Source organism: Dryobates pubescens, chromosome 1 (assembly GCF_014839835.1).
Source record: "Dryobates pubescens isolate bDryPub1 chromosome 1, bDryPub1.pri, whole genome shotgun sequence".
NCBI lineage: Eukaryota > Metazoa > Chordata > Aves > Piciformes > Picidae > Dryobates > Dryobates pubescens.
Window position 1 is genome coordinate 12264275 of NC_071612.1, and position 72089 is coordinate 12336363.

Below are 72089 nucleotides of genomic sequence, written 5' to 3' on the forward strand. Positions count from 1 at the left end.
TTAGAAAGAATGGTTTGCAGAACAGAACTATTTTACCTAGAGTGCAGATGTTACCACTCCTATACTTCTGTGGAGGAAAAAGTAATCCTCAGACACAAAAGGAAGGAAGCTTAGCTTCAGTATCTTAACCTTCATTGTAACCAAGAGAAGTAATACAGTATGAGAGTGCTAAGTGCAATCAAATGCCAGTGGTCTTGAGCACAGCTCAAATAGCCAGGCTGAATTTAATACACAGTCCAGAGAATCCATTTACCCCCTCCTGCCTCTGCCTTGTAGCTTTTGTAGTGTTATGATCCCAACACTAGAGCAGTTGCTAGTTCCCCACATGTTTTGGCTGTTTCCTAGCATTAAAGCTTTTTAATAGTAATTGCTGTGAAACCTTTGTGGTGTTACAGACTGAAGTACTACAGCAAAGAGCAAAACAGCCTTCGAGCACAAGGGTTGGGTTTGGAATTTGAGCCAAGGTGGTTGCTTCAGCAGACCTCAGCACTAAGCTTTCATGATAGCAATGTATATCTATAAAGGAGTTTGTCCCAAGATAAGTCACAAATTAGAGTGTTGATGTTCAGCAGTAGAATAATAATTGCCTTCTAGAAAGCAACCCATTATGTTGGGATAATTGCAGTCTGATGTTAAATCAGGTTGAGCTCTTTTAAATGAGTGTTACTTTGACATGCTTGTTTAGTATTATGCCACTTGTACAGCTGCCCATTAGTGGTCACTTATAAAGAAAGCTACACTCAGGTGATGAATGCATTATTTAAACAGCTTATATGTATTAACATCAAGCTATATCTTTAGTTTTGCCTTGTAAAATGATTCTCTGGGTGTGTGGAATCAGGCTCAACTTAAGAACTGACTTGTAACCTACACATGATGCACTAGTTAACTTTGTGTGATAAGGCTGTACATTGACTGAAAGAAAGTAGGCATGTCCCAAGTTTCCTGTCTTAGCATGTGACAAGAGAAAGGATGGTAAGTCTGCTTTTCTCACTTCAGCTAGGAGTCTGTTGAATGGAAACATATGAACTAACTACACCTTTCACTGCAGTGTGACTAAAAGGCAAAGTTCAGCACTGTAACTTCTGAAGCAGAAATTATTTGCACCCAGTTCGAAGAATATCTGATACTTGTTTTCCCAAATATGCTTTCCAGGGTTTCACAAGGCTGTTCATGTTCACAAGGAGTTTGCTGGTCCTAGAGTCCTCCTGGCCTGCTATAAGATAATCAGTACCTAGTTTAAGGGGGAAAGAAAAAGAAAAGAAAAAAAACAAAGGCAAAACTTTAGTCAATAAATAGAAGAAAGCAGAACTAAATACAGAATAATACAGAATGTCTCTGTTGCATAAGGATCTGGCATCCAGCACCTCAGCCAGCTCCATCCTGTTTATACATATGCCTTCATTTTCATATTGTCAGTGCTGACTCCTGGGCACACAGGTTCAGTGTGGTCATATTATTATTCTCAGGAACTACAAAGTGGTATGGTTCCAGTGGCCTTACCACTTAGAAATCCAGCACCTCCATATGGAGATGACCAGGTTCAAGTTTAATCTGTCTGACCTTTGTTTTAAGCCATAGTAACTCCATGTGCTTCAGCAGCGTCACTTTTGGCTTGTGTAGGTAGGAGTAGCAGAACTGGATCTGAACAGATGAGGAAGGTGGTATTATATATGAAAATAGCAAGCCAGACTTCCTAGATTCTAACCTAAGATAAATGTAGCAGGGCCTCAGAAAATGAGGTCTGCGAACAAAAAGGTGTGTGACTACAGCTGGACACAAGAAACAAGTACTACCAATGAAATCATACAGTTGCCTTAGTAGATGCATGAACACTCTGTGTTGTATGAACTGTAGGAAGTAGAATTTCTTCAGTGATCAGAATTTAGAGAGGCACCCATGGCAAGTTATATATGAAGTTCTGCACACAGATCTGCAGGGATCTTTGTCCCCTTGCCACTACCACCCTTCTAGAAAAGAAGGTAAAGGTGGGCGTAAAAGTCCCAAGAAGAGAGACACAATAAGATTCCCACCATGAGCTGTGATCTTGGGGCAGGGATTCAGTGTAGCCATAGGTTGAAATCTGCACAAGACTGGGACTTAATTTATATCAAAAGGCATAACATCTCTATCCCTAGCATCTGAATTTCTGAGCTGTATGCCTTCAGCCCTATGTTTCTAAAGAGGTGAAAAGTAAAGCTGAAGAGCTCCAAAGGAGAAAAATGTCCTGTGGTATTTTCCCTCTTCAGGTATCTGTATGGCATCAGATGTGCTCTCATCTTTAAGCAGTATGTTTTATTCATGTCTGATTCAGGGCTCCTACAATTTCACTGATAAATACTTCACATACAAAATTGTGCCGCTGGAGTTTAGGTAAAGGAAAGCACCTTATTCATTTGGACTACATTAAGCCAAAATTTTTATGTGAGAATTCAAAGAAAGCCCACGTTTCAGTGTGAATTCAGGTGCAGGCTTTCACCTGATACAGAGACTGGCAGACAAAATTAGTTTCTGAGACAGCACAAGTCATTTTGCCACAACAGGAAAAATCACAGGGATTTTAATTGGACACAGCCTTTCCCAAAACTACTGCCTCTTGTATGTGGTTTGTTTCAGCTGAGAACTTGTCTTAAAGGATTAAACCTTACATTTTAAGTGAAACACAAGGAATTCCTGTCACTCAGCGGATACATTTTTAATCTAATTCAGAGGGAAAAACATGGAGTAATTTTTCTATCAGCTGCTGCTTTTAGAATGATGACAAGCCACCATTTTCTGTGGTGTACGCTGCAATAAGGAAACAGAATCCCTAGCACACTAGTCACCCTAATGACACCCAGAGTTATTGTCTCTTTGGAATTTGATGCCAGAACATGGCCCCAGAGACTTAGAACTACAGTGATGCGAGGAAAAGTTGTGAGTAACCAAAATCTGGCAGAATTAGACACCTAGCATCTACTTAGGGACATGGTTTAGCAGTGAAATGGGTTGGCAGTTAGGTTTACAGTGTGACTCGATGATCTCAAAAGTCTTTTCCAACCTAAATGATTCTATAATTCTACTTGAAAAAAGTAGAGTCCAGGCTCAAATTTGCAGGATTCTATTTACCCAGAGACTTTAGCTGTTGTTCATTCAAGTAAATATTTCTACCTGTCATCCACTAAGTCATATTGCAGGAAAGGCAGCAACAGGGAAGGTTGAATAGAGGACTATATCTGCTCAGCATTTGACATTTCCCTGCACTAGTGTGGAGCTTTGCAGTCAGTAGTGTGATGTTTCTGCCCGCAGCAGAGCTCAGGAGAAAGCTGCTGCTTTGTACTACCCTGCTTCTCCACTCCACTGCTGCAGGGGAATTCTCATAATTAAGTGAACAAATGTGGATCATTCTGATAGATTGTAGTTAGGGAGCAAACCTAGAGACCTGTCTGAAGCTAGTAATAAAAAGAGGGGCTTTATTTACTTAAAAGATTGTTTTCCTCATTATTGAAGATTTTCCTGTCTTACTTGGTCTGAAGTTAAATTAATTTGGTTTTATACTCTCCACCCATGACTGGTTTCTGATATGCTACAGGTTGTCAGCTCTAGACTTTGATGGAACAAACCATTGAATGCATAAGAATGTACAGCAGAAGAAAGAAGACTTCATTTTCATTATTTGAAACCATTGCAAAGGCATAGAAGAAGCTAATTACCTCTACTGTCCAAAATTTTCTCAGCATTTTCTAGTTTTTCAAGAAGAAGTAAAGCATGATGTGAGAATACAGACTGAGGAAGAAAACTTAGGACATAAAAATACAGGGATTTTTTAATCCCTCACAAATGTTCTTCCAGTCACAGATCAAATAGAGTCACTGAAAGTAAAAAACATTTCCAGGAAGTTTGGGCTTTTTGTTAAAACTTTGTTCTGTGATAAGAAAATGCTTCTTACTACAGCTCTCTATTGACTCCCTCTTTGGTGTGGATGAATCAAAGGACTCTGACCCAGACTGAAGGGAATGTTGAGCAGCTATAGCTAATGATCAGAAATAACTCTCACCACTGTTTAGAAGGGGAGAAAAGACCTGTTAAGCATTTTGTCCTTACCAGGATTGAGAATGGGACACGTACATCCCCTGTTGGTCCAGGATTCTGGGTAAATGCTTCTGTTGCTCCGAGCAATTTTCACTTTGCCTGATTTCAGCACCTTCTTCACTTTCACAACAACTTCTGCGTGGGTCCCTTTGTCATGAGCTGATAGGATTCTTGCTTTTATCACTGCCACAAAACACACCCAGGTAGAGACCAGCAATGAATTTCTAAACTAATTTTGGTTTATGCTGCTAACAGGTAGAATTTTAGCACCTTGAAAGAAGACATGAAGGAAACCCACTCCAGTTGTACAGAATGCATATTCCAAAGTCTGCCCAATTCAGTTATGGTTGTTTTAAATACATTTGAAGAAAACCCAAATTCTTCTGTCAAAGTAGTTAACTGACCCTTTTGCCATGCTATTGAGCAACCACTTTTTAATGGGCAGTTGCTTGGAATATAGGGAAACACTTGTAGGTATACATAGGAAAGGTGGAAAATATTTCAGCAGCTAACAGTCTGATTTTCAGCACACTGATTCTAGGCTTTAAGTTTTGCAGCTTGAAAACTTGTTTTGAGCTTTAACACTCTCAAAGATTTTGCCTTGTGGGAAGGAGCTGTCGGCTGTACAGGAAGGAAGTCGGGAAGTTTCCCATCAGTCTGCAGACATGTCACACGTCTAAAATGCCACGATTGCACAACAAACCAGAAAAAGCATTTTTGTTCCGTGGCCCAACATCTGGTCACCATGATAAATGCCTGTTCCTTTCATTTAACAGGATGCCATAACTTTTTTGGCAGGGTTGTCTTGTCTAGATCAGCCCCACAAGGAGGCTTTGTTGTGTCGTGACATGAGCACATCAAACCTTTGGATCACAGAGCTTTCCTTTTCTGCTTCATGTGATGGCATGAACCAGGTGTTCACAAACAACAGGATTAAATACATTGCTGGTAATCAAGAATGGCCATTTGAATGTGCATAATGAGTGCAAGAACAATGGCAATTTAGATGCAAGGCTTTTAACATTAATTGATGCTGAAGCCAACCATTCCACCAGGTTACAATTCTCACACTCTCTCTGCTGTAAAGAGAGAAGCCAAATGGGTGGAAAGGAGACATCACAGAGCTTTGCATGCAAAATGCTCTTCAGTTCTGTTCAGAAGTTGGACATGTCACTAGACAAAAAAGGCAGAAGAAATCCCAGCTCTTATTTCATGACTTAATCTTGTCTTTTTTTGTAGATATCAGCTTATAACATGCATAGAGAGAATACTGTGAAATCATCATACCTTGAGGGTATGTCACCCACTTACCATAAGCATATTTCATTTGGCAGAAGTCAGTGACACTTCCAAGCACCTTTTCTTTGCACACACACTTTTCTAGCAGGGGAGCCACAGAACACAAAGGATTGGAGAAGCGCCAGAGCACGAGAGAGAAAACAAAGGCAAATGATACTCAGCTACAAAGTTATATGTATATAGTTCCCATAATCTGGATGGACTTTAAAAGTAAATTTGAGAGTGAGCTCAGTTATTTGCTAATCTGTTCCTTGTTAGATGATGCCATAATTGTTCTGAAATATGATCAGTATTGTCAAGTAAAATGCGGCTCTCATGGGGTCTGTGGTACTGTAAATAAACTGAAAAGAGATTTTTTAAGAATCAGATTGAAGTATAAATCATGTAAGTAATAACACCCTCACTCAATCCTTTGAACTAAGAAATTCTGATCCTTGTTGGTGTCAAGGTAATATCCCTCTCAAAGTCAAGGTATGTAGTAGGTGGCAATATGGCCTCAGGGTCTTTGTTTAATTTCATTGATGCCTGGAAGTGCTGACCTTCATACATGGCAAGCAGAAGTGAGAGCTATTAAGTATTAAAGGCTCATTCTGTAACCCTGCTTATTTTGTAATATTAGCTGGCTACAGCATACTTTTCTTTCTTTCCTAATCTGTTGTGCCATGAGGAATACCTTGCTCTTAAAATTACTTGCATTCCACCCCGGAGGTGGTGATGGCTGACACAATCTTTATACAAGTAGCATTTGAAGTTCTGAACAGTGACTGAATGCTTGAGAAGGAGCTGTGCAAAATCAGAAACATTTTGACTATAATTACAACCACAAAAGAAGAATATTTATTCTACACAGTCTTGCCTGTGAATAACCAATTTCCAGCTCCAAAGCTGGATAGTACACTTGGTCTGGAAAATAATGTAAGTGCAATGAGAACCTATATAGTTCAGATTAGCAGACGTCACCAGCAGAAGGGGGACAGACAAGGTGAAGATGAGTGGGGGGCTTTGTCAGGGTGGGGAGAAGAATTGGCACTGAGTGAAGTGTTTAAAATGCTCCCAGACTGTGGGCTCCTAGGCTGGATGCTCTACCTGGGTGCCTCAGTGCAGAAAATCCCTGCTCATGGTCATTCCATCTCCACTCCTCTTCACTCTCATTGGTTGGCATTTGCACCAGGTCAGGGATTTGTCCCCCAATGGGGATGTTAAAGAATGGCTCGTTCTCATAGCTGGAAGGACACACAAAACAAAAGACTTGGTTAGGACACCAAATGATTGGGGAGCAAGTGTTTGCAGCATGTGGCTGTATCCAGACAGATGAGCTTTGCTTTCTTCAGGTTGGGAGTGCAAATAAGACTTCATGCCATACACAAGATCATGCCGTATCGCAAGATCTAGGCTTTTATTTAGGCCTTACCGCAGCTGACTTAGCATTTTAAAAGGTAGTTACCTACTGAATTAAGTGACTCAAAGTCAGTGAGCACTTGTGGATTTCACTAGGAATCGAGGGCACCTACAGGACTGGTGAAACTGCTGTCACTCAGCAATTCATAGGATTTCTGTACTGATTAATACACATTTAGGGCACAGATATCTAGAAGCACACTTTGTAATTCATTTTACGCTGGACACAGATCTCCAGGCAAGGTCTCCAGACTCTTCCATCCATTCTCTGTACGTATTTTCCATCTGATTCTCTAGTTGCCTCTTATTACTGCAAAAAGTCATCATTTCAAGATTGTCTTGGGTAAAACAATGGGCTTTAAAGTGTACCAGCCACCAAACGGAATCTAAGAAACCATTTATCATTTATAGCCACCTTTTCACATGGTTGTGCACCCTCCAGTATTCTCCAACTACTATCACTGCCACAGTATTTTTGGTTAATCTTTGTTTCATTTCATAAAGTGGTCTGGATTGGAAGGGACCTCTGAAGATCATCTAGTCCAAACCCCTCTACAGTAAGCAGGAACATCCTTAACTAGATCAGGCTGCCCAGAACCCTGCCGAGCCCCACTTTGCCTATCTCCAGGGATCCCATCTCAAAGTGAACCCAAAGGAGGGCTTCGTTACCCATTGAAACAGTTTCCAGTGTGCTGGTCACAGTCTCTGGCACAGTCACAGGGGCGACAGCCATTTTCTCCAAAGCCCCAGTAGCCCATGAGACATCTGTCGCAGTGGGGCCCTGCCACGCCTGGCTTGCAGTAGCAGAATCCTGTCTTGGGGTGGCATCGCCAGCTCCGGCTGAACGTTGTGTTGACTGAACCCATTGGCTGGCAGGCGCAAGCTATGGAGATAGGGTAAGAGGTGACTCAGATTATGTACCCAGGGGTCATCTGGTTAAGTGACATTTTTGCAAGGCTTCTAAACTCATGCCTTCTACCTTATGCTCAGTAGTTTTAAGTCAGAACTGGTAGCCTCCATCTGCAACATTATGTTTGTTTCTTTTTAACTTGTTAAGCACAGCAAAGCAAGTACAACCGGGACCCATAGGTGTGAAAGTTAGCTTTTCCCTGCTGAAAGAAGAACCTCTTCTACAGAACTCTTGGCCCTATAAGGTTTTGAACTGGTAGCAGAAAGCCTCCAGTGTGTTTACTTTTAAAGGGGCTTGCAAGTGATTCTCTTCTAAAGTGTTTTTAGCAAAAGATGGACTAGGATGGAGAAGGTGAAAAATGATAGCTGGTGCCTGGATTGTCTTTCCTGTGAACACAGATCACAAAGCTACTGTCTCCTCTGGGGCTAGATGCAGCTTATGCAGATGACCAAGTATTTTTTTTTCTATTTCTGTCTCAAAGAAGTCCACAAATTTCCTTCAGTGCAAGTTCTAAGGGAGACATCTCACCACACAGTACTGTATATGTGGAAGGAAGCTGATGACATTTTTTGTACAAACAGATGAGTGGATTTGTTGCCAGGAAGCCAAAAAGAGTATGAGAAAATCTCTAAACTGACTAGCCTGGCAGCTTAACAGCAACTTCTCAGTAAAACAGATCCTGAGAGAAACTCTGTCCTCACAGACAATAAATTGTCATAACCCCACAGTACATTCCCAATGTGACAGCATCAGGGAGTGAGGTGGAATGCAATATAGTTACAGATAGTGGTGCAAAGCCAACACAGTTGACGACTCTTCATCGGGGCAGAAAGGCTGAGATAAAACACAAGCAATAAACATAACCACTCATTTCTGACATTCAGACAAGTTTGATTAAAATGAGAACTGAAAATGAGCTTAACTCCAGACCTTCATATTTCAGTGCTCTTATTTTTTTGTATTCACAAAGCAGGGTGCCTTGACTTTTGCTTATAGTGGGGACTGAGAAGCAAATGCATCACTACTTCATCCATCTGGAAGAGGGCACAAATAAACATCTCATGGCTAAGACTCACTTCAACAGAGATTTTCAGTTAAATGTTGGACACCCAAGATGTTTAGATAGCTTGGATCAGGGGCCAGCATTTTGGATGATTATCTGAACTAAACATGGTCATCCAAGCTTTTCAAGTTTGGCCATCACTGCTTCTAATCAAACTCCTTTTCTTCTTGGGCTCACAAATAAGATAGCAAATGAACACTCTGATTCCACACATTGTTTTCCAAGGGGAAGGGGCAAGGATGTGACTGTGAAGGGTGTTAAGTGTAGCAGGGGCACATCCACTTTCATCTGCACCCTCCTGTTGCATGCTCAAGAAAAGAAAAGATCTTTTGAAATAGTACAAGGAAAAGAATGAGCCATTTTGTTTCAAGGGCATTTCTCTTATGATCTGCTTACTACATAGTAATTTTTTTTTCACCATGCCCTGTGTTCTTCATGCCAATATTTTTAATAATATTATTATTACACTCTGCTGTAGACAGCTCTCAGTCAGTTGTTTTCAAGGGGCACTAGCACAATAGCCTAAGGACAGAAAATAAGCGTGCTGTCATGGGCAATGTACTCAACACAATGAGCTGGTTGGCGGATGGCAGCAGGCTCGCCTGTTTGCCACAACGCGGTCTTGACTTCGGGAGCAAACCCAGGGATTTTGCTGTCAGTTCTGGAGAGCAGGTGTAACAATGAAGTGCTCATTAGCACTGACAGTTTCAAAGGCAAGTTCTGATTTGTTACTGCACAATTTTAATTATTTTTGCCCAGATTTTTGCAGAGCTGGCTACATCACCCTGAAAGAGGAGACACTTAGCTCCATCCATCCATTTGAGGATAAGGAGGGGAAAAGCATGCTTCCTTTACTGCAGACAGGTCTCAGCCACAAGAAGTAAGTCAACCACATCTGGGTTGACTTGATTCCAGGTCTCTGATTACTCTGTAATATCTCTGTATGTAGGATCTACCTGTGGAGTTTTCATCTCTAGTTTCCATCTTATTTCTGATATTCAGGTTTCATCAGCTAGTGTCACATAACAGATGGGTAAATCATTAGCATCACTAGACTACCTAGCATTGACTGAGACTAGATCCTGATTCAGGAATGAAATCTTCTCCCTTGCTCTCCCTAAGGGGAAGTATTACAGGACAGTGAGTGATAGCAGTGGCAGAAGCTGATGAGGAGAGAAAAAAAAAAGGGTTTTCTTTTTTATTTCTTTTCATTTGGGGGCTACAGTTCAGGAAAAGTAAAGTTGCCTAATACACTCTGGGGGATAGTCCCCAGTTTGGAAACAGGACAGCTTCTGGTGGATCAGAAAGCAAGCTGAGTAAGTAAACGTACAACACTTTCAAATGAGTTATACAAGTGGCTTGCAAACGCTTTGCTCAGTCTGTGTTTATTTAGCATTTCAGCTTGGGTGTGTACATTGTCTGGCTTCCAGAGTATTATGGCCAAAATCCCCGTTGTGCATCTAAGGTAACTCCCAAAATGAGAGCCCACATGTCACATGCTGAAGGGGCAGCTGTTGATGACTGGGCTTTATCTGTTTAACAGCACTACAGATTTGCAGATAAACCTCACGATTAAAGAAACATAAAAGGAAATTTCCAAAACCTTACCCTTTTACATTTCCCAGTATTTGATAACCAACATCTTTCTCAGTTGACTTTGTCTTCTTTCTTTTTTTTTTTTTTTTTGCTGCTTCTTCTTTTGCTTCAAAAGAAATTTGGCAAAGCCTTGGTTTCCCTCCATCCACCTCCCTGCCTAACAAAACACCAGCCGACATGACAATGGCCTTGTTTGTCAAAGGCATCATCAATTATGTTAGGGACGGTGTGCAGACAGTTCTGGCTCAGAGATGGCTGGTTTATTTGGGTTCTCCCCTTGACAGCAGTATAATGAACAATTTAATCATTGTTGTTCAGAATTGGTTATCAGTCATGAGTACCACAAAGCATCTTCTTGCCTTTTCTAATCTCACTTCTATACTGGAGGTTTGTGGGTTGTTGGTTTTTTTTTCCAGAAACTACTGTAAAAAGGAGACAAGGAATAATGAAAAATGAATAATTCATACAGCAGTCTCCACTCAAGTCCTCAATAAATCTGTCTGCCCTCAGCACAGCTGCCTTTCCCATGTAATTAGACACAGATGTAAAATATAATATTGGTTCTAACACTATGGTCCCAACTTACAGGAAAATAGCAAGTGCTGCAAGTAGTTAAGTGGACTTGGAGATATCCTTGCCTTTAACTTACGTCTAATACTACTGCATAAGATAGAGCTATGAGCAGACTCTGGCTGTTTGATGAAAAACAGGCAAAATAAAAAATCAGGCAAAGCCTTTGGAATCTGAGATATATACACATGCATCTTTGGAGCATATGACCAAATCAGGTCAATTTTTAAAGCATGTCAGATGTGGGGATTGACTCAGCCCATGATGTTTCTTAAATGAAGAAAATAAGATAGACAGCTGTGTGTGTGGTCAGGCTGATTAAGACAGACTTTGAACCAAGATGTAATCAGGCCTTTGTGATATTACAATTAAGAGTTCACTCCCTCTGCTCAGAAGTAAGAGGATGAGAAGCAGAGCTTTTCAGAGTATGTGTGTGCGAGTGCATCTGGGCACATTTTAATTTCCAATCCTTGTGCTCAGAATGAAAAAAGCTTGTTTTCCTGGAGACCCTTTCTAATGGTCTACATGCCTGCATTATTTTTTCAGCTAAGCAAAGGGTGAAGTACAAAGGATGGTGCCGTTTCAGAAGGATCCCTTAAGCCTCCAAATAAGCCACAGGAAAGAGCCAAGGATACAGCAGCTTTTCTAACCATTGGTTAGGAAATGATTAGGCTTCCGAGTCAAAGCTTCCATACAAGTTATATCTAAACTACATAATCCTGTGTTGTCACCCCCAATAACAGGCAGGTGTGTGCCTTGCTCTGAGGCTCTTTTCATGCCTTCCATTTTTTTTTAAAAACACAGATTTAAGCAGTGTCAAAACAATGCTCTGCACATGATCTGGTTGTCATTCATTCCCAGCTGCTAGGAACAGGAGAAGCAAAGGGATCAGAGGCAGGCTACCTCTGCAGACAAAAAGGAATAGCCAATTCACACTTACATGTCAAATTTCAACAGATGTTTTTCAGAGGCATGTCTTTGCAGCAGTCTCACATTGAAGGGTCAGCAAAGGGTGGTTTGGATAGTGCCTGCACATCCGATTGTTATACAACATTTTTTTCATAGCAGTGATTAAGGGAGAATGCTGTTCATTATGACTAATGCTTAAAGACTCTTTCTGGGCCTGAGCAGTGCCCTGTTAACTTTCTGGGAGCCTGAGGGGGATATTACAGCTGAAGCTAGACTTTGCTCTGGATGGCAGAGCACTCTTCAAGCGTGCTTTCTCAAAGGGATTAGAACAGCATTTCATTCAGCTTTTTCATCAGATTTCCTTTCCCAGCTCAGTATCTACTGTACACAAGGGTCAAGTTTTGATCTCCCATTGATGGTTTTTTTTTTTCCCCAAGTTCAAAATGGGAAGCTGAGGAGCAGGTTGGTCTCACCCACATCACCCATTCAGTCTCCTGTTTGCAGTTTATTACACCTTTTCAGCACTTGCCTAGTGGGTGGGGGTTTTATTTAGGGTTGTTAGTCTGGCCCTGTTTGCATGGTTTTCCGAAAGTGAGAGGATGTCTTGGAATTGGTACATCTAAATCCTCACAAATGTGCTAGCTGAGAAGTGGCAGCTCTTCAATTTATGATCAGCACACTGAGGTAACTGATAGTCCAGTTAGTTGTCTAATATCTTAAATATCAGCAGCACTCAAAACATCAGCTGTTTTTCTGCTGAGTAACCAGACATTTTAGGATCACACAACCTGAATAATTTGGTGTGGTGTAAGTAAATTAAGTTTAATAGCAATGCAAGTTTTGCAACCTAAAGGGTGCAGAAGACAGCCTCCGTCTTACATCTTGCATGAGGCCTTTCAGTTTGATGCCAGCTCTAGGCATAAGAAGCTGATGAGGATAGCACTGGAGGTGAAATCTTCTAACCAAAATAAACTCTGCCTGTCTGCATTCATGTTTCTGGTTTTCCTGTCACTGATAATAAGCAAGAGTGAAGCAGTCCCTGAAAATTCTTCACAGAGGTACAGCATAACATGAGGTGCATGCTCATACACTGCCTGAAAACCACATGGGAAGTGTTTAGGGATCATTTCTTTCATCATACAAACCACCACCCTATTAAGGTAATTTGTCAAATGTCACTGTGGGAATTCTCCTCCTCACTGTAAATAGAAAAGGCACAGACTTTACAGCTATATAGCCACAGTGTCACTTCTATTTCCACACAGGTACAAGCATCATGCACCCCTCAGTCTGCTGTAAAAGCTAAGGCCTTCTGCTGGCAGCAAAGTGTTCCCAGGTGAAAAGAACATCATTGTACTTGACTGGCACAAGCGGAATAAAACTCTTTCAGCAAGGTAAATTTCTGAACAGTTTTTCCTTTTGCTATGCAGAGTATTGGCAGGAGGTACTGAGAGGCCTGTAACCAGACCAGACAAAAGAGGCAGAGGTAGAATCAAGGTCTGATTTCATCCAGGCAAACTGTTCTAGAGTTTCTTCACAGATAGGCTGTATTTTCAAACAGTGGTTTTTCTTTTTTCCTCCTCACTGCTTTCCAGTGCTCCTTGACTTTATCTGTTATCTAACATTACACATGATGTTGGGTACTACACCATCACCCTCCTGTTAAATACAAGAGTTCAAACCTAGATTCTTTCAGGTACTATGAGATTGAAAACTAATCTTCTGGCAAAACAAATTATTCTCATTACGATATTTATCTGTAGTAAATCTGCTCAGAGCATAAACAAGACTAGAAAGGAGCCACTGTAGAGCACTGGAATACAGTGAGAGTTAGATAAGCTCACCCTCAGTCAGTGTTCTGGGGTGAATGTTATGAAATCAAAAAAGGGTTGCATGGAAACTGTCTGTGCTGGCACTAGAGATCCAGTAGAAAGAATACAAAAGAGCAGAAAGATAGAATGTATCATGGCCAGAAAGTTTAAGCAATATCACAGGCCATACAGTCCTAGGGAGAGGAGTGTTTGTGACCTGAGTGTTTAAAAACACTCTTGATGAAACACATTGGAGCCAAGGATGCTTTAAAGGCCAGTAGGCATGAGTATGGATGAGAAAGGATGAAATTCTTTGTGCTGCAACTGATGTCTGAAGGGGAAGGAAAACTATCCAAAGGGAGAAATTACATTATGTCTATCGTTGGAAATAGCAACCTCCCAGAGAGATGCCAGATGGAACCAGATGTGAAGACTGGCAGGATACTCAGGAATTGTTTACACTAAGTAGGGGAGATGTGGGCTATGTTCCAGACTGGCTAGGTGCAAACTACCTTGATCCAGAGGTTGTACACCCTCTGGGTACAACCATTAGTGCCTCTATGCTGAGCTGCTTCTTAACGCATCCTGCTGAAGTGTTAATGAGGCAATTAATTTAGGCTGAGCTGTAGAATCCAGAGATAACTCTGAGCGAGCTCTGATCTATTTGTTCCCAAGTGGAAAGGCATGCTCTCATGCTTCCTACGCCTTCTGCAGCCATTGTTATACGTGTTCATGTGTACAGATGTTGCACAATCAATTGGAATTTCACAACAGACACAGTCTTAAGAGTTATAGAAAACCCCAGCTAAACAAAATATGCCTCAGGAAAGAACCACCATATTATTTGAAACAAGCACAAGAAGACTACACCTTTCCCTGTAATGCAATGCATTTGAAGAAGTGTATCTCTTATAACCCAAAGAAAAAATGTTGGGAGAAACAGGCACAGAAAATCAGGAAGGTGTCCTTGATAAGAAAACTGCAGTTTAGGAAAAAAAAGACAAAGAAAGTATAGTCATCCTCATGAGGTACTTCTATAGGAGTTATTGGTTTCTTTCTTTTCATCATGTTCTCAATGATTCTTTCACCATTTGTTTGCCTCTGCCATATGTAAGAAGAGTCACTTACGTCTGCAGACCTCTGTAGAAGACATGGGCTTCCCTCTGTCTCTGTAATACCCTGGTTTACACCTTTGACACCGATGCCCCTCTGTGTTGTGCTTGCAGTTGTCGCAGACTCCACCACTGCGCTTTCCTGATGCCAGCCAGACACTCAGATCAAAATGGCAGCTGTCAGCATGGTTGTGACAGCGACACTCTGGTGGGGAACAGAATATATTTCAGGCTTATAGGACAGACACAGCAATACTGTTCAAATGGCATCATTTTCCTGCTGTGAATCTTGGAGACAATACCCGAATGTAACATGTTTCATCTGCCTGCAGCCCTTGATTTTCATGAAAACAAGCAATTGCAACAACAGAGGTCTGAGAAGCCTGGGTCATTGAGAGCTGTGTGGCTTTCTTACAGTAAGACAAACCAAACCAATCTGATGGTATCATAAACCCTTCACAAATGCCTGGAAAGCTGAAACATTCAAGGGGACATAGCTGCATGAAAACCAGATTTCTGCCTTGTAAATTCCAATTCCCAACAGGCCAAATGGCTTAGCTGCAGTAAAACAATTGTACATATCGAAGCTTTCCATTAGTGACCCCAATGTCTATAACAGAACCACTAGTGTAAATTGACAAGGGTCTTTGTTAGGGAACTTTGCCTGTTGGCACAGTGAGTTCTCATCCTGAAAGCCTGGATCTGAAAACTCCCTCACACTTACTTCTGCATTCATTTGGTGCCCCTGTTTTTCCATCTCCTGGCTTCCAAGGCTGATCATTGTACAGTGGTGCACATTTCTCACAGTGGTCCCCTGCTGTGTTGTGTCTACACACACACTTCCCATGGACCTGTCAGGGGCAAGAGAATACATTCAAATAGCTACAAGCAAGAACATGGAGTGCCCAACAGCCTCATAAGGAGCTGGAACTTGCCTGCACAACTCCCACAAAACTGCCTCGCTCTCCTAGGAAACCCACAGAGCCTGGAGGTTCAATTGTAGCTTTGTCTCTTCATGTGGTCAGTAAAGATGCCGATTTTTCCTCTTCCAGTTTAAATGTTGCACGTGGCAACAATTTCTTTGTAACTTTTCAGCTGGCTGTTTTACTAGTACATTGATGAACAACCTCTAGACTGTTTAAACTGGGTAAGCTAACACAGTTTACTTTGATGTACATGTTCAGGGCAAGAGCATGCAAAGAGCCTGAGGAGCCAGTCACCTCCAGCTAGTGTCAAACACACACTTGGCTCGCAGAGTTGAGTCACAGGATAGCACAATCTAACAGAAGATGCTGGACCCTGTCTCATTTGATATTAGTGGTCTGGAAGAGAGAGTAAATATAGGGCAATGAAATCAATATGAATTACTAAAGTAAATTGTTGGAAGAACAAGCAAGTAGTCCCAGACCTCCTAGAAGAGTTAAAAATGTAGCACACAAAAACACCCAAACCAAAACCAAACATCAAAACACCCCAAAACCAACAACTAAAAAAAACCCAAAACAAAAACCAAAAACAACCCTGGAAAAATACAAACCAGTGCATCCACAGAACATACATTCTGTGAGAGAAAAGCACTGATGTTTGGAGAGACTTAGGTACAGAAGGCATTAACCAAATGGGTTAGCAGAACAAGCCTAGTAAAATTTTGGGCTGTGTAACTAAATGCAGTGTAACTCTGAGCAGATAGGAAATTGTCCCTGCAATGCTGTGTTTGGTTTTGAACATCTTATTACCATATAAATGAGAAATTGGAAGATGGTCAACAATATGTGAGCAAAAGCTGACATGGATGAAGAATGGTGCTGATCTACAAGCACTTAGCATGTAAACCCAGCTAAGCTAGGAAACAATGGTTTACAAAATATTTGTGGGAGAAAAAAAAGTGCAAAAAGCTTTGACTATAAATGGCTGACTTGCAAACTTCTCTGTGACTACTTGAAAAGTTACTTAAAGAAAAGAACTTGTATCCTCGGTACTTACCTGCCCCCATTGGAACACAATGATTTTTAGTCATAAAAATATTTGGAATCAGGTATTCAGACAAGAAACCTGACCTTGACAACTGAGATTGTTCAGCCCTCAGATGGAAAGTTGTTATTGAACTGGTTCTGTTCTCTGGTCATTTCTTGCACCAGGAGTATAATAGCCAGATCCCCTACAGACTGTGATTTGGGTTTTCTAATTAAGAAGTGGGATTCCAATATCGGTTTCCCATGCTTCAAAGAAAGGGCTTCCTGGAAAAATTATCTGAGGAATTATGCAGCATAAGGAGGAGGAAAAAGGGTAAGGTGGGACCACAGGTCATGTTCCACCCTCATAACAAGGGAAGTTACTAATTAGTAGCACGCATTTCACACACAATGGGACACTCGTAGCAGATCAGGAAATGCACAGAAATCAGGGACTAGATTCTGCCTCCATGTGCTGTTGAGGATGCTAAGCTCTGTAAACCACTGTCACAGTCCTGGCCCACTGCATGCTACACAAAGAGCCGAGGCCAAAATTTCGTTTTGATTGTGGTGTGAACTGAATCTAATCCTTTAATCTCACCACTAATGTCAGTTATGTTTCTCCATAGTCTTTCCTGAAAGTCAGACTCTCCCTTTGCAGTTCCCCCTTCCCCCCATCTCACATAGCAGGTAGCTGGGGATCAAGAGAGAAATGTTCAAAAGAGCAGTTGCATGAATACTCTCCCCTGCCCCCAGATTCATCTCCCTGCAGCAATTTACTCTCCACTCCCCTGGTTTCTAATCCTACCAGACCAGATATGTTGTGTAGCCAGCAAAAGGGATAGGCTGCAGCTGATGCCATTGCCCCTCTACGGCCAGCTGGCAGATTTGCTGCTGCACAGAGCGGTTGGCTGCCTCCTCACGGAAGACTGAGCACAGACTTCAGGGTATGCATTTGTCAGAGCTCAGCACCAGTAAACCTCAGGAGGATACAGCATGTAGCACATTACATGGTGCCTCTCCAGACCTTTGCAGAAGAAAAGTCACCCATGTTCAAAGCGCTAAATAGGATGACAAATTACCAAGACAAAAATACTAATAAGCAACAGTGTCGGGCTTCTCCCTGTTTGGGTTTGGCTCTTATAAATAACCCCCTGTGGACACAGGGGCTGCTTCTCAGAAGTCATACAACAGAGAAAAGGACCAGGAGTGAGAAAAGATAAAAAGAGCCTGACCCAGAAAGATCAATTTTAACATCCCCAGACTTCAGACCGCCTGAAGTTTACAGCTCATTCCAAAATGGATCACAACTAAAATCTTGGACCCAGTCACTTCTTAGGAAAATGATAGTGTAGTTAAATATAAAATTCATAAATGGGCCCATTGGGTTTTTTAGAGGTATGTACAAAAACTATGTATTCACTACCTAAACTAAAATTACATGAAAGAAATGCTGAGATTGTACAGTTGGGAAATGGCAGAATGAAACCATGCAATCTTGCTTTAGCCTTGAATGACATGATCAAATATTCATTATTCCACAGGACCCTGTGCTTACAGTGCACAGCACAGATGGTGTCAACACTCATGAACAATTAGTCAGAATGTAAACAGGAAAATGCAGTGAGAAAGGAAGAGTCTGGTAGTTCTTTGGAGGTAAGTAGATGTGTTAGTTTGCTTATTGCCCATGGGTTTGTTGCAAACTGTAGCTTGTGGAGGCTATCTAGGAATGGCATGTGGTGAGTAGGACAGAGGCATAAAGGAAGCTTCCTGCCTGTGATCCCTGCTATTGAATAGTTTACCAAATATATGTGGAAGGATGGCTGGCTTAGACAAAAGGGTTGAAAAGCCAAGCAGCCAGCAGACAGGAGAGTCACTGAGCAGGCAGAAGTAACCAGTGGGGCTGGCACAGAACCATTTTAAATAAGCGTTAGGCCTGAGGACTACCCTCTTTTAAGAGCAAGGCTTCAGAACAGGGTAAATAATTGATGGGCACTGGGGCAAAGAGAAAGCAAATCTGCCATGTGACTCTGGATGAGTATCTCATCCATAATCTCATAGCTTTCACAGGTGAAAACAGCAAAGGAGAGTACAACATGGGGTGACAATGAAGTATAGAAAGGAGTTGGGTAAAGGAAGGGAGCAGAGACAAATAGCTCAAGTAGAACATGCCTGAAAAAGGTGATTAATGGATGTAAGTGGCTGTCTCCTGGTTAATGCAGGAGAAACTGAGCTGTGAAAGAGACCTGTTACTCTTAAGCATGAGGTGAAATAAGGGTAGGTGAAGTGACCGCAAGTAGCAAGACAAACAATTTGTTCTGCTAGAGAGAAAGAGACTGGAGAGTCAGCCAGAGACCAAAGTTCAGGAAGCAACAAAAATGAAATACAGGAAGATGTCAGATAACATAGGAAATGGGATATCTACTTAGGGAAGGGAAAATATGGGAGTCACACTCAATGCCAACACAAAGAGAGCAGGCTTGTCCCTGGCTTATTATTCACTGCTGAGGTAAGTCCACCTCTCTCTCACAAAAGTGAGTCCAAAAATTTAGAAGACTGTGCTCTCTACCAAATGCCAGACTGCAGGACACACAGCATCTCACGGGAAGACAAAAATGAGCATGCCAAAGTAGAGAAAATAGAGAAACAAAGATTCAGGGGAATTATTTCCACCACCCCCCCCCCCCGAGCCCTAAAAAGCAAAGTCTGGATTGCAGGAAGAAGAATTTCATGAGGGAGATGATTGTCAGGGAGGAACAAAGATCAGTTGCTCTTTAAGCAGTGAAGAGCTATAAGCTGAGGGTTAGCCCAGCACAGACTGTACTTACTGAAGGAGCACCATTCTGAGCACAGAGCAGGCATCTAGTACTACATCTCCCTGGGGCTGAGCTTAAATGAGGTCCCCAGACCAATGGACAGAGAGCATGGGCAGGAGTCCCAGGTGGAGCTGCTTGGGCCTGTCCTTTTAGTGCCTTCAGGAGCTTGGTAGGAGTACTTCGATTGCCATTGGAATAATGTAATTGGAAGCTTTAGGATACCTGACTACTAGCAGGCATCTGAGAAAAAAAACACAACTTCACCTATATAGCTTTGGAGCAGACAACCCAGGTGGAGGGTGCATGAAACCAAGGTATGAGGAATAGAGGTTTACATGAGATTCATGCCATCAATTAGGAAACCTAGCCAGTTTTCAGCTAAAGCTCCATTAGTTTATGACATGGATTTATGTGAGTAGATACAAATGCATTGGTACAACAGGAGATTGATTGAGATCCTGGAGATTTCTATCTCATGTCTCTCGTATTTCACTTTCTCCTGAATGTTCAATGTGTGATGCTGCATCACTTGACATATACTGATCCTTAGATGCAAAAGTATTTAGGCCTCCATGGGCCACAGTGGTCATTGCTGCAATAATTGAGCACTTCAGGAATATTACATAATTTGTTTTCACGATACCTCCCTTCATCTGCTTCTCCTCATTACCATTCATTGGAGCATTATTGTATTGAGAGCTCAGTCACCGACCAATTCTTTTCTGAAACTGGGGAATGGATCAGATGTACTGGCAGGTAAGAAGACTATGTGATCATATCAACTTCCTCATTTCAGAAGACAAGTCTGAAGTACTATGTGCATAACCTGCACTAGTTTGTATTCTTGCATTCCTGCTTTCTGAGTGTGCTACTCTTGTCGCTAACACATGTGCTGAGCTTTGAAAGATGAAACCTGTTGTTTTAAATACTCATACTCTGGATGCATCAAACTTCCAGTTTTTTTATCAGCTTCTGCAAAGGGCAGAAGTTTGTAGGCTGACATACTTGCAGTTAAAGGATATTGTTAGTCCAGGAAAGGTAGAAAACTGTGATGCTAAGCTCTCGATTGCCATCATATTGCCTTTAATGAACACAAAAGAAAGCTCTGGTTTCATTTTTCAGCATAGCAGCTATGCTCTCAGGCTGTGGTCTCATGATGAAAAGTTTTTGGGGATAATCTCAATTTGAGAGTTTTCTGCTTTCCTTACTACTTCTTTCTTGCTATCATCTTCTGCATCATTCCCTAAGCCTTATGTAAACTGGGCTGTGAAACTAAACCATGTTAAAAAAAGAGTTTAAAGCACTTTTTCTCCTTGGCACTAGTATTTTTAGCCTGGTATTAATTCCCTCATCTGTCTCGCAGTACAGTCGTGCTGTTACAAGCCCAATGTTCCTGCCAAAGGTTTTGATTTGTACATCTACCACCTGAGCAGCTTTGAATCAGGACATAGAGGAGGCTATAGCTTCATGGATTTGAGTGCCAAATTGATCAGTTCTAGTCACGTAGCTTGACCTGCTATACTAGGTCATGAATCTAATATAGTAGTTCTTCCGTGGAGCTCAGTAGCTTCTGGTTGATTTCTAGCAAATAGTACAGAACGATAGCCTGCTCTCATCCAACAGTTCCAAGATGTTTCATAACAATTATTAACCTTTGACTGCAAAAGTTGCCTCACCTGAATTCTGATTCACTGCTGAGAGAGCAAGTGGAAATTTTCCATCTGTTTGTCCTGCAGGTTTTTTTCTTTTCTAAGCTGTGTTCAGCGTTGTGTCATACCTGGAGCCTCTTGGTTTCTCTCTGCCCATTTACTCTCTTTTACCTTTGTCCTTTCACTAAATGTTGTGGTCATTGCTGTTTCTCCTGGCCTGTTCTCAGTCTGTTTGGGGGCACTTTTGTTTTGGTTTGGTGTTTTGTTTTTTTTTTCCTAGTGAATGAAGGTTAAATTTGGAAGTCTTCCAGACCAGAACAACTGTTGCTGATTCGGAGAAAATGTTTGTCTTTGAGCTCTGCATTCACTTTGTAATGTCGCCAGAGAAATTTTGGATGCAGCAGTTTGCAATGACATCAGAGGCTAGTCCCTTACTTGCATTTAGTCAAATGACTCTTTCTGGGTCATTTTGAGTGATTAAATACAAAACAGTGTCTGCCATTCTGCTTTGTTCCTCTTATAGTTCAAATGGTCACTGTTATCTGTCCAAATGAAGAGGTGTAGCCATGCAGATCTATAGTAAATCCTTCAATATCAGCTCCTGAGGAGAGCATGTGACTTTTAAGAGGCCAAAACAAATAAACATTCCTTCAACTTTTTCAAATTTGCAAAGACCTAAAAGAATGGCACATTTTACCAGCCCTAAAATATATTTACAAGTGTTTCCAATCAAGTGCTTCCACTAGCAGGGTTATTATGGTTCTTTCACTGGGAAGAAAGCAGCAGAGAAAAATCACATAAGTGTTTAAAGCAATAAAAACCACTATTAATGTCAGCACTAAGCAATAACATTGAAATATGCTTAAATAGCTCACCATGGCCATTATTTTTAAGAAAAGCTGTGTTTAAAGGCTGCTAATGTCAGATATGAAATTGTTTTCTACCCCATCCAACAAATCAAGAGGTGGTTTCCTACAAGTAGGAACAGAGGAAGAGTGTCTGCATGGGTGGGTCTACAACGAGCCCTGATTCAGGAAGGCATTTAGGCATGTGGTTAAAACACCATCCTTGAATAGGCATGTTTTTCTGATTTGTACTTCAGTAGTTGTAAGAGACATTTCCACAACAATCATAAGATGTAGGAAAAACTTGTTGACTTTATAAGTGCAGAATTCCTGCTGACTGAACCACTGTGTGGATCATACCATTGAAATTGTGGTTATTCTCTAAACCATAGAAATTCAAAGCAACATGTTGGTAGTATGAATGCCAGATGCTCTGGCTGCAAACCACAGGTTCTCAGGAGAGCTCATGGAGAACCTGCATTGATATCAAGTTAAAGACATTGATTATAACCAGAATAGGGTAGAAGCACAGCCCACACGCCCTATGTGGAACAAGCAAATAAAGATGCAGTATGCCGTGGCATATTGTCAGGGTACACCAAAGGAGCCAAATGAGCCATCTTTAATTAGATGGGATAGCACTCAGACTAATTTAATTTCAGAGCTCAACAGAAGGGAGCAAGAGCTCCTCTAAAAGGGAGTGTGTTGGCCTCTGCAGGTGGATGAGGCTGCACAGCAGCACAAATGTTCTGCTGTTCTTTCCTGCACTTCAATGGGCAGTGTTGAGTGGAAACACAGGAAGTGGGCAGAATCTTCTACAAAACCACCTAGGAATGGTCTCTGGAACAATTTTAGACCTAACATTATGTGAATCTTACCTGAACATCAGTTCAGAACTGGGTGAAATACTGCTTACATACATCCCTGCTATTCCAGCTGAAATGGCTGTAGTGCAAAGCAGTGATAGCTCTCATAAGAGGGGAGGACGATCTTGTTAAAGTTTGATCTTGTGCTGAAGAACTAGCAATGTGCACAAAAACTGTGGAGAAGAACTCGTATTACAGAGCCTAAAACTGTACTGAACTGAACTCTGTAACCATTAGGATCTTTTAATCAGAACAACTGCAGGTTTTGTGCAATTCTAGGAGATAGCAGATGTAGCATCCGAGTTACGACTACAAGAATCCTAACCAGAATGAATACTTTTATTTTTTTTGAAAGGAAGCACCTCAGATGGCAACCTAGAGGTATGCTTGAATTTGGAGAACACAACATATCTAAAATAAAGGGGAAATATGTACTATATTTTGACTTGAATTCAAATTCTTAACAGCTCAGAAGGACAGAGTTGTTTGGTTTGAGTTTGGCCAAGAACCTGGCAGTAGTGGAGGCATTACTTTAATATGCCAGCCTTCCTCACAGTCATTCCAAAACAGCAAAAGAAACATGGGATCTATAGGAAAGCTTTTTAAAACATTTATTTAGGTATCCTTCAGTTAAGATTTCTGGTGATTTTTTTAAGTGTGAAAAAATAGGACCATCTGGATATGACCTATAGGACACATCTGAATATCCTTTCCCAGCTTTTCTCTAAGCAGTTGTCTGAGAACTTGCCTGTCATTCACAGTCACAGTTTTGAAGCACATTTTACCATAAGAAACTAGGAACTCACTAAAACTATCCACTAAAATTAAAGAGAACCTTTCCACGATGTTTCTCTGTCAGCTTCTCTGTCTTCTTTGAACACAAATATCTGAAACTTTCTCATCCACCTGCACATTCCCACAAGAATTCCTGTTAAATGCTTTAGTCCACTGTGGGTGGCAAAAGTGTCAGCAACACCACTTGCTTTTTATGCAGTTCATGTAATTCATCATTACTTTTTGCTCTTTGGTTTACATGATCTTCTTTTATGTTTTGAGATCATTTTGGGCAGAGCTCAAAGGTCATATCCAGTTTTAAAATGGGGGGAAAAAAATCATCACAGGGATCTGTTGCTAGAATTTATTCTGCTGTGATCTAGAAGCTCTTAACTTTTTTTTTTTTGTTTTTATTTTGCTTTTACCATTCCTGACACTACTGACATAGTTGATGTACACAGGGTAACTTTTGCTTAAACAAAAACTACTTTGAGTTGCCAACTACAACAGAGAGCACCTCCTGCTTCTCTGAGTGCTGGACATCATACAGACTGGCACAGCTTGGATCAGATACTGTGAAAACCTAGCTGGGGATTATCAGTAGAACTGCACAAGATATTTGAAGAGGAGGTAATGTTTGCAAGGGATACAACAGCCAAGTCACCTAGAAAATTGCTGTAGAAAAACAAGTTTTACCTTATGTAACCTCCGTTATGCCAAACAAGGAATCTTACTTAGGACCAGGTCCTGCTCCCTTTGAAGTAAGTGGAAAACTTTCCATTTGCTTCATTGTGGAGGATCAGACCCACAGGGAGTCTAGTTTGTCTCTGTAAACAGGATAAAGAAGCAAAAGAAACATCCGAGGCAACTTGTAAGAATTTCCTGGCAGTGTAGGTACCAATAATTGACAAGTGAAAAAACCCTAATGCTTTATACAAAAACATTTTAATCCACACTTGCTTTCCTCTGTCCATACTAGAAAGAGAATTGTGAAATATTTGGCAACCAGAAAGGACTTTGGTCTAGATTCTGTGTTCTATCCATGTGCTCTTTCTGCTTTGTAACTTTAGTTCTGGAAGCAGTCATGGACTCAGCTAATGTGTTATTGAAGCAGATCTGAAACCTGACTGCTCTTACTAACCTCACACATCCTGCAACAACAGTATCTGGGGCAAGATTAGGTTCCATTGCACTCAATGGTAGAACATAACTAGATGTATTCAGGTGGCCAGGTCCTGGCAGTTTCTTCCCTTACAACAGCATAAGGATGACTTCCATTTGAAAGAAAAATTCTTCTCTGCAGTTTCAGTGGCGAAATACAATCTCTATCATTTCCCTCACTGACAGAAGAACTACTAAGAGTTTGAATAATCCTTCTGAAATTCAGAAAGCAGGATTTTGTCCTTAGGTATTATAAGAATCTATTTAAGACATCTCTGTGTCTTTTTGTTGTTGGTGGTTCGGTTTTGTGTTGGTCTTGTTTTGTTTGGGTTTTTGTTTGTTTGTTTGTTTGTTTGTTATTGTTTTATTTTGTTTTGTTTTGTTTTCCCCTGAGGAAATCAAACAGAAAACAAAAACCCATCACCCTCAATAGCAACAAGCCCCAAATTCAGGATATTTCAGAAATTTCTTCCCTATTGTCTATGGCTCCCATCTTAATTATTCAACGTTTTTCTCCTGTCTGCCATGATTTTCTCAGTAGTTAATAAGAGAAATGTGAGCAAGAAAAATTGTGCTGAGGTGGGTGCACATTTTGTTAAAAAAAGTAAATAAATAAAGCCACATTGAAAGAATAATTATTACTGTTTTGATTTCAAGCTGTGAGGAAGGATGTACCAGCTGGAGGTCACTTTTACAGTTTGCAATGGTCTTGTGTCCATTCATGTCTACAATACTCTGGTGTCTGTGACATTGCCTGCCATAGACCTGCATTTCTTATTGATAGCCTCAGTGGAGAACAAGAAGGTGAATGGGTTGTCATGACTCAACTGACAGATCCACAGATACACTGGTCATTGACAGACCATGTAGTAGTCACAGGTCATCTAGTCCCTTCAAAATGGTGTTGAAAAGTCTTGGTTCAAAAGTGTCAAGAAATTTGCTTTACTTCTCTCCATTATTTAACCTCCATGTGGTTTCAGTCTAGGTGTATTAGGAGTGCTACAAATGGGACAGATTTCTTTCAAAAGTGAGAAGAGCAGACTTGCAAAGTAGCACGATTATGTCTCTTCCAAGACTGAAGTACACACAATGATGTCAGGGTTTGGGCCTATCCCATGTCAAACAATTGTAGTTGCTTTCTACATGGACTTGGTTTTGTTGACTACAGAAAATAAATACATTGTAGAAGGACTCTGAACTCTTAAGAGACTGAAACTCCTCTTAAGCCTTTCTGTGGAAATCTGTCTTTTTCCAGCATTTTATTTAAGTACTTGACAGCAGCCCAGGAAACATGAAGCTGCTCTGCCTTCATGCTGTGACATCACCCACGCTAGCTATGTCAAAAATTATGTCTTAGAATCATAGAATTAATAAGGTTGGAAAAGACCTCAGAGGTCATCAAGTCTTGAGACTTATTCTCCCTGTATGTTTATTAAAAATTAGACGAGATGTGGCCAGTGAATGAATTGGGTCCTTTCTGAGCATGCAGTGTTTGTTCCTAACATCTCTTTTCTCCCCTCTTTTAGTCACCATGTGACTGAAAGTAGAGAAACTAGAGAACCTTCCCTGTCTCTGCTAAGAAGTTGCAAGATGACAGATCTTTGCTGCAGTGTTGTTTGGCTCATATGAAATGTATCACTGGTACTCACCACACAAGAACAAAGGCTTTTTCCTTCTGCATGTAGGCTAGGAGGTTACCATATTGTAAGATGCAAAATTACACACTTATATAAACTCTCTCGTGCTGTTCCTGGGATCTCATGTTCTCTCACCAGTTCCTGAGATCTGTAACTATGTGAACTCTCCCTTCAACACTACAATATCATAGCTGTAAGAAAGAGATAAATTGCTAAAGGATCCAGGAACCTGACACTTCCAGGAGTGGATTTTCATTGTGTGTTTGAGAAAGAGCTAGAATGCAATGAATAAAGCACAGAAAAGAGGAGCAAAATGGCATGGTCATCATAGTTATTCCTGGCATGTATGACCTGGGACTAGAGTTTTAAATTTTAACCACCTAAAGTTTCAGTTTTCTGATTAACACAAGCCCAAAAAAACTAAGGAAGGATATGGTAAGAACCTCTCCAATCATATCTGCAGAATGAGGATCAACTGCTTGCCATAATTAAGGGGACAAGAGGGAACAAGAAGAAATCACTTCAATTTGCAGCAGAGATTATTTAGACAAGCACCAAAGAAGAGCTTTCAAAATGTCAAAATGAGAACAGCTGCTGAGGATTGCTGTTGAATCTCCTTCATCAGAAATTAGCAAAAACTTAGTTCAACAAGCATCCACTAGTGAATGACTTAGGTATGCTTAATTATACCTTTATGCAAGGACTCAGACCAGCTCACTTATGGTCTGTTTTGGCTTTTATCTAAGATTCTAGAAGTAGCTAAAGCTCTGGAAGGCTTTTCTCACTTTTCTCGTGGCTGCATTTGAATCCCTGCTTAGGCGAAGACTTGCTGATATCTGTGCCTCTGTGAATGATGTGATGCATCCACCCTCTTGTCTCCTGGGACATGAGTCACTCATGAAGTGCATTTCATGAAAACTATTTCATCTTCTGCCCCATGATGTCACTGATGGCAGAGAAAGATTCTATTCCCTTGTGACCAGTGGAGAAAAAAAATATCCAGTCATAGTTTACAATGGTTATGCCAATAATATACACAACATTGTGCTTTCCTTCTCTGATGGGCAGAGCATTTATTCTTCCACCAGCTGTATTCATTTAGCATGTTACTCATCTATTTGGTTTCACTATATTTGACAGTTTGCAGTAGGGAGGATGAACTCTTTAAACAGCTTTTCTCCACACAGTTATGTATTAAGTGAGTCTATATTTAACTGAACCTGATAATATCACCTAATGCTTGAATACTGTATCTGAATCTTGGATTTATACCACAGGTGGAACTGATTCAACAATTACTTTCCAAATATTGTGAGGCTCATCTAGTCCTAATTACCTTGCTTTATCTACCTCTGAATCTAGAACAGTTGAAAGGAAGACAATGAATACACATTTCCGAAGAAACTAAATCAAGTATACAGAAATTACCCAAGGATGTATATCTTGAGTCTATTATGCCAGAGGACACCAAGGACTAAAGTTCTAAGGCTTATTTTAGTTTTCCAAAGCCATTAAAGAGACAGATCATAGTATCATAGTATCAGTCAGGGTTGGAAGGGACCACAAGGATCATCTAGTTCCAACCCCCCTGCCATGGCCTTCTGGAACCGCTCAAACCACTGCCTAGTTTAAAGTGGTTTGAATTCTGTCTGTGATGTACATGCTCAGCTGTACATGGATATTTGGTTACCATTGTTTCTTTGTGCCTGTTTTTTATATGCTCCTACATAATACTTGCAGCTAAGTCAAAAAGGAGGCAGTGGTCATTCCCCTGAATCATAGCTTCTAGGTATGCACACTAACACAACTCACATTTTCCTCACATCCAGGAGCAAATACAGATAAAAGATGGAACAGGGAGGGGGTAATCATACTACTATAGAATAATTTTCCTACAGAATTTGTTTTTTTTTTTTTTTTAAGATCCAATTTATTTTAAGCTGAATGGGTAGAGAAGAGAGGGACGAAAATTATTTTTACATCCTGAATACTGCTGTCTATGGAGTGAAAGCTTTGCTGCTTTGCAGCACAGAAGGCTGAAAAGCTAAAAGTAAAGGCTGAAACCCTAAGTATCATGGAACTGTTCATGTCCCACAAACTCAGAAACTCTGAGACTGGAGATCTGATGCTGAAATTCTGCTCAGGGCAGTCTTTGCATCAAAGAGAGTTAATTCAGTTCTGTGAAGGCAAATAGGTAGATTTCATATTTGGAGTTAGATCTTTGTTCCTATCACTAGAACTGTGGTTCAGAGTTTTTAGAAGGACTGAGAGAAGAGGAGACTCAGGGGTGACCTTATTACTCTCTACAACTACCTGAAGGGAGGTTGTAGACAGGAGGATGTTGGTCTCTTCTCCCAGGCAGCCAGTACCAGAACAAGAGGACACAGTCTCAGGCTGCGCCAGGGGAGGTTTAGGTTGGATGTTAGGAAAAAATTCTATACAGAGAGAGTGATTGCACATTGGAATGGGCTGCCGGGGGAGGTGGTGGAATCGCCATTATTGGAGGTGTTCAGGAGGAGACTTGATGGGGTGCTTGGTGCCATGGGTTAGTTGTTTAGGTGGATTGGATTGGTTGATGGGTTGGACGCGATGATCTTGAAGGTCTCTTCCAACCTGGTTTATTCTATGTATTCTATGTATTCTATGTCTAGGAATGCAATTAATATACATGGAACTTCAGCAAGGGTGATAGGAAAGCTCTTCCCAAAGTGGTTTAGGTTTCACTAATGTGGATTGACAGGGCTTTTTTGGATAGGCTTAGGGAGACTTGGACAGAATCATATTCAAAATGTACAGTTAGGCTGAGAATGCACAAGCAGGTGACAACTGTCAGAACTCACCATGTTCTCCATGACTCCTGTCATGTTGGCAAGCTCACATTCTTCTGCATGCCCATTGCAAAAGCAGCTTCCCCTGATGATCAGGTCATAAATAGCATAGTGGGCAAATCTCTGAGGTTTCTCTACCGATTCCAGACCATGGCATGGGCATTCCTGTCTTTTTAACAAAAGGAGGCGGAGGTTGGTGAGTTTCAGGAGATCTTGAGCCTCAGGGCTGTAGGGGTCTTCGATCTTGTTAGCCGGACTTAAGGCACGATAAATCACCTGCAAGACAGAAGATATACATCCAGCAATGGGCATAGGACTCCACATGCACAGCAAGCATTCCAAGGCAATGTTTTGGAGAAAGTAGTAGTTCCTATTTAGAAGACTTTGCATATGCAGTGTGGAGCCATGGCTGATCCCAGAACATCACCAGCTGGCCAAAGTGACTGTGTTCCTGCTTTCATCCTGTTTCATATGTGGGATAGGAAATACCTTACTTTAAACATTTTTCCCTGGGGTTATTGAGCCTAGTCACTTTATTCAGTTCATCCAGTATGTGGTAACTTGCCAAGCACTGGTTACTGCCTTCTGTTTCTGAGCCAAGTGACAACAGTGTCACTCACTCAGAAGAATCCAAGGCTTATTGGCATAAATGCAGGATTAATGCCATCCATGTTTTTGAAGGGTTTTAGGAACACGGTGTTTGCATGAATTCTAGAGTCAGGTAAACTAAGGCACAAAGGAGGTCTATGAAAGAAGGGAAAATTGTCATCAGACTTTTGGCTTGCCCACTGGTGTTAGAGAACACAGCTTGGCTTAGGGTGAGTAAGCATGAGAGAACCCTGCTGAACAAATCCCACTTGCTTCTTCACTAGGAGAGGAGAAGCAGCTACCCTGCAGTGAGCTCACAGGACCAAAGGTGCTTTGGGCCTACTGCCTGTCAGCAGGTTGCTATTCTTTTGTCACAATTTTTATTCTGTTTGATAGTTCTCCGGAGCAGCAACAGTTTGGTTTTGAGTATCACAGTTCTAATTTAACATTTACCAATGACTAAAGGGACATGTTCTATTTTAGCTCAAGGTGGGTTTGTTTCCATTGCTTTTGAGGTGAGGTTAACAATGGAGGGCTGCACCACAGTCTGTGCCAGAGAGATGGTAGCATTCATTCCCAGGCTTAGATGTCCTCTGTGGATGTACCAACTCCAGTTTGAGAGCTACTTTCTCCTCTGGTTGAGTTTTCCCATTGTAGCAGAGGCACTTGCTCTCAGGGTTCCTTGGCCTTGCTTTGTAAGTGGCGACAGTGTCTGTCTTACTAACTCCATCAGCAGATTTCTCCCTTTCTCTCTCTCTGCCTTTTTCTTTCTTTCTAGTGAACTGATGAATTGAAATACTTGCAGCATGTAAAATAGTTTGCTTCCTTTTTTTCTTGGAGGAACAGGACAAGAGCTTGCAGTACGTGCTGGAAGATAATTGTATTGTATGTTGATGGCACCTGGGGAGGTAAACCCCTGTAAACCAATAGAATCAGCTGCCCAGATTTGCACAGAGCTAAATCAGACAGTACCACAGCAAAGACAGTGACACATTTCCCACCTGTTCACAGCATTTTCTGTGTGGTTAGATCTGCTCTTTTTGCTTTTAATTCCCTTCACTTACACTGTCAGCTCCTTACAAAGCTGCAAACAGCCCTGTTTTGTGAGATCAGAGGTGCCTGTATTTCCTTGTTTGACAGAGCTATGGGCAGATTGCCCAGACTGTGCAATCCAGGTGCCCACATTCCCCTGATCAATGAAGCCATGACAAAATAGCCCAAGCCTTTCCACCCCAATGTTTACATTCCCCTGGTCAGTGGAACCATAAGCAAATGGCCCATTCTATTTTGTCAAGGTGCCCAGCATTCCCCCTGTCAATGGATTCCTAGGACAAAGACCAAGCCTCCTCAGTCCAGCTCCCCTGATCCATAGTGGTCTGATCTTTTTAGTGGAAACCAGTTTTATGAGCACTTTCTTCCTCTGACTTGTAGACAGGTTTCTCAGCGCATCTGGTCATGTACAGACACACACATCTTCCTCCCACATGGACAATTAATCTAAGACCATGTCAGTGAACTGGATGGCATTGTTCTGCAGAGCCTGCTAAGCTCAGAGGTCTCAAAGCAGGGTAAACAATAATTACTGGGATATTAGTATTTCAGAGTCCTTATGAAACTGTTTTGAATTGGCATAAAACAGAGAAACCAAGGGCAAAGCAGGGTGTTCTTAGGTATTCTCACACCTTTGACTGTGGCTTCTCTAATATATGTGCTTAGTAATATTGGTATCTCCTTTCAGAATAGCACTCCAGAGGATACCTAACAGATCACTGACTTGAGAACATAAATGCTGGAGGCAATCTGCTCCAGCACAGAACATCTGGGGAAAAAAAGGTAATATGTAAATTTCTGAAAGATCTGCACAGGTCCTGCCAGTGACCTCCTTATACAAGGCTGGGGAAAAGGCTTAATGTCTCTGTGCCCCAGAGATCCCACTTGTGAAGAGCTATGGATCTTCTCACAGGAGACGGAGGGAAAGGGTGAATGGGGTAAAGAATAGGATTTTTTACTGGGCCTCTATGAAAGAGAAGACTAGATAATAGCTAAAGTGTTTATTTTTTCTCTGGCATTATTCTTCTGCTTGATGACACTAGTCTTGAATTGTGCTATGTTAACTGTGAAGGAAATCTTGTGTCTTGTATTGCATGGTTAGAAAGCTATTTAAATAAGTTTGCATACAGTCTGATTAAGTTTAAAGAGATAGATTCATGTTTTGGGATCTCCAGCCAATTAGCCGTTCTGCCTATGTCTTAATTGACATCCAGATCACACTGAGTTCTTTAGGTAAAAGAAGCTCTTCAGTGCTCTTCCCTCATCATATGGCTATTTGCTGACCTCAAGCTTGCTTCTTTGCATGACAGCTTGGAAAAAAGGTTGAGTTCCCCGTGGGTTTATTATTGGGCAAATGTTTTCATTTCTGGCCTTGCATCTCTTGAGAGGATTTGCTTTGGCATTTTCCTTATCCCCTTAGAACTCTGAATGTTATTTGTGAGTAAAGATATTAATAGCTAAGATGTCCCACAGGGATTGTGGCATCCTTTTAAGAAAAAGCAATATTCCATTCCAGTTGAGCTACAAGAGTTTGCTTGTATGATTAATTCATGACACATTTCTGTCTGGACTAAGCTCAGTGGTCAGATAGGATTTGGTTGTCCTTATCTCTCCCAAGACTTGTTAAGTGTTAAAGATCTGATTTGAGTGGCATAACACTAGTGAAGTCTTTTGGGAATGACAGTTATATGTTCACTGTGTATTCAACAACCACTAAGGAATTGATCTTCCTAAATTTTGCAACAATCAAGGATATTGAGGACTTACTTCAGCAAACTTATTTTGTATCAGCAGAGTCAAAAGAGATAGGTTGTGCCAGTATAAGCGGGATTAGGAGAGCTTTGTTTTGCACAGTTTTATTTTGTACTTAAATATTTTGGCATCATTATTTCAGAGATGCATAAAACTGGAGAGTGGAATTTTCTTCTCTTCCCTTCTGGAGCACACACTCTTCTAGAAATATTGGTGGTTAAACCTCTTGAGCACAAGGATGAGCGTAAAATGATCACCATATCTTGACTCATTTTTAGTATTTCATTGGATGTTTCTTCTCACATTAACATGCCAGTCATTAGATCTTCCTTAACATATGTTGCCCTACTGTCAAGAGCAATATGTTACAATCCATAAGTTATACTTAGTAGTCTACTATGTGTATTGACTCAAATTATAAATTATAGAGTGGGATGAATTTTACATGAATTTTTACATGCTCTGAATTATTTTTCCATAAATGTATAATTTACCTAAAAAGTCCCCAGACCACTCAACTTTTTTTTCCCCCTTCATACTAAAATACAATATTATATTTTAAATGTGTGTATTTGGGGTTGTGGTTCCCTAATTAAAAAAAATCATCCTAAATTAGGAGGCAGACTGGTGGTGATTTTGTGTGTGTGGATTGATAATTTCATACAGCACATGAAGAATTTTACTTCTGTAAAAAAGGACAAGATGTCAACTGTGTCCAAAGTACACACTTGGGAATGTGACTATTTGTTCCAAGCCCCAGTACAATTGTTCAGTATAACATTCAGCAAGTAGCTTAAGCCTGAAGCCTGCCACTGAACTCAGTAGGAACAGAAGTGGGTTGTATGTCCTGCTTACTTTTCTAAAAATAGAATAAAATATTCATGTACTTCATGGAATGGGAGGAAGATGAAAAGATTCATATCTGTAAAATTCTCAAATAATTCCTAGAGGTGGATGTTCCATAGATGCAATTTTAATAAAAAGTAAAAGGTGGGAGTTTGGCCACCTCAGCTATTTCTGCATAAATGCTTTAAAGATTAGATTAGAAAAGTATGTAAGTATTAGTGAACTCGTAGAGTCATAAGCTGTGGGAAGAAACACTCCACCAGTTCCTTGTGTTCTTTGTTCCTCTTTTCTTTAATTCACCAGGTTTGCGTTTCTGGGGCCTGTGAAGCAAACACATCCTTCTATATAGATAGATGTTTGACTTTTGCCTTTTGCAGAAGAGCAGAAATATGATTAATTTTTCCTTTCCCAGAGATACCATGCAGATTTCATGTTCATGTAAAAGACATGAAGGCAGTGTAATGAAGAGGAAGTGTGTTCGTACAGTTGAGATGCTAGGTCTGAAATATTTTCCTATGATGTTCACTGTAAGGCTATTTTGCTTCTATTTAATTCTATATGTGGTATCAAGCTCTGTGGAAGCTCTGCTCTCTATTTTGCTGTAACAGGCTGCTTTGAAATCTCCCAGTCAATTCTCTAAACATCAGTGTGCAGTTTTCGTTAAAGCAGCTTTTGCGCACCCGTGGAAGAAAGTTGGATGGCGATGAAGTCTGCTACAGTACACCCCAGGAGTCTTTCCACTTCCACTGAAATGGGTGGAAGTTGAGGGTATTCAGCACCTCTATAGTCTCAACCCTTTGTGGAAACACATCCTGGATCCTGAGTTTCTCTTATAATCAGGAGCTAACACTGGAGCTGAGTGCTGAGTAGGGCATTCATGCTTATCTGCATATCTGCTATCAAGCGCATATTTGTCATTCTCATTTTCAAAAGTCAATCAGCTGCACCTAAAAAAGATGATCACTGCCCTGTCCTCTCCTGACTATTCTAAGAGCAAGGAGGTTTGGAGAATGCTCTCAGTGTGCAAAGCCAAAAAAGGCAGGCACTCTTGGAGTAGTGGTTTTGCTATACACAATTTGGCACAGGTTCCTAGTGGGTGATGTTCTCTCACCAATCAGGAGGTTGTCTTCATTCTGGAGACAGTGTCTCAGATTTTTGATTTCTTGCCATACGTTTTGCTTCTCCATTCTTGATGCAGATAATTCTGTTTTCTTAACCTGATCATCCAGCCAGTATTAGTCAGTAAAGATGTGGACACAACAAAGGTTTTCCCTTGCAAGCTCATAGCCTAAAGTCAAGGAATATGAGTCATAAATGGAGGGTAGTGCCAACGCATGGCCTCCTACAAAAGAAGATCCTTGTGCAGAACAAGAATTTGATATACAAATCACCCTTAAGCTAAGTTGATCATGTTGCACACAATCAGGTTAATGAGATCAGAAATGTCTCTGTGCTTATAATAGGCCCATCAGAAGGAAGCTGCAATAAAATCTCTCATCAGTCCCAAATCCTCTTCATTAAGAGATTTTCATGTGAGTTGATTTTGTTCTTAGAGCAACAGTGAAGAACTGTCTCAGAATTTTTCCTGCCCAGTGGCAAACATCCTCTGATTTATTTGAGGGAGACCCTTGACTAAAATTAATTCTTCCATGTAGAGGTACAATAGACTTTACTAAGAAATAGTCCTTTGCCTGTTTTGAAATACCATTCAGAGCACAAAGTCTAGATATTTGCTTGGCTATTGGAAGGCCCATTCTGGTGATTCATGGAATAGTCAATTTTTAATCAAGATCCACTGTTTTTCTGTCCTTCTGGAGAAGAAAAATTTGAATATGATAGTTTATTAAAGAAATAATTGTGCATTTGATATTTTACATTTCTCTGATCTGGGTCTGCTCAGCTACTACCAAGACAGTGGCATCTCAAATTCATTCTGTGTTTCCCAAAACAGAAAGGGTCAATGTCTCATCACTTTGCCTTTGCTTTGAGGTTATTTCAGTAATCCAGTCAGTGTGGCATTAATATTTAGACATTGCTGCCAATGGGGAAAGACTACATAACTTAAGTTAGAGGCAGACAAATCTTGTCTCTTCCTCAAGCAAAATGTGTTCTGTAGGTTCAGGTTATCTGCAGATGTAAAGGCAAGGTTTGTAGGGAGAAGAAGTACCTTCAGGTAATGTAGTTGGGTTGCAAAATCTAGACTACTGGGCACAAAAACCTTCAACTTGCAGTCTGTATACAGGGAACTGGCAAAATTCCTTCTACATAGCACTGCCTTACATGCAGTGTTCTTTTTTCATTATGAGGAATGATGCTTGCTCTGAAATGCCAAAGGGTGGCACAAGGTTTTCTGTGATGCAGTCAGTCCGACTGTTAACTGGATTGGGAATGAGGAGACACATTTTACTCTGTCTGCTGAATTGTCAGGGGAAGTTGAAACCCACCTTTGTCAACAAGTGTCAACAAGCTGCACTCTCACGGGAGAGCATCCATTTCTTATAAGTGGAGCCACTTAGATCTACGGATCTTGACTAAAATCTTTCCTGTGAACAGACCTAGCTAAGTGCATAGTCTCACCGTGACAGTGATGTGTGGACAACTGTAGAGCAAACAGTTAAATGTTCTTTTGCCTGGAACTTGAAAATTACAACAACTCTTCAAGATTCAGAGCATTTTAGACAAGAATCTTTCACAGTTGAAACTTGGAGAAAAAAGTCATGGCTGCTACTCAACTAAGGTTTCATAAAACAGGATGAGAAGAAAAACTAATTTATATCTGCTGCCTTGTATGTTCAGAAAATGCAGAAGCAATGCTTGAAAAAACAAAAAACCCAAACCAAACCAAAACCTTCCTGTGTCTTTCTGGCTGGTTTGTAAGTTTCCAAATGTCTCTGAAATGATTCATTGCAAGCCAGGTCAGAGTAGGACACTTGATGCCCTCCTGAAGTTCATTTGCCAGGGATGGGAATGCTGGACTGGTCTTGTCAGTTCAGATTCCCTTCAGAGACAAATCCTTGAGCCCCTTAATTCTTCCTCCAGGGAAGCAGGGCCTGGCAGTGCTATCTGCTTGTTTACACTGCTGGTGTTAACTGCTTCCTCTCAACTTGCCTCTGCATTCTATCTCCTCTACAGCTGGAGTTAAATGAAATACTGAACAGACAGCCCTAGTCATAACATTTACACACTTACCTTCACTAGTGAGTAATCCCATCTGGAATCTTTTCCAGATGGAAGTTGGTTTAACCTGAGCATCATGCAACTTAGAGATCCCAGTACCAATGACTGTTGGACAATTCACCGCAGTGCAAGACCTTGCCCTTGCATCTTAGCTACTAAGAATTCAACCTTGTGATATGCTGAGTGTGTTTCTTTTTAATGACCCCACTTCGACAGGAGCTCAGACTTTAAAGAAGCCACAGAAGCCTCAGTGGTGACCTCTTGAGTTATTGATGTTGCCACTTAGTAAGGTATGTGTATGTGTGCAGGGAGGATCCTCTGTTTATCAAAAGGTTTGGCATGAATACAATACAGACAATTCTGAGAAAAAAGAGGAAAAAACCTGGGTGCTTGGAAGAAAATCGCATACATGTCCATGGCCTGCTTTGGTGAGTGTGCAAGTGCTCTTCCTCTGACATAACTGTTGCTCAGAAGCTTTCTGGAGCTGGAGAATGGTAGCCGAAGTCTTCACTGTCAGTGCAGAGAAAAAGGCTTCCATAGGGTTGACTGTGACTTCTGTCTGAACAACCTGGCTGCTTCTGAAGCAGACAGAACTGCTTCCCATCACAACATGTCTTGATCTGGCATTCACAGAGTATGTTTAAAAGAGTGATTAAAAATCTCTTAGCTACAAAGTGAGGCCACTTATTTTTGACAAAAGGCACTGCTGGGGACTTCTGTCCCTAAAGAGGTCACCACAGGAATCAAAATGGCGAGTGAACAGGTCTTCTGCACAAGGCACACTTAACATGTTGCCATAGAAACCAATTACTTACTTCAGGCATACACAATTCTTCCAGCCCCCAGTGAATTCCAGTAATGGGTTTATTATATCACACTTCGTTGGTGTCATCTGTCACACAGACACTCATATAAATGAACCAGCCTTTGATTCAAAACTCCCTTCCACTAGCTAGACCAAATACAAGAAAGGTCTCCTTTTGGGTCTGGTGGTTATAAGCAGGTCAGTGTTCTACCCTGCTTTGCATGCTAATGCCTTCCTTTCATGCAAACATCATCTTCGATGGAGGAGAACATTTGTTTTCATTTCCTGATCTTCCAGTTTATCAAAAATGTGTTCTTAATCTCTCAGATCCCTGAGTGCACGTGCTGTCAGGATAAAGGTTGAAATATTTTCATCCCTGTTTCCCCCATATGATGTTTGAACTGTAAGTCACACTAATGTGACTGCAATGTCTGATGCAATTGTTGTGGTAATTTCTCCTTTTGTTTGGGTCAGAGTTTTGATTTATGTTAGCTGACCTGAGGGCTCATTTTAGGCTCCATGACTACAAACTACAGTGGTTTTTAAATTAGAAAAAGATGGATGGATAAGTAGGTAGAAGAGGCCTCAGCTGATGCATAAGACTCCATTACAGCATTGCCTGTAGATGTACCTGCAGTAGATGAACTGACCTTACAAAGGTGGGATCGATTTTAGTTCATGACGTCGTGTTCAAGGTTGGTGTACTGAAGCTGGTGAGCAGAGCCATAACTTCTTCCTTAAGAATAGTTAAGAATGTTCTCCCTTAAGAATAGGATAAAGATTAGAAGTACTTGCTTCCCATTACATATATCACTTCTTAGAGTGAGAGAAGTCCACAGACAAAACAGGCTGCTTAACATGTCAGTCAGGACTTAAGATGTGCCAGTGCAGCATTTTCGCTAAGAAGCATTTATAAATGTAGAAAGTTACGTGCTGATTTTGTGGTGTTTTGTATGAAGCAAATGATGTGCAGGCAACTGGCAGTGAATAAATTGCTCTGCCTTCTAGACCAGAAGTCATCAACAGAGCAAGAAGAATTAAGATAGGTTGATCCTAGCTGCGGAAGTGCTCTGGATCTGAACAGAATTAAGGGATTTAGGGAAAGCTGGAGTAAAAGAAAACTGTGAAAGAAACATTAGGAAGTCTATGATGTTATGATTCTGACATTTCCTTGCGTTCCTACAGGGCTTTCCCTCAATGCATGACACCTTCTACCTCAGCTGTACCTTATGTGAGATGGAATGGAGATGTGTGACCTTGTTGGAGATGAAAGATAAGGGATAATCTGCAAGAAACATGGAATATACCTTAACTTGGTGATACATTTGGTTCTGTTGTGACATTGTCACTCACCCAAATGTCTTTTGCTTCCATTTATAGTCTCCTAAAAGTTTATCTTCTTACAAGTTTCCCATCATGGTCCCAGGTAAATCCTCTTTCAGTGGTCTTGGTGAACCAGCAGAGTGTGCTGGCTCAGGGAGATGCACCTCAGTTTATAGATGCAGCTCTATTACCTTCTCCTTTCACATCTACCTGAAATCTTGGTTTGTGATGTGTCCCACATGGGGTTTAAACCTAAGTGATCTTAATTCTTTTGATTCCATTTGTGCCCTGTTAAAAAGAAATCTGTGTCTCTTCTCCAAGTGAATGGGACAACAACCAAGAAAAACCTGCATGTCATGCAGTGGAAGTAACTTCAAACCCCTCAGTAGAAAAAAACCCTGTCATTTATCTCGGAGCATTAATTAGCATTTAAGTTGGAAAAGTTTTGACCATTTCAGAAATGTTGTAATCTTGTGCATGAATGCCTCAGCAATGCAAGGCTTAGCCAGAATCAGGTGTTTAAGAAGAGACTGGATGAGGCACTTGGTGCCATGGTTTAGTTGATTAGATGGTGTGGGACTTGATGATCTTGAAAGTCTTTTCCAACCTCGTTTATTCTCTTCTCTTCTCTTCTCTTCTCTTCTCTTCTCTTCTCTTCTCTTCTCTTCTCTTCTCTTCTCTTCTCTTCTCTTCTCTTCTCTTCTCTTCTCTTCTCTTCTCTTCTCTTCTCTTCTCTTCTCTTCTCTTCTCTTCTCTTCTCTTCTCTTCTCTTCTCTTCTCTTCTCTTCTCTTCTCTTCTCTTGAATCAGTGTGGAAGTGAAAAAAACAGCTGAGAAGGCTGCAAAAATCTATGGTAGGGATTCAGTCAGATTCCTTCCAAGTCAGTGGTGAGTCAGTGCTTGAAGAGATGCTCTGGTGACATTTAATACATCTTTGAAATAGGGTGTACAGCCTCAGTTCTGAGGTGCATGGGCAAATCTCCTGTGTGATTTATAGTAAGAATAGCAGGCAAATGTCATCAGGTGTGCTTTAAATAACTGCACTCTGCCTCCCTTTATTTTAATTACCAAGAGAATCTGCTGTGTCATATTGCTGACCTGAAAGGCCTGGTGCTTTTGCACGCTTGCCATAGTGTCATTTCATGGATTGATTCAGAGGTCTCTGTAAAGTGTGTCTAGAACATGAGAATCCTTTTGGATTAATGTGCTGTGAAACAGTATTGTCTTGTTCTCTATTAAGTTCCTGTGTGTTGCTTTAAAGCTTCAGCTCTCTGACCCATGGAGAAAGTGACCTTTGTATGTATTCAATTCATGTAACAGTTCATGAAACTATCTGGAGTCTGCAAGGGGTATGATCTGCAAAGATGTGACTGTTCTTACTGTTACTATTGTTTTCTAACATCTACTACCACAGTGCAGATTGATTAAGCACACACATATGCATTTCAGTGTAGTTGCTGCCCAAGCTGACAGAATCATTTTGACACTTGTAATTACAAAGGCTTGTGTTGGGTGAATGTTTTATCATTTGATTTTCTGCCATCCACTTCCCAGATTTGTTGTAGCAGCAACACAAGGTCTTAATGATATTCCCTAAGGTTAAATAAGCCAGCATAGTGCAGGGAGACAGAGGATACTGTACTGGAGAACAAAGGGCTGCTTTGCATTTAAGGCCATGGCATTTGCCTCAGACCCTGTATTCTCTTCCCTATGCAACCTGAATTGTTCTGTTTAACTATCAAACACTTCACCTTTTTGTGCTGCTCTTTCCTCATCTGTGAAATGGCAAGAGGACTCATACATATGTGCTGAAGATCATTAAGTGGATCTTGCAAAGTACTTCCAGATTGTTGATTGGAAGGCACACAAGAGTGGAAGATTATATTAGTTGTCTAGATTCTGTATTGACGTGGCAGACTGTAATCTCTCTACAGAAGATATTCAGATGTGTTTAAGTGTATCATGATAAGTGACCAGCAGAATCACTATCCAGAAACAAGACAGTTCAGTAGTCAGATGATGCACTCCAGATTTGTTACATGCAGAGATGTTTCTCAGGCTGTTGCACAAAGATGAACTCAGTCTCTCCCTACTGCTGTTTTCCTGTGTGAGGTGTAGTACACTAGTTTTTTTCTTCTCAAGTACATTATGAAGTGCACTGCTGAAACCACTGTGGTTTTTGAAGCCTGTCTGGACCATTCACCTCACACCTGAGCTTAATTTGCAGGAAAATATTACTGCCAAACCTGCATGACCATTACCAGACAGTAAAACCAAGGGCACTGTGACTTCTCTAAGCAAAAGCAGTAAAGCTTCCGTTGTGACTATAACATTGTGACTATGTCTTATAATCTCCCTTTGCACCTTTAGGTCTCCTCCATGAAACAACACCAACAATATTTATTCTTTCCTATCTAAATCATTTCAAGATTGGAAATCAATGAAGAAGGTTATAACTAAACTAAGTATCTGATTACTAAGCAACTGTTACTGTTCTTGTCAGAGGAATTTATCGGAGCAATTGTACATTTACTTTAAAAGAAAGCTTTCTTGATGTTTTTAATAACACACCAGAGTTTTCATACCTTTTCCCCCTGTTGAATAGTGAAGCCTGGCCACTCACTTCCACTTCCTGTTTCTCAATGGTTTAATTTCTGGAGCCTTTGTCTTGATACAATTAGAGAGCTTACCCCCAGCAACAAAAGTTACATTAAACTTAGGGGAGAGACATATTCAAAAGCCATCCAATTATCTAGGGCTTCTTACATGGAGCAGAATGACAGACCATTCAGTTCATATCATTCTAAAGTGGGAAAACAGGATGGATAAATCAGATTCTACAAATGTGTGCTTCCCTACATCTATTTTGTTGGGTTCTACTTCAGATCTTGGCATCTGCAATGTAGAATGAGGCCATGTTAATCCTATTTTGTGCAACCCTCAAAAGAAATTTGTTGAAAGAGTTCCATAAATTGTCATTGATATGTAACTTCTTTATTTTCACACCACAAAAGCTTTGGGAATGGGCTACCTTTCTTAATTTTTATGCACAGTATCTCTCTGAGCACATACTCTCATTTTCAGCCAGTCTTCAGGTGTTTGACACTATACTTAGTCCAAACGTCAGTTATTGCTTACCTCTCCTCTCGTGCAGGGCATTGCATCTGAATACCTGGAAGTGCACATGGAACCCTCTTCAATGAGATCATCCTGAAGTCCAAAAGTTTCTGTACAGTTGACAGAGAAATACTTGTAGGGCCTCCAGCTCTGACCATAATCCTGGGATCTTTCCAAAACCATTGCAGCTGGGCGAGGTGACTTAAAGACAGCAATTACATGGGTCAGGTAGAATTCTGTTTCAAAGTCCAGTCTGATTTCTTCCCTGTGTACACCCTGAGCAGACTGCCACCAGGAGACAGGGTTTGCAAAGAAATCATCTGTCATGTCAGCAGGGAGATGGGAGTTGTCAGGCTGGTTGGCATTGCATTTGGTGCAGTGAGGCTGCCCACAGCCATGAGAAACCTGATGGAGGAGATTCTGGTCTGGGTAGAAGCAGTACAGTTCTGTACTGTTCTGGCCACATGTGGTGAGAGTGACTGGCGTCCTCCCTGTTGCCAGGTTTCCCACTGGAGGGTTGCAAGAACGGCCATTGCAGCGAAAGACTTGCAGCCTCATGGGATCTGAAAGACAGTCAAAAGAAACATAACCAAGTAGAATTTCTCAAATAGTTCTCAGGCTGTAACATAGGCAACCATGCAAATGTTTGGAGTCCTCATCTGGGGACTGATGCTGAAGATAACTCCTTCTAAGGAAAGCTACTTTATCTTTTTACACCAAGTTTGAAGGGAGGTTCTCAGTAGATCTAGTCCTTGGTTTTGATGCCTGTCTCAGAAACTGAGGCCTTAGAAAACTCATGCTTAAGGTGCTTCCATTTGATTTCTGTTGAAAATGCAGTTGTGTTGCTCCATCAGGTTGTATGTTTAACCATAGAAATCCTGTGTTTTCTTACTTTCTCTGTACCTATTCAGTAAATTTATTTGTATTGTTATCAGACAGCAAAGTCACTGTAGATACATGAAGAAAAAAGATGATACCCCCCCCCCCCAACAATCTACAAACACTGATTGCACATATAAACACAAAAGGAAAGCATGTAGTTCTACAGTTCAAGAGCTATGCATTATTGGCATCATTCTGAGGGATGTGAGTTACTACTGCTCCTACTGAGCTAGCTAGAATTGTTGATACTCAGCAGAGCTAAAGATCAAGTCTCTCTTGTCTGAATACCTTGACATGGAGGTGGGTGACTATAGTCTGTTTGCCAAGTTTGCAAGAGTTCTGGCAACTTCAATGTATATATTAAGAAAAAGTAGGGATAAGGACAAAATCTTGATATTGTTTGGAAATCTTTTTAAAGGACAATCCCAAAACCTTCTTAAAACTGCTTTGCTAATAGCATGCACTGTCCTCTTCGCAATACAGCAGTCTAGAAGGAGTTAAAGACTGACCTTGAAAGGTCATAAATCTAATCTAAGAGGTCACGAGTCAGATGACTTGATGTAAGTCCTACAGGAAATGACCCTTAAGATGACCGTAAAACCTGGGTAATCTAGGAACAGTTCAAAGGTCAGCTATTAGGTCAAGATTGTAGGTCCAATCTTAAAATTCACCCTTACCTCAGGCAAAAATTAGACTTAAAATCAAATTAGGTCAAAGAAAATACTTTCTAATTCAGCCTCACAAAAAATACTCAGGTTGTAAATGCAGTTTGATGAAACGGATGTCCCTATTACCAAAAGGAATATTTAGGGTGAAGAAATGTGTCCAGAGTGCACAGGTTTGCTTCTTGAGTTGATTCTGTCCTTAGCTCCTTTGTGATATTTCTGCACAGGCCAGAAGAGAAAGGTCAGAGATGGACACTGTTTTAGAAAACACCTCATGCATTCTACTTCCCATGATTAAGACACAAAATGAAGTTGCTGTATGTCCACTGATCCCATTGTGTGAATCCCATGCTGTGTGCCATTTTAGCTGACATTCAGCATACAGTAGTCTTAAACTTGAGATAGCAGGGAAGCAGATAATCCAAAACTGCTCTTGACTCCTCTTAGAAACAGGTGGAAGCCACCTTCCAATGAACCCAGGCTTAATGTGTGTTTGCCTTGCAGACAATGTAAGCAGCAGCCTCCAGAAAAAGAAAGAAACAAACAAAAAACAACAACAAAACACAGTAGGTTTCCTCCTGGTGGAGACTGCCTTCCACTACTGACCTGAATGGGCTGGCTAAGACTTTTTTTAGTATCCTATTGAAGTTCTAGGAGACTGGGAGAGCTTAGTGAGCAACAGTGCCTGAAATACATATTCATCTAGTAATCCCCAGACCTAAGAAATGAAAGATGCCTCTCCTCAGTTCCACCACCGCTCCCTGTGCCACCGCAGAGATGAATTTTCATGAGGGAAGAAACTGCAGAAGTCAGCTAGAACGGAAAGAAGATGAGGATGTTTGGCTCTACCAGTTCTGTTCTTTACTCCTCAGCATCCACTGAGCAAGTGATTTTTAGCACCACTGGAGATCCTCCATCAAGCCCTCACACCTGACTGTTTGATGACCATTTTGATGTATTTTCTTTCTGTTTATGAACTTCTTATTCCATCTGAGCCTGGTACAGTTGCAGGGGAAACACCAGGAGCTTTGGAGATTTTATCTGAGAGGTTCTGTGAAATTTCTTGGAGCCTTTTTGTCCTCAGAAAGGACTTGGGTTCCCACAAAAAATGTGTAGAGCTTCCTCTTTTTAATAGAGACATTCCAAAATTTTGTCTGCTCTGGAGGGTGAATTTCACTGAGCCAGGCAGAATTCTTCAAATAAAGATAAATCCAACCTTGCAGGTCAGCAAACATATAAGCTACAACTTCACGCCTCAGGAACATCTTTGCAAATGGCATTTAGATTTAGGTTCATGGTCAAACTGTTTGGTAAAGACTACTGGAAATAGGAAAAGCACAGCAGTTTCTGTGTTTTGAGTAGATTGCATATGAACTGATTTTGCTCACTGCTGCATAAAGGTGTCATCTTTGCCTCCAGACAGTTTAAGTGGGACTGGTCTTCCAAGTGAGCCTTGAATAAGCATTACCTCTAAGAGTCACATTACTTAGTTTTGATGAAGAATTGGTGCCTGTTTCCAAAGCTGTTGGATTATGGATACATATACCATGTAATTAAAAGATTAAGTCCATCTCTATTTGCAGAATCACACCACTGAAGCTTTCATAGAGGAAATGAGATAGAGCTCTCAACTTAAGGATTTATAGAGGGGAAGCTTTGCAGACAAGCATGTGAGAAAGTAAAAAAAGGAAATGCTTTTCAAGGGGAGTAGCTGTGGTTTATATTTCCCATAAATGGGCTATTAGGCTTGTATTGAATTTTTCAGCTGTTTTTATCTGAACCTGGAAAAGGAAGAAAAATCTGGATGTTCTCCTGAAAAACAGTCTCAAGGTTTATCTGCAGCAACATCAATAAACAGTTTTTGTCCAAACTGATGTGCCATTAGGAAAATTAGCAGAATGGAGTTTGAGAGAAGAGGGATTGGAAAGCAAATCTGCAGTCGATTAAAAGCTTTGCATTTAAAGAAATCAATTGGCAGAACATTGCTGGGCCACAAGGACAGCGCAACCTGTCCACCACTCACTGATTCTGTGGAAACAACAGGAAACATTGGATCTGGACAGTGATGGGGGGCTGCTGCAGAAGAGAAACAGCAGCCAGGCGAACCAACAACTTAGCCCGACTGCCAGGAGGACTCACTGAATAATTCATAAGGGAACTAAACAGTTTGATTGTGCATGGGCATTGCATGTTATTATGAAGCTGATTAGCTTTTATTCCATGGAGGATGGCTTGACTCCATAAATGGTATGATTAATTTATTTGTTTGTTTTCTGGTCCCTCAGAGCTGTGCCACAAAGTGGCAGGTCAATGGCACATGCCTGGCACATGTTCTAACAATGGTGTTATCCAATGATTAGGGAATCATACAGTGCAAGGGAAGTCATACTACTGATGTTCCTGAGACACTATTTCAAACAGAGGTCTCTTATTTCAGAGACTTGTAATGCAATAGGACATTGTAGACTAGGTTCAGTTTTGGGTTTAGTTGGGGCTTTTTCCTCTCCCCATTGCATACCCAACAGAAAAAAAGGTCATATGGCAACTGAGGCAAAGCTTGCTTATGTGACTGGAAAGATGCCTAATATTTTCAGAGTGATTTGAATTGGAATGTTTATTTCATTTCCACATGCAAATTTATGATTTTGCATGTTCAAGTCTACTACAGACACAGAAAAGAGAATTTTACTGTTACGAGCAACATGTTAACACTAGAGCCTTTGAGCATCTCCTGCTATGTTTTCGATGGAGCAGTTTCAGCAGGTTCACCCTAACTTCTTTCTTAATAACCAAAACCTCTTGAATGTTCTTCTAAAGCTAACCACCCCAAGGACATGAGTTGCTCAAGCTTTTATTAATCAGACCTGGAACTTTACCCCTTAATGCTGTTTACAACAGAAGTACTATGCACACCTTGGTTTGTCTGGGGCCAACATGAAGGAAGTTTCACAAGTCTTTATCCGTTTATGAGTAGCCTGATATATTTCTGCACTAAAGTAGCCTTTGATAACTGTAGCTAGTGAGTCAACCTTCATAAATACCCTGAGGTGAAGTTCTGAATATGCTATGAAACCACTCTGCCTCCATGCCCTGAAGTATGGACAGAAGGAACTCGCCCAAGTCTAGGTTCTCTTCCCTTGTGGCCAGTTGCAGTCTGTCTGGCCACATCCCTTGTGGAGGAGAGGTGGGCTCCAACAGCTACAGCTTCATTTGCTGATGATGAGCTGAGTAACCCCAGACAAGAGAAAACTAAACCCTGCTGATAGTCTGGCTTTGCAATTAATTTTAAGCTGGGTACTAGAAATGGACATTTTTGACCATACCACGCCCCCTTTTGGAGGGCTGCCCTCAGGAGGTGAGGTGGCCCAGGTTCTGCTTCCTGGGATGCTGATCCTCTGGAGAGGTTCAGGGCTGGCTGGGGCTGAATCAAGAGCCCAAGCTGTTGTCAGTCCTGTTAGCTCTTCCAAAATGCATGACTCTACTTGAGGGGAATAATGCCTCCACCTGCATAAAAGTAGATGAAAGATTACCCAAGTGTCACATCTCACAGTTTAAAGTCCAGGTGACTTCTCCAGCCTAACCACTAAGGGTTTTCACCCTTGGCATTGGAATTAAAGATCTAAGGACCCTGTCTTGACAAGCCTGATTGTCTTCTTTGCACAGAAATGGCAGAAGGTCAGTATTGTACTCCCCACAAATTTTATACTCCATGTACTCCTCACACAACTGCCCCCTCAGTTTGTTTCACTTCTGACCAGGAGGGACTAACTATAGGGCTGAAAAGAGAGTTTACTGTACAGGCTAATAAAATATATCAAAGCCATCCTTCACTGTACACCTTTCAGCTCAGGAAAAGGCTGGGAGTTTCAAATAGCTTTACACAGATTGATAAACACTGTGTGAGCTAACATTAGTCTGAGCAGTGCTGACCCTACCTGTAACAGGACCTATAAAGATTCAAAGGTATTTCAAGATTGTCATAGTGCTTCTAAGAAGAAAAATAAATTCTTTCTATCTATCTATCTATCTATCTATCTATCTATCTATCTATCTATCTATCTCTATATCTCTCTCTATATATAAACAGGTAATATTATTCTTTCACAGGCTAATTATTTGTGCAATGTTTTGACAAACCAATGTATATTTATTTAAACTGACATTGAATTTTTAGCATCATTGCCTTCAATATCCAATTATCACTCTGTCCTACATTGTTATTCTGAGTGTCTTTAGCTCCACACAGAACACACTCCCCCCACCTCAAGCCTCAAATTCGCTCTCCAGGTAGCCAGCTAGGGGATGCATCTCCTTAAAAAAATCCCAACAAAACCCAAACATTTTTACTTTGGGAACTGGACATACAGCAAATTTAGGCTAGTTTGTCATGGGCTGCTTTCCACAACATTATCAACAACTTTACAAGACATCTCTCTAACTTTTCTGTGTTGTGCATCAACATAAGTGTTCTAAAGGGAGAGTCCTAGCCTGGGAAGCTAGCAAATGCCCAAGAGAAGACACTAAGAGGACTAAGGTACCTTCTCTTCCCTCCACTCATTCCCTGTGATAGCTAGACTTTCCCCCAAATGATCCAGCAAATTATATGACAGGATTGTAAATTTCTGAGCTACCTTCAGAAAATCTCTCTTGCAGCATTGGAAATCTGATGTCTGTGTTATCAAAAGGTTCTAGCTGGGCAATAATCTGAGCTGGAGCCACCTGATCTGACCTTGACTTTATTGTGAGTTTTCAGGGTAGCTGAACACTTCAACCACTTTTAAATGACTGCAGGAAGAATGTTGTTCCTGTTCCAATACTCTGGGCACACAGATGATATTTAAACCACTGATATGTTTTCCTGTACAGAAATATCCCAAGCCAGTATCTCGAAAGAAAAGTCATCAAGGATGTATTGTTGGTTTATCAGTTTTATCAGTAATTACTTTTGTTTTTTCTGAACTGATCTTTCCAATTCATCCCCTTTAACCTTGAAGATGTACTAAGCCACAGCAGGAAGAAAAGAAATCTAGCGCTTCCTTTCCTGTTAGGAATTTATCTCCATCATAATCCAGGTATATTTAAGACCCTATGTAAATCCCATTGCAGCTATATCATTCCTCTGTATGCTTATCTGACCACATTCATATACACACACGACTAATCAGCTTCTCTTTCTCTCCTAATCTATTTTTTTTCTTTAATGCTAACTGAATTTTGTTCACTGCATGTTAACTATTGAGTTAGGGAATACTCTGAATGAACAGGCTGCCTTGGATAAATAGTAATGTCTAAATGCTGCCTCTGACTTCTAATGATGCAATATGAACTTAACAGAGATTAATTCTAATTTCTACATTGATGCTGTCCAAGGATGCTGTCATTTCACTTGTGTCCTGATTAGGAGGGCAGTGTTTCATTCTCAAAACAATTATCCAGCAGATTTCCATCCATCTACCTCTTTCTTCCTCCCTTCATTTTCTTTTGTTCACAAAAATAATACACTTCTTTCTTTTAAGGATGTATGAAACTGTGCATCCTATTATAAGTCTTTGGGAGGAGGCTGAGCTACAAAGAGTGTGTTGCAGGGAATAAGATGCATTTGTATACATTGACAAACTCAGATTCCTTATAAAATAAATTCCAATCTAAAATAAAGAGGCTGACATTCTATTTTTCTTTTTAACAAACTGATCTGATTTCAGTTCCCTTTTCCCTTGCTAAACTTAGGATTAATTGTTTCACAATGGCAATATTAATGTATCTTGCTTACCTGCTTCCCCGTGGCCAGAAATAAGGTATTCCAAGAGCACAATCAGCATGATGCCTTTATGCTGCATGGCTGTCAGTAAAATATCTGTCCTCAGTGAAGCAAAAAAGAGCTGCAGTAATCTACAGGTTTGGTGCTGGCATGGCTTTTCTGTATTTTCTTTCTTTCTGCTCACCTTCCTCACAGTGGAGGGGTCAAGGCTGCCGTCTCATTCTTCTTCTCCAGAGGTGTTGGTTTTTTTTTTTTTTTCTTTTCAGGGCTCAGATGCCTTCTGGGTGTCACCCGTCCATTGCTTCCAATAAATAAATAAATAACAAGGATTTTCTGTGTCTTTACCCCTTTCCATGCAGCGGGCCGGGGACATTCACATCCCTGATGTAGTCCCGGGAACGCACCATCGAGGGCTGGTGCGAGGCGGAGAGCTCTGTCCTGGCCGGTCCTTCGCGGTTGTTCGGATGCTATTTCGAAACTTTCATTGCTGCTCCCTGCTTTTGGTGGAGCTTCGTTTTGGCTTTGCCTGGCTTGCCCCTGGCAACCTTCCCTGTCCACCCCCCACCCCCCCACCCCCGCCCCTCCTAGCCCCTCCCGCAGCCTGCTGCTAACTGGGGTGGCGATGGGGTCCGGGCAGCGGGAGCCCTGCTTTGTTAGGAGGGTTACCTCAGGACCTCCTTTCCATTTGCTCCTTGCAGCAGAGGGTCATAAGAAGAGCAGAGTTGGCTCTTCTCCCTGAGCGATGATGAGAAGCAAGTGCTTTCTTGGCTCTTCTCTCTTTTTATTTTGATTTGTTTTATTTTCTTACGTTTCCCTCCTCCCTCCGCTGTCACGGAAGCCTCTTCTCCCCCACCTCCGAGGGACTGGCTTCACACAGCGAGCGCCGGGGGACAAGAGTGAAAAACAAACCCAACGCCAGCCCGCCGGTGCCCGTGCCTGGGCAGTCCCCTCCCGCCGTCCCCGCTGCTGGATGTGGGGCTGCGGCTGACGGGGAGGGGCTGCGAGCTAATCTGCGGGGCTGGGGGTTCAATGCCCAGTGCCCAGGCATGAGAGGAAAAAAAGAGGAGAGGGGGCTGGAGGATCCTTCCTCCCTCTTGCTATACAGCACGGGTGAGGGCTTGAGGAGTCCTTCCCGCCTGAGGACTTGCTCGTTGTCAAGTTTTGTCTCTGTGTCCCTTTCAGCCTCCTGCACATCTCTCAGTCCTAACAGGGCAGTTCTCCTGTCTGGCTGCAGAGGGGATTATTGAAACACAGGATCCCCTGCCTGGGTTTTATATGTGATATTTTAAAATATATATTTTTTTTTTTTTTTTTCAAGGGTGGAGGACGAGGACGGGTCTGTTCCGCACCTCCTTGTCGCATAGGCTAGTCCTTACTGCGCTCAGATGCAGGCATTGCTTTCCAGCCGCATCTTCTCCTCCAGGAGCCGGTGCTTGTGTGTCTGCCTGTGTCCGGCCGTACGTGCGTGTGCGGGGCGGGGGCAGCGCACAGCCCGGCCGGTGCCGGCTGTCCCTGCAGCACCCTCTGCCAGCCCTCCCGGCACATGACACCTGCCCTGCAGCAGGGCACTGCCCAGCGCCCCGGGGGCACAAACCCGCCCCCGCACCAACAAGGCAGCCACCGGGGCGGCTTTGGGGCTTTCAGGTACGGCTCACACGGCGCACACGCACCGGGTTTATTCTGTAATAACAGACACGAGCAGCTGGGACAAGCCAGGCAGTGAGCTGACTTGTGACTTCCCAGTGAAGTTGGGTTGTCTGCTCTCGCACCACTGACACACTTGCCTGCCCCAGCCAACACTGGGCAGGACCCTGAAGTCGGATTTGCTCAGTGAACGCCAACACAAAGCTCTCAGGAACATAAAGAGGCGCCATCGTGTAGCTATCACAGGGTGAAAGCCGAAATAATTTTAATCTGGGGAGTCACGTCCACCCCTGCCTGCTTCATTCTCTTTTTCTTGAGTTTTCACAGCAATATGCCGCCACTAACTTCTGCTCGATGTCACAGAGGGAAGCAGTTCAATGGGAATCCAAACGTGGACAAGGTTATTCTAGTGCCCATGTCTGTGCAGGGTCAGATTTTGAGCATGTGGCTCATACAAAGAAGACATGGAGAGATTTATTTCCTTTTGAGGTCTTTATGTAAAGCAGGGTTATTTAGCTAAGTTTTGGGGTAGAATTTTCTTCCTTTCATTTTTCCCCCTGTTTTTTGTTTTGTTTTGTTTTGTCTGTTTGTTTAATAAGAAAACCCAACAGAAAAATTGAAAACCATTTTTCTTCTCCTGTTTGTCTTTGCCTTTTGTTTGAAAAAGAGCTAAAACACTGTATAACTACAAGCCAAAATTCTCCTTCCATAAATGACAGTTCATATTCTTCAGAGGGTTTGAGTCTGCTGTGCACTCAGCCCCCCCGGGATATTCTGAGTTCTTTCAACTCAAGCATCTTCTGTGGGAGCTGGGGATGTGCAGTATGTCCTGGAGCTAAAGCCAATGTGACATTAATGAGATGCTGTCATTTAGTAATTGTGCTTTGCTGTCATTGTTTGTTGATTGCTGCCTTTGTGCCTTTTGCTATTCCTAGGTTTTAGGCTCATTCCTACCTGAAATGTTTCTCCCAGTTAATTTCACCAGGCTTAAACTGTGCACTTGAGAAATTTCCTGGGTCACAATTTGTGGCTCCATGGATGTACAAGAAGCTCCTATATAATTTAATCAACTAAAAATGGAGAGCAAAGTTCATGTTGCACTGCAAGTGGAAAATCAAAGCTAAGTATATTAATTAATTTGTGATGTCTGCATGGTAGTACCCTAAGACTTTCTATTTGTTCTTGACTGCAGGGTATAAAAGTGACTTAGAACTGGAAGCCTAAATTCTTCCTCCCAATTATTGCCTATCTTGAGAAAACCACTACCAATGCAATGACTAAATTTCCAGTGTAATGCTACCAGCATCTATTCATGACTGTGAACTAAGAGGAGCTGGAGGGGGAAATTTTGCTGTTATCATTGACAGCTGCTGTTGTCTAGAAGAGAAATTGATGAGATCTGAGGAACAGCCCTTAGCTAGAGGTGTCAGAGAATGCTCATCTTGGCTGAACAGTGTGCGTGAACAGTGACACAAGTGATAATAGTTAACTTTAGTTAGGAGGTTCATATTCCAGACCGTGAGTCTCCCTGGGACACTGGGGGAATCAGGTGATTTGGAAAGTGACTGCATTTGCTCAAGTGGCTTAGCGTAGTACCAGCTGACAAAGCAGTCAGAGAATAAACAGTAGAACTGTGAATCATTTATTTTGGGGGAGGAGGGAAGAGCCAATGACATGGCACAGTGGGAGAAGGTGTGTCACCTGTGCCATGCCCTCTCTGCTTGACAGACCTCTTTGCAAAAGCCAGAGGACAGGCTGTCCTCTTTGAGATCACCCTGGACTGGTGCTACATCTGAATTGCTTGGAATCTTGCTCTCTTGCACCCTTTGTTCCCTTTTCCTTGTACCTCTCCAGTTTGCTTTGCTTTTCCTCCTCTTAATTCCTTAGCAGCTATGACCAGCCTCAAGGAAATCTGTGGTGGCCTTCCTCTATACCCCTTACCTGAAAACAGAGGTCGGAGGAAAGGAATACCCCATGCACCCGTGAGAACCCCTAATCTGACTGCTCAGGAGAAAAAGGTAACACAGGGGTTCACAGGGCCTCACTTTTCAGATAATGTAGCTCGAGGCAGCAGACCTGCCTGCCTCAAATGCTTTTCTGATTGTGCACCTGACTTTGTGGCAGAGATATCTCCCTTGTGTTAAGATTTCTGTGGGTAATGAGAACAAGTATTGGAAACTCTTCTGCTTGCTTGCTTTCTTCCTCCCCCCAGAGATGAGCAGGTTGATATGAGAGAGGTTTGCTGCACAACAGCTTCTGTGACTTTAAATGGCTAAATAAAAGGCATTAGACATCAATGCTGTCAATCCAGCATTGTCCCTTGGAGACAAAATTACGAATGCTGCTGCAAAAACATTGCATATGTATAGGAGGGCAAGCTAACCCCTCAAAACAGTAAACATCAAATGTGGTGAACCAGCATCATTGTACAAGCTACACATCTGTCTATTTGCATTAAAAAAATCCAGAGGGAATTTATTTTAGCCAGTAGTGTGAGCATCCTGGAATTTAGGAGAGGTTGTAGGGAGTTGAGTTAATTATTTGCCTTCAGTTGTGTAATTCTTTTCCTGCCTCTTTTTGTTTGAACAGTCTGTGTATGCACCAAAGTAATCATTGCATTATTTCATGGTAGGGACATTTCTTTTTTAAACCAGCAACAGAAAATAACGGTCAAAGGGTGGGGATCCTTAGGAATTTGTGTGGGAGAGGATAACATGGGTTTCTTACTTTGAAAGTCTGTGCTTCATCAGACGTAACATCACTTACAATGTGACATTCTGGTCAGAACATAGAAGTTCCTTCCCCACTAACAAGTTGCATGCCACTTCCTTGCCTTCGTGGGAGTTCCCCACTGGCATCAGCAGCCAAATTCTTTCAAAGTCCACTTCCACAAGCTGAGAAGAGCCTAGTCAAAGGGTAGAAACAGGAACAGCTGTGAGATATCCAAAGAGGATTTACATCAATGTCAGGAGCATTCATTGCTGAGGCCATCCTGTTTGTGCCTGGGACAACTCAGACACATGGTAGTGTGGCTGCTAAGTGTGCAGAAGTGGGCTGTGGTGATAGCTCTGAAGATAAAGGAGTGAGGAGTGACCTTCACTGCTTGTCAGAACATTGCCAATCATCTCCATTTTATTCCTTGCCTATGCTAAATCACTTTTCCCCAGAAGACTCCTATAGCATGAAGGAGTCCATGTTGCAGGAGAGGAGATGGTATCTCTCAAAAAGATGCCAAGCCTTACTAGGGAGAGAAAGATGACAAAGTCCTCACTCCTTATATGGAAACTGGAATAGTTCCCTGAGTTCTTTAAACGTTGCAGGAAGATGGCAGCAAACTGGGGTCTCTGGCCCCAGTCTGCTGTCCAACATCCTGCCCTCATCACTCCTTCTTACCTACCATATGTGATAAGAGTCATGCTAGCTGGGTTTTTCATTAGATTGTTAAAGATTTAAAAGCTTCCTTTCTGATTTATTTTATTCTCAATCCTCTGCCTTAAACTCTTAGCAGTGTTAGAGACTCAGCTGGTATTTATTTTATATCTGAAAGGTCAAATCTCTCTTTTTAAGAGGTGTTCCATGCTTAGAAAAGCATGTAGACAGAAAGGTTGTCTGTCTACAAGTTGGTTTTTATGTCTTGAGACAGGTTTCCACATTTTGTTGACAGTGTGTAATGCTAAGCACATTGCAAGCCTTGTCTTTATGTATGGCCCTGCTCATTTTCTGACTGAAGTGCTCAGAGGAAGCTTTGGCAGAAGTGAAGTTAAAAATGGTCTGCTGATTTGCTCAGGATTTGTACCTCTCTTTTTATGCCTTCATTCTGATTTTAGTTCTTTCTACAATAGCAGACCTTAGCTCCACCAATGTTTTATTTTCATGGGCTTCTTTCTGTGGTTATAATAGAAATCCTGTGAGTTCTGTGTGTTGCTGAGGGGATCCACAATTCTCCTATCATACCAGCTTTAATCTTTTTGGATAAATCAAGCCATTTCTCAGAACTGATTCTGTTTACATATTTCCTGAGTTCTCTTCGTTCAGCATTCTTTGCTTGAGGCCTGAAACTGCCACATCTTCTCCCTGTCTCTCCACAGCTCAGCAAAGCCAAGCTTTCTGTTTCTCAGCATCTGTATCTTAACATAAATCTCCTACAAAGAAACCACCCCTCGAAACTTATGTGGATGTTGCATGTTCAATACTCACTGGCATTCCAGTAAAGATGGAGAAAGTTAGGAAGAAGTTGCACTGAGTGTTGCTGAGAAACAGAAAAAAATGGTAGGTCTCCATCCATGCAGCAGTTCCCTTATTCATCTCCGACCCAAGTCCTCCTGCTGCCCCAGCATGATCATCTGTGACCTGATTGCAGCATCATTTGTCTCAGTCATAGGGCCCTGAAGTCAGTAACGGACCTTGGTGATCTTGACAAGCCTTACTTGAGATCTCCACCCATGCCCTCTGTGCATAGGCTTCAGGGCTTCATTTAAGCTCAGTCCTGGGACTTCAGTCTCAGTTACGTGGGAGATTTTAGTCTCTAGTTCTGCTGCAAGGGGTCCCTGTGGGCAGCCACAGACCTTACTGACCTGATCTCCAATCTGTGGGCTGACTTGCCCCTATAAACCTTCCTTATGATGTCTGGACCCTATCTCTCTTGTAGTAACTATTTCCAGACCTCATCCTGACTCCCACTTCTAGCTGCACATCTTTAAGCTCTTGCCTGCTGACTTGGGTTCCTGGTGGAACTTGGCTAAGGCAAGTTCCTGACTGACCTGCTCACCATCCTCAGGTAGTATGAGACTGCACTCTGGTTGGGGAGGTATCTGTGTTGCTGGCTGTTACCCTGCTTGGCCATCCAGATATGAGGCCACTTATTAAAGCTTGTGTGTGGCTTGGGAACTTGTTGGTGCCTATTTTGGAACTTTGGAACTGTCACAGCAGTCAGAAGTCACCACGTTTGCTTCCCTATTGAGCTGATCTAAACTAGGACTTGTCAGGAAGAATAATATATGAAGTATCTTGCTTTTACTGTTGCTGTTTAGAGGGTAGTGCCACCAAAGATTCTGAGCCTGGATATTATCAAGCAGAAGATGACAGGTAATAGGTGATCATGCTGGGGTGACAGGAATACTGCAACATGACTTGGCATGAGTAAGGGAGCAAGCAGCATCTCCACTGGAAAAGGGACAGAACTAAGAACAAAACCATTGTAGAGTTAAGCCATGTAGAGTTAGTTGTAGACTTAACTGTTGTAGAGTTAATTCCTCTCCTCATGTTTCCCTTACTCTCAGTAAACAGAGAGACTGCAAATCTTAGTCCTTGAGTGTCTCTTAAATTGAAAGTTTTGGTTTTGGTAGAAAATGAGTGACATCCCTTCTGAAGAGGCATTGGCTCTTCAAAAAGCACCAATTAACAGAGGCTGGTGGACTTGATTTCTCAAGAGAATCCCCCAACAAAGATTTTACAGCTGATCAATTGGAGCAGGATTTTATGGGTTCTTTCAACTACATTTTGCTGACAATGAGAGATTTGAATCTTGATTAAGTAGCAGCAGGGTCATGTTTTACAGTATAAATACCAGTGAATAAGAAAGGGGGGGCAAAGGGAAAAAAAACCACAGGGCACCTAATAGGGATGAGAGATTTAACACAATAATCAAATGTTAGATCCAGCTGGGAGATACAAGAGGAAGACTTTTCATGCAATGCTTGCATTACACTCAGCTGAACTGGATCAGTAACTCAGCACACAGTAACTCAGAGCACATTGAGCAATTGATTTTTATGGTTTTTGAGACACTAATGAGCTCTGAACTTGATTTTTTGGAGGTGCTGAGCACATGCAGCTTAAGATTCTGTCAGTGGAAGTTATGAACAGGAAGAACACCTACATATTGAGTGCACAATGTCTAATATTCAGAATGCATTGTGTCAGATATAAATAAGTTAATCCTTCTTAAAGGTGAGAGTAATGTCTTATTTGGTGCTTTAACTAAATGCAATAGTCTTCAGTTTATGGCTGAATCATACATATGAAAACTTATTCCTGATATACATGACAATTGCCCTTTCATAAAACATGCAGGCTCCATCCAAGCATTTTAAGTTCTCTGTTTCAGAATCTCTTATATTTGAATTCTGATAAATTCATTCTAGACTACATTTTTTAATGGTTAATTCACACCTATTTATTCCTCTTCCAGCATTTCCATGAAGCTCCTTCGTGCTTTGACATTTGTCCTGCAGTGAGACAGCAATCAAATGTCACCTTTGTTCAGTCAAGCTAAATAGGACACAGCCTTAGTCCTCTTTCATAAGATCAGGTCTCTATTGTCTGCGCATCCAAGGTGCCCTTCCCACCCTTCATGTAACATCCAAGTTCATGTTTCATTAATGTTTGCATCATCAAAATTCAGGCTTCTGATGTGTAACCTCAATAGGATAAGGCTTAACCTAAGTGAATTCACTGGAAAACCCAAACAGATTTTTCTTACTTGTACTTTTAGGGCAAAGAGAAATCTTTGTCCATAACTTTCATTGCAACACAGATAATGTATTGATCAAAGACTAGGTGATCCTTGCTCCACTGGAAGTTCTCTGTAGGCAAGCAAAATCCCAAATTTGGCAATCTTTTCCTCTTGATTTTGTTGTTGCAAGGGGCTTAGGCAATTTTATTCCTTAGAAATTTCTTAGATCCCTAACCCACTGTAATGGTTGTGTGTTTTGACTTTGAAAATCCCAGGGTGTTTTTTTAATGGCATGGGTATAGCCAGGGGGTTTGTGTTTATTGATGACATGCCCTTGAAACATAACTGGAGAAGATAAGGTTGGTGTTTGAAGATGGAAATTCCTCATCATGTAGATAGGATTTACTCCTTGTAATTCTCTGTATGGAATGGCAAATCTGATTTACAGGGTTTTACTGGGCTGATCCTCAGCTAGCATAAATCAGTAGAGCTTCATTGATCTGAAAGTGTCTGACCTGTGTGTCTGTTCAGTAGCATGTATGCTGAGAAGAGCCTCTCTGTATGGGGCATTTTTAGGTTTAGAGATGGTGTTCTTTCGGTGTGATTTCAGTGTATGTGAGACCAATGTGCTGAGGTGGAGGGATTGGGGGGCACCAGCCATAAGAGCCAGACCACAGCCATGTTGAATGATGAGGTTTGTTTCAGGATTTCTTACCAGAATGGATAGTTCTAGCTGCCTTTGCTCTAGATACTAGGCACCTGCACTGTAGCCCACCCCTTCAATTTCTGCAGAAGATACTTACTTCCATAACACTTTGAAGTGACAATAGCAGGTGTAAACATTGGGTATCCTTGCTATACTTGGCCCTCTCTATGACTGGGCTTTACTGATTGCTTTGTAAACTGTTATCAGATTTGGAAACAAGCTTGATCCCTTTTTGTCCTTTCCCCAGCTATTAAAAATCAGCCTAATGAAGCTGTAAGATTCCATCTGACTTGTGAATCTCTTCAACTAAAAGTCACTTGGATAGTGTTGTCATTTGCCACGGAATTTACGAGATCTTTTAGCATCTTTGCATGGAATGGGCTTTTTGAAGACTACAAAACCTTTATTCTCATTATGGTTTTAATCAGATGGATCATGGAATACAGAGACATGACTTAACAGACTGTTACTGTTACTAAAGATAGTGATATATTTATGGTTTCTCTTATCCAAATGGACATACTGTACTTTGCAAATCATGGGTAATGTCTCTGAAGGCAATAGAGACTATAAGCCACGTAGCATCATCTGCAGAATGTAATTCAGTGCCTGGTAATCACTTTGGCTAATTTGGAAGTGATACATGTAGCATCAATAAAATGTAAACCACCACCCTCTGCAATGCATTAGGATGCTAAATGTAGTGAATCTTTAATAAAACTTTTCCCAAGGATATGTTCATCTGGAAGTATGTCAAAAACCTAACTCAGGGCTTGGATCTCTCTTTCTAATGGAAAGTACAGTAGAGTTGTCAGTAGAGTTCAAGGTCTCAGCCTAAGGATTTCTGTACAGTGTTTTCCTTGGTAGTCAGTGCCCTCTAGCATTGCGAGAAGGAATTAATGTCTTACAAAATATCCAAGGTCCCTTCATGCAGATTTGTGGGGGAGGAAAGAGGAGGGTGACTTGCATTCAGCAGGTGGAAACACTTCCAAATGAAAGCAAGAATGGATCTCCCCTGGGGTGAGCTTGGCTTTTTTAATTGTGTCATCCTTGTGATATGTTAGGTAGGCTTCCACCTGAATCTGATTAAAGTTCAGGGCCACTCATTTACCTCCATTCTCTTTTGTTTCTCTTGGTTTTTTGGCAGCTGGCTTTGCACAATGCCTTGCGTTATTTCCCTCCTGAAATACAAAAGAAGCTGGCACCAGAATTTGCTGAAGAGCTGAGGCTGTATGGCCATATTTATATGTACAGATTCTGCCCAGATATTGAGATGAGGTAAGGACTGCATGGTACACCATTGCATTTGACTGCCATTTGCTTACTAGCTTTCACCTGTGGCACTGACCTTTAAATAGTGGCATTGCTGTGTCCTGATTAACCTCATGTTGAACTTGTGTTATTACATATCAACGAAGTGCGTCATCCAAATAAAGTGGGTGATCTGTTTGTCATCAGAGAGCAATGGTTTCATTTCCAGTGAATGATGCTGTCCTCAGGAGAATCCTGTGGGAGTATCAGGGAGACATTGTGACCTCTTTGGGATAGGCTGTGGCAGGACCAAGGCAGTCTCGATGCTGGAAAACTCAGCATCACTGAACATGGGGAAAGGAACAAGCAAAGTTGTGTGCTTGGTAATGCCAGTTTTACCATGCAGAGATCCCAAATGCTCTGACCCATGGCAGGTTCTTAGTTTCTAGGAGCCAGACATTATTCAGAGACCTCTGATGTCAACCTAGACAGAAAACTTGAACTTTATAGCCCTGAGCTGCTGCAAGTCAAGCCTCAACTGAAGCAAAAGGTAAGATCATATGAGTCAATGGCTTAGAAACTGCCAGGAGTGTCTGGTTGATTCTCAGCCTCATAGACAAGGCTTTGGGAGCTTAAAGGAAAGTCAGTATATTCTTCCATCACTGGAACCTGTGTATGACCCTGGGGTTTTAATATGCTGTCCCTGTTGTTCTTGGAGAATTACTTCATTCTAGGACTGATGGGGCTAATGTCTGTGAAGCAGAATGGTTTTAGAGAAGGCTGCCAGGGGCTAGCCACTATTTTCAGACTGCTTCCTCTTTTGCATCCAGCCGGGACCTGGCTAATGTCTACACAGGAAAATGAATAAAGCAAGCAACTAGAAAGCACTGATTTCCACAGACACTCATTCTGCACTGTCTGTGCCAATCTGAATCCAGCTTTTGTGGAATTTAGGTAAGGGGAAGACATCTGAAAGACTATCTGAAAAATATTGCTGAGCTAGACATCAGAGGACCCTAGCTCCAAACTACAAATGAGGACACTTTCCACTTAGGCTTGGATAAGAGAGTACAACAGCTTGTTTCCAGCACTGGCATCAGTGATTCTTTGATAGTGACTCTCTTGTGTTCTTTGTGACCATTTCACTGATCATTCTTTCAAATAGACTTTTACAGCTCCAGCTTAAGAAAATGCCTTTTGTTCTCTTTAGTCTGATAGTATTTGGATTTTTCTTTTGGTCCTTGTGACCGTTTGAGGCTGTGCATTTAAGAAAGGGACAGTGCTGGAACACTCTGGCTGAGTATTTTGAAAACATTCATATATTCCAAACGAATTTCATTGGTAGATTGGTAGAATGCAACTTTAAATTTTAGTTCAGTTGGAATCTTTCTCAGTTCCGGTCTGTTCTGCCTTTCCAGCCTGTCTGCTTCTGTGCAACTAGCCGGAGTTGACCTTGAGTAACAGATAAGCAAAACTAATCCTTGCATGCACTTTGAAGCCTAACAAGAATTCTCTTCCTTAATAACTGCCTTTTCTCTCTCTCTAACCCTTTTTGGGAAAAAAGGGAGGTAGGGAGAGGGAGTGGGTACAGGGGAGGAACCCTCCTCTGTCTGGAGGAGGGAGTTTTGTTCTGTATTACTTTCTTTGCTGTGTATTTCTGTATATATTGTAATTACTATATATTGTGTATATTAACCTGCATTTCATCTTGCCTGTAAATACAGCTCTACCCTTTGCTTCTCTGACTGAGTCAGCTGTGGTTCCTTTCTTTGTGGGTGAGGGAGAGCTAGGCCTTCTCTCACCACCACAGTCCTGTATGTCCTAGGGAGCACAGTCCAAGTTGATTCTGTTGCTTTCAACACCCATGCTCAGCTGATAGCTGAACTTTGAATTTCTTCTATTCTAAGCAATATTATGTAGAAATATCTCCTTCTGATGAATTGATATCATTCCAGAGAAATCCTCTTATCACTTCAGTCTTAGCAAAGCAGAAAACACTAAAAGTATTGTGGAAAAACTCAAATGCTTTCTCTCCTGGTTTGGCAATGACTATAAGGTATTTCTTTTAGTATCCTTATGTAAAAAGCTAGGAAAAAAGTGCATATGATCAAGAGAGAAGCCCATTCACTAAATCTATAGAATATACATTCCAGATCTTGGCTGATGAGCTGATCAGTAGATGTCCAATTGTATTTTTTTTTCTTTTTTGTAGTTCTTCTTCTTAGCCTAACCTTTTCAGTGTAACTGTTTTGCTTTGTACAGAGAAGTGTCCAGCCACTGAAGATCCAGTAAATGGAAGATCATTTAGAAACCATGCCAAGTGTGCCTAATATCTGTAATGGTGATGTTGCTTATAGAATAGGAAAGAGGAAAAATTCTTGATTTCTTTCAGTATCATAACCTGGAGACCTTGGCATAATTGTACCAGCTCTTATGCAAACATAGAAAGGAAGTGTCCCTTCCCTGGAGAGCTACAATATGAATGTAGGATTAGCATTTTCAGATCAATTTGATATGACAAAATGATGGTAGAGGAGAAGATAACAGTGAGAAGATTGCAGCAGTTGGCATTGAGGCATATTGTGCTAGAAAACTCAGAATACCTTTGTGAGGGTTTCCTATACCTCACCTCTCAATGGTCTGGATGAAATGCATCTTAGTTGTCAAAAAAGGACCATATTTTTCCTAACTAGTTTAGTTTTTGAGAGCTTCTTTGGGACTGAAATTCAAGCTGGATGTTCTTTATTTTGATAGGATCTTAAATAACAAGGTCTGATGAGCCTGAAGGCAACTTCCACTGATGCTGTTTTCCTTGACATTGAAGGATTTAGCTACTTGGCCTGGCAACTGTGCCACAGAGGCCAGTTCCAGCATCCCAAAAATAGTCCAGTTAGAAAGCAATGGGAGCAATTTGCTGCTGTATTTATAACCAGTTGTGATTAACTCATTCAGCAAATGATAAATTGAATACATTTTTTTTTTCTTTGTTTATCTCTGAGAAGAGCTAAAACCTTCTTTGCCTGTTAAGGCACATATGTCATTTCAGATCTGCACTTGAATTTTATTTTCTTCCTTCTTGAATAAAAGGCTGCAATTGGATGGAATGTGTTGGCATACAGAGATATTTCTGCAGGGTGTGCTGTTGTGGATGCCTTGGGGAGTTGGAGTGTCTGTCTTAAATTTTGTGACTACCTTTTCAGAGCATACCCTATAGGAGACTACCCTTGCAAGACCAAATCAGCTGCTGCCATTATGTTGATGATCATGAATAATCTGGATCCTTCAGTGGCTCAGGTATGGTACAGTGAAAATAAGGAAGCTGAATTCCTAGAGCAGCAGCAAATCTGCAAGTTATTTCCTGTATGTGCTCTCATACAAAACTTAAAGGATTTAGGCATATAGGTGAAATTACTCCATGTACAGATGATCCTCCTTCCATAGACTGAACATGGTTTTAGTTGTTCATAAGGCTTTTGTTGGCTCTGTGCCCCAAGGTACATGCCGGCCCCTGTATGTGTAAAGCTGGCTGCTGTGTGTTAGCTAAATGGGCCAAATTCAGTAGTCTCACATAACCTTCTTAAGGAGTGAAGTGCTAGAATGCCTATTTCTTTGAGGCTAAGCCTGCAAGGGTCTAAGGGGAAATCTATTTTCTCTTGTTATATTTTGATATCTGGAGTTTGGGGTCTTTTGTATTAAGTTTGTTTATTTCCTGTTGTGTGCAGTTCTTAATTCTACACAGTGAGTCCTGGTCCTAAATCAGACCTCTGAGGACTCCTACAAAACCGGTTCACTCCAACTCTCACTATACAGGAGCTTGGTCAACATATGTGAGATGGGAAATGCTGAGCTCTTAGTACATTGCTTCTACAATTTATGTTGAAAAAATAATATTTCCTGGATGTTTGAAAGCTCATTCCTCAAGGCAGATTGATAGAAGATTATAGGACCAAAGTCCATCCTTACAAATACTAACCAGTATAATGCATCCTTTTGCAAATGACAGGACAGGAGCTATGCAGCTATGCCCTGCTGGTCACACTCTTGCAGCTGTAAATGCCAGTGGCAACCAAATTATAATCTCAGTCTCTCTTTAAGGGAGCTTACTGGGATGTCTGTTAGAGAAACTGCAATCAAGGAATCGCTCTCTAGCATTCCCCATCCAAAACACCATTGTAACAATGAAAAAATCCTCATTTTTGAAGGAGCATTTAAATTTTTTGTTGTTCTTACATTATCATTTTTTTTTAATACAGGTATTTTGTGATCTCAAGAATCTAGAGAGTGTTGATGCAATAAGCTCTAAGAAAAGTTCTATTACTGAGATTAATATAGCTCAGAGATACAGTGAAGCATTTCAGCAAAGTGCTTGCCACCTTACTGTTAAATTGTCTTTTTCAGTTTCCCCAGGAGCTTGTCACTTACGGAGGAAATGGACAGGTCTTCAGCAACTGGGCACAGGTAGGACGTTGCTGCTTTTGCAACTGGTTTCATGAAACCAGTTTCATCCTCCCCCATCCACCGTCTGCTCAGGCAGTTTGTGATAATTCTTGGCAGCTGCTGTCTCAATACTCCAAAACATCCTGTCTGGGTAGAGGAACACTCAGTTATGAACTGCGTAGATGGGGAGAGTTTTATTTAGTAAGAAGAGCACAGGCAGCCCAACAGAAATACTAAAAATAATAGCACAAATACACCAAGCTTGTCCTCTCTCTCTCTACAATACATTTGTATGTACCTGTGTATTCTGCACAGATTATTTGAGAGTCAAAATGCATTCTAGAAAACAAAAGTGTATTTTTTTGTTTGCTTGTTTGCAATGTTTTTCCACAAAAAGTAGTGGAATAAAAAGAAAAAAAATTTGATTCAAGAAGATGAAATCTTAAGTCTTTTTCCAAGCAAATCTAATTAGCTGTAAATATTTACTTGCTAGCTGGCCAGATCATAGTGCACTTTACTGTCAGGCCTAGCAACACTATCCTTGATCTTCTGAGAATGATGTCAGGTGGGTTAAAGCCAGTCTAAAATTAGAGCTGAGATGTTTAAGGTGTGGTTGTAGAATCTCAGTCCTCTGCTATTAAAAAATGGCAATAAACAGACTTGCTTTAATCCAAGTACTGCAAAATGCACATAGAAAGCATTTTCAGGAGTTCTTTGGCATCCACAACACGTATAAATGTGTTTTGTATGAGCTCAATTTATTCTCTCAAGAGAAAAAACACTCTGGATCTGTATGCTCTACAGATGAGTGGTGGCAGAAGAAACATTTAATGAAAAAACATCCTGAATGTCTGTGGATAGGCACAAATGTGGTTATTGTGAATGCCAAAATCACATTCCTGCAGACTGAGATATGCACCACGGCCACAAAGTAGGGACAGATGGAGATGGGGCATTGAGCTTTGCAGTGCAGAAGAGTAAAAGGCACAGGTAGAAAGCTACATCACCCTGAAGAGCTGCATCACCCCTGAAGGCTGGGAAGATATTGATTCCTGACTCTAGCTTACATAAGCAAAAGCTGACTTAAGGAAACAGCTTCTGTCATATAGGATCACATATGCACCTTGATGTGTCTTTACCTGACTCCTTCATTTACTAATGTGTAAATGAAGTTCCCAGTTAGGAAAGAGGAATGGATTCCTCACTGCAGCTTGGGACTGAGTGACCTGGGTTTCTTTCCAGTTTTACTGTTGTTTGTTTTGGGGTTTTTTTTGGTTGGTTGGGGTTTTTTTGTTTGTTTTTGTTTGTTTGTTTGTTTTAATTTGTGGCTAAAAGGAAACTTGAGCTTCAATTTACTAATCTGGTAAATGGGAGTTAAATGGAAGTCTTGGGGACCTTTAGAGGCAAAAGTGTTCTGACTTTTAAAAAGAAAGGTACCATGGCACTGCATACCATTTCTTTATTATGTGTATTAATTAGTAAATGCCAATTAAGTAATGCCTGGTTACTACATGAGTTTTACAGCGTTTCTGATGTGAGCAATGCAAGTAGTTTATATAGCAGCCTTTACTGGACTGACATCTTTAGGCAGATAACTGAGCTGCCAGGTGAAGTAGAAGTGCTGCCAAAGTTGGTAATATTCCCTTTTCCTTCCCTTTTCCTTCCCTTTTCCTTCCCTTTCCTAGCCAGACCTATGACCTACAGTTGTTTCACAGCAGAGGGAACAAAACCTTTTTGTTTCTGCTTACTTAGAATAGCAATCACATGAATGGCTCAGTTATGAGAGAACATTTTGTTCTGTTGTGGCTTGAAGAAATGCTTTTCTGAAAAAAATCTATCGTTGCAAAATTCCTGGTGAAAAGGTTTGCTTTGGTTTGTATCAGTCATGCAGATGTGTGCTTTCTTCTGAATAATTTGAAAAACAGCACCAGGTCCAGAGCTGACTTCACAAGCTTACAGACAACAGAGCTGTTCATTAAGCTAGGAATTTAATTCTATTATTATTTTTTTTTGCTTCCTCCTTACTAGTTGTGCCTTTCAATGCAAAAAGATCAATATTATAGCTTCTACGTTTATTGCCATGTTTGTGCCAGCATGCTGAAGAGATGAGAGTTCAGCTAGCTGCCACATACCAAAAGTCCCATGGAATATAGTGGCCTTCATGATGGACAATACATAGAATACATAGAATAGAATACATAGAATGCATAGAATAAACCAGGTTGGAAGAGACCTTCAAGATCATCGAGTCCAACCCATCAACCAATCCAACACCACCTAAACAACTAACCCATGGCACCAAGCACCCCATCAAGTCTTCTCCTGAAAACCTCCAATGATGATGACTCCACCACCTCCCCAGGCAGCCCATTCCAATGGGCAATCACTCTCTCTGTATAGAACTTTTTCCTAACATCCAACCTGAACCTCCCCTGGTGCAGCCTGAGACTGTGTCCTCTTGTTCTGGTACTGGCTGCCTGGGAGAAGAGACCAACATCCGTCAGTCTACAACCTCCCTTCAGGTAGTTGTAGAGAGCAATAAGGTCACCCCTGAGTCTCCTCTTCTCCAGGCTAAGCAACCCCAGCTCCCTCAGCCTCTCCTCTTAGGGCAATGATGGGTGTGAGCCAACTATACAGGCAGTTTAGGTGGTCAGAGCTTACCTTCTGGCTTATATCAAGGGTAACTTGATTATGCAGACAAATGTGAGATTCCTTGTGGATTCCTGAGCTTCTCAAGGACTTTCTTCACCACCATCCACACTGAAAGCTGATATATATTTTTAAAGAAGTTATTTTTACTTGCACATTGTAATACCCATTTGTTGAAAAATGGCAAGCACTAGAAAATGCTGAGTTATCCATTTCAGGCCAGGAACTACACCACCCATGGTATTTTAATCAAAAAAAATCAGGAAAAAAAATCAGTTTGGCTTTGGAGCAGTTGCCAGAAAAGTGCCAGATTCACATGGCTAACGTCAAGATGAAATTAGTGTGGCTTTCAAAATGAAGGATTTCTGGGGTTTGTACTGGAGAAGTTATCCTGGAACTTATTCAGACCTTTGCTAGTTGATGATTTATGTTTCCTGGTGAGTGATACCTCATAATGGACTTCATTAAAAGCAAGAATGTGTTGAGAGCTCTGGCTTTTATTCCATGTGTGAATATACTTCATTATCTCTATAGCTGCCTTCACACTCAAAGATGAGCAGCTTCACTAAGAAGCATAAATGTGAAATGTAATGAGATTCCCTCACTTTCCTTGCTTTTCCTTTCAGTTCTGGTTGGTGATGCACTATTTGTCAGAGATGACTGACAACCAAACACTAGTAATGTACAGTGGACATCCTCTAGGACTCTTTCCCAGCCATCATTATGCTCCTCGATTAATCATTACTAATGGCATGGTAGGTACTAGCATCTTGTTTTCTCTTTTTCCTCCTCTTATTTTTCAGGGGTGTTCTAAGTAAAAATATTATCAGTACTACCTGATGCAGAAGAATTTACATCCAAATTCTGCAGCATTTATTCCAGTACACGGCTCTCACCTCAAGTGTGCTGATCTGGATCCTCACCGTATTAGGTGACTGCTGTTCTGACTGAGCCTGAGCTTGACCAAAGCACTTCACTTAGGCTTAGTATGGAAAATTAAAACACCCTCATTAGGCAAACAGATGATTATTAATCAGATGCCTAGATGTCTAGATGGCTTTACTCACAAGGCAAGCTGGACAAGTGAACAAACTGGTTCATTGTCAGTCTTTTGAGCCATTCAATATCTATCTTCATGCAAGATAATTTTGTGACTAGACAAGCACTTTCCTTAGAACTTACATGACACTCACACTGCCAGAAATGCCAGACATCTTTTCTTTATAATACTGGAATGCATGGGATAAAACACCTGAATTACTCCTGGTTTTCTGTGTTTGAGAGAGTTTGAGAGATACAGGGCTATTAAAAGATCTGCTTAAATCTCTAATTTGTTTTATGTGGGTTTTCTTTTGATCGTTTTCTTAGGTCATTCCCAACTATTCCACCAGAGATGAATATGAGAAGATGTTTGCTTTGGGAGTAACAATGTAAGAAGATACCTCTCTGTTAAAATGTATTAAATGCTTATCTAAAATGTAGCTCAGACATTGAGCAGTGGCTGGTTAAAATTTCCAATGCAGATGGATTTCAACTGTGCTGCATAACTGCTCTGATGCTGCAAAGCATTAATGCACACTGAAGTATAATTACTTAGGAGTTCTGAGTTATGCTCAGCCGCATATAAAAGGATATAATTGAGATCTGCTAGGAATTTGCATTAATTTGTGTGTAGGACTTGGCTGAATTACAGCCTAAAACTTTAATCATAACCTGCTTACGGCATTGGCTAGTTCCAATTTGCAGTGGTAGTTTTACAATCTACAGAAAACACAAGTTACAAAGCATTCCTTCACACTAAGAGAAAGCTTTGAAGTAGGAAGCAAGAATTTTAATATTTTAATGGTTTTTCAGCTACTTTTTTTACTGATGATCTAGTTGGTGAGCACAGGATTATTCTCTCGAGTACCATGGAGAGAATAATTTAAAACTACTGGATAGCTGAGTATGTACAGATAAGGAAGCTAGAAGAAATTAAAGGATGTGAATACAGGCTACCCACTGACACTTTCCTAGAAATTCCACAAGAATGTGGACAACCATTTTGGGCTAACAAATTCAAAAGTGTCTATATATAGACTTAGAAATGTGAGTACCATTTAAATCCAATGGAATAAAGATGCCAACAAGGTGAAAACGAGTGTCCTTATATCCTAGCCACTATGCTAAATGCCAAGAAAAATGTACAGTCATTTTTTTGACCCATGCATTTTCTTAATTCAAATGAGATAAATGCTCCCAATAAAACATGATGTCACATTGCTAATGAAGAATAGAATAGAATAGAATAGAATAGAATAGAATAGAATAGAATAGAATAGAATAGAATAGAATAGAATAGAATAGAATAGAATAGAATTAACCAGGTTGGAAAATACCTTCAAGATCATCAAGTCCAACCTATCATCCAACACCATCTAATCAACTAAACCATGGCACCAAGTGCCTCATCCAGTCTCTTCCTAAACACCTCCAGTGATGGTAACTCCACCACCTCCCTGGGCAGCCTATTCCAATGGCCAATCACTCTTTCTGGGAAGAACTTATTCCTAACATGCAGCCTTACTCCGTTAGGTTGTGAATTTTATAATAGTAGACTTTTAACAACAAATCAAAACACAGAGATTTCTTTGTTATCCTGGAAACATATGCAGACACACAGAATTCATTCCAGCCTGAGTAATGTGTGGTATCTTTCTGTTTGTTGCTATTGTCAGGTATGGCCAGATGACTGCAGGGAGCTACTGCTACATTGGACCTCAGGGAATAGTCCATGGGACTGTGGTAAGAAACTGGGGAAAGGTCTATTTGTTGATACCTTTTAGACAAAGGTGTCTTCTGCAGTGGCTGGTGAATGGCATGGGTTGGATTGCTGTGACACAAAGAAAGTCTTATTACCAATGTTCTTACACTCAGTCTGTGGCACCTTATCTATAATACACACCTGAAGGAAGCTGCAGTCAGGGACTTAATAGAATAGAATAGAATTAACCAGGTTGGAAAAGACCTTTGAGATCATCAAGTCCAACCTATCATCCAACACTATCTAATCAACTAAACCATGGCACCAAGCGCCCCATCCAATCTCTTCCTAAACACCTCCAGTGATGGGCAGCCCATTCCAAAGGCCAATCACTCTGTGAAGAACTTCCTTCCTAACATCCAGCCTAAACCTCCCCTGGCGCAGCTTGAGACTGTGTCCTCTTGTTTTGGGGCTGGCTGCCTGGGAGAAGAGACCAACCACCACCTGGTTATCACCTCCCTTCAGGTAGTTGTAGACAGCAATAAGGTCTCCTCTGAGCTTCCTCTTCTCCAAGCTAAGCAACCCCAGCTCCCTCAGCCTCTCCTCATAGGGCTTGTGCTCCAAACCCCTCATCAGCTTTGTTGCCCTTCTCTGAGCTCGTATCTGGTTACAATAAGTGAAATGTGAATTGACCCAACGTGTTAGACAAAAACTACTTCTTAGCTTGTTTTCTTAGCTGTTTTCCTTAGCTGTCTTTTGCAGCCATCCTGAACCCCAAGAACAACATGTTGGGAACTACTAATTCTATTTCATGGTGAGAGAAGTCAACATAAACAGAACGGAAAATTTCATAACATCACTTTGTAACATGTTTTCTGTTTAAAAGATTAAAACAGTTCCATGGTCCCAATGATGCCAGAGTTTCAAACTCTGTTTGCAAAAGGAACAGAGGATCTTTAAATTTCAGGGACTCACAGAAAAATAGCTTCTGATAATTGCTATGTTGTGTTGTGTGCAGCTTACAGTGCTCAATGCAGGCCGTCGCTACTTGAAGGCAGAAGACCTGTCTGGAAAGGTGTTTGTTACTTCTGGTCTTGGAGGGATGAGTGGAGCTCAAGCAAAGGCTGCAGTCATTGCTGGGTGTGTGGGGATCATTGCAGAGGTGAGAGCAATGCTTCTTTCATTCTGTCTTTCATTTGCTAAGTAAGAACCCTCATTCTCCTGATACAAAATGACCCTGAAGTAACCCAACAAGCCAAACTCAAAAAAACCCCAAACAAACCAAAACCATCAGCCCCACCTTCCCTCTTCCTCTCCCCACCCCCCCACCCCCTCAAATATCTAACATCTGTCTGTCCTTTTCATTGCTGAGCATTTTTCACTGATATTCCACTCAGTTTGTTCACTCACTGGACCAGAATGTTAAAGTATAGACTGTAACTTCTAAGGATTGCTTCACAAATAAATCAGAATGAGATGAGCCATTCTCAGTGTTTGAGTTACCCTCATTTCATGTGTAAAAGGGAGCAACTTCTAGTAGCTATTCCCATGGGAACTGTACTCTCTCATGCCAAAAAAAAACCCCACCACCAACAATCTGTTAAAAAGGTACCAGTTACAATGTGGTTATTCTTGCATGCCTCTGGCACCCTTATCAGGTGCAATGGAAAGTACTTGTTAAAAATGTTGGTGTGATTCACACATCAAGCTTGGGACTAGAATATTCTGTGAAAATGGTGGTGAATATCTATAATGACTATTGAGAAAGAATAAACATTTGCATGGATTTTTTTTCCTCTTGACTACCTCAGAATTCAATACACTGGGGAAGCATTCTTTGTGGAGCAGATACAGGACTGATTCAAATGCATTGAGTATCTGCAGGTGATGGGCTCTTGTTACTGCCCCAGAGGAAGAGAGATTTTTGAGAACTGAATTCCAGTCAGATCTGAATGGAGTGAGAGTTCAGCCTTCTCAGCCCATGCCACTTACAGAGAGAATTAGCTGGCAGGCCTATGCTGCAGGCATGTCACTTGCTGCAATGAGAAGAGTAGGACTATTGCAATCTGAACTACAGTAATTATCATTAAAATTCAAAATGTAATGGGTCAGACTGTCCATGTGACATGCAGTAAACTTGATCAGCTCTGGCTAGCTCAGGTCTTATTCATGGAAGAATAGGGTTTCATCTGTTTTATGGTGATGGTGCAAAAGTGGGTTTTTTAGCACGGACTGCATGTACTGGAGATCTCACCAGGTGCTCCCTGCAGATCAAATAAATGTATTAAATTTATTATTGAGTTAATTATGGTTGCATAAATTATCTTTATTCAGACTTCTAATCTATCATCATGATCTTACAACTGCTAGAATACAAAGAAAAGATTCCAGTGACTGCTCTTCACAGCAGTCCTTTGTCCTTTTCATCTCTAAGGCTGCAGATGATTTTGTTCAGGAGACTGAATATTGCCTGGTTTTTATCTCCTGTGAGATGATCCTTGTCGGAAATGAGCCTCAGGAGCACATCTGCATGGCTCTCTATATATGTACATATTATTTATTTGGGGAACTATTTATGCAAATGATATTGATGAATTGTGCAAGACTTGTCATTTTGTCAGCCAAGGCTTATGAAGCTCAGACAGAAGGGATTAATGGTGGCAAGTCTTTTGCCTCTTCTTTTTGACGTGAAGCAGATTGTAATGTTATGAAATAATCGTGTGGAGGGCCAGACTGTCTCCTTTGAGCTGCACTAAGCTCTCTAGGGTTACACTGGAGGTGACATTAGCTCATCATGGTTGTACAATTTGTTAAACTTCTGAGGCTGCTGATCCAAATGAGCCTTTTTTGGAAAGTGTGATTCCAATGAAGTTTTCTTAAGCATGCTAGCGAGTCTATGGAACAGAGTCAGAGGGCTGAAGTAAAATATGTAGGACGTGGTAACAGAGTTAAATAGATCTGATCTGTGTTATGCTG

General features: G+C 41.2%; 2 protein-coding genes across 3 annotated transcripts in view; one reads left to right on the plus strand and one right to left on the minus strand.

Annotated features, from left to right (window-relative positions):
• Positions 1-786: 786 nt before the first annotated feature.
• Positions 787-49488, minus strand: LOC104308086 (netrin-4). 2 transcript variants are annotated; one of them, XM_054161512.1, is made up of 10 exons: positions 49414-49488; positions 41946-42487; positions 29280-29543; positions 15464-15590; positions 14756-14944; positions 7438-7651; positions 6457-6593; positions 5383-5451; positions 4084-4254; positions 787-1234 (listed from the first exon to the last, which is right to left on the minus strand). In XM_054161512.1, the coding sequence occupies exons 2-10, from the start codon at positions 42480-42482 to the stop codon at positions 1098-1100; spliced, it is 1845 nt and encodes a 614-aa protein (XP_054017487.1). In that variant the 5' UTR covers positions 42483-42487; positions 49414-49488; the 3' UTR covers positions 787-1097. The 2 variants fall into 2 exon arrangements, with proteins under 2 accessions (XP_054017487.1, XP_054017482.1); XM_054161507.1 differs by having other exon boundaries at positions 49242-49482.
• A 3073-nt stretch (positions 49489-52561) lies between these two features.
• Positions 52562-72089, plus strand: part of UROC1 (urocanate hydratase 1) — a 42587-nt gene continuing 23059 nt past the window's right edge. Inside the window, exons 1-8 of the mRNA XM_054161521.1 lie at positions 52562-52891; positions 59181-59311; positions 62485-62578; positions 63683-63742; positions 66997-67125; positions 67739-67800; positions 69088-69154; positions 70132-70275. Coding sequence (XP_054017496.1) covers positions 52766-52891; positions 59181-59311; positions 62485-62578; positions 63683-63742; positions 66997-67125; positions 67739-67800; positions 69088-69154; positions 70132-70275 — 813 coding nt within the window. The 5' untranslated portion in view covers positions 52562-52765. The remainder of the gene's footprint in view (positions 52892-59180; positions 59312-62484; positions 62579-63682; positions 63743-66996; positions 67126-67738; positions 67801-69087; positions 69155-70131; positions 70276-72089) is intronic.

Bases quoted from the DNA above. Each gene is read 5' to 3' on its own strand.
- LOC104308086 (XM_054161507.1), bottom strand. From the start codon at position 49,308: ATGCAGCATAAAGGCATCATGCTGATTGTGCTCTTGGAATACCTTATT. The intron at 14,945-15,463 runs GTAAGTGTGAGG...GTTCCCCACCAG, and splicing joins GGCACCAAATGAATGCAGAA to AGTGTCGCTGTCACAACCAT. The intron at 1,235-4,083 runs GTAAGGACAAAA...CCCTTAAACTAG, and splicing joins GTGTCCCATTCTCAATCCTG to GTACTGATTATCTTATAGCA.